General features: G+C 41.4%; 2 protein-coding genes across 3 annotated transcripts in view; both read left to right on the forward strand.

Moving 5' to 3' along the window:
- The first annotated feature begins 10,333 nt into the window (after positions 1-10,333).
- On the forward strand, positions 10,334-46,063 carry SLC2A2 (solute carrier family 2 member 2). 2 transcript variants are annotated; one of them, XM_070946426.1, is made up of 11 exons: positions 10,334-10,528; positions 23,607-23,702; positions 26,681-26,871; positions 31,234-31,358; positions 33,337-33,452; positions 34,981-35,143; positions 35,898-36,088; positions 37,148-37,252; positions 40,542-40,643; positions 43,306-43,509; positions 45,779-46,063. In XM_070946426.1, exons 1-11 carry the CDS (start codon positions 10,469-10,471, stop codon positions 45,971-45,973), a joined length of 1,548 nt encoding a protein of 515 aa, XP_070802527.1. In that variant the 5' UTR covers positions 10,334-10,468; the 3' UTR covers positions 45,974-46,063. The 2 variants fall into 2 exon arrangements, with proteins under 2 accessions (XP_070802527.1, XP_070802529.1); XM_070946428.1 differs by having other exon boundaries at positions 23,635-23,702.
- Positions 46,064-63,660: 17,597 nt separating this feature from the next.
- Positions 63,661-72,089, forward strand: part of EIF5A2 (eukaryotic translation initiation factor 5A2) — an 8,439-nt gene continuing 10 nt past the window's right edge. The window contains exons 1-5 of the mRNA XM_070945876.1: positions 63,661-63,712; positions 65,748-65,937; positions 67,040-67,144; positions 68,252-68,383; positions 69,135-72,089. The exon at positions 69,135-72,089 is cut by the window's right edge and continues 10 nt beyond it. Coding sequence (XP_070801977.1) covers positions 65,773-65,937; positions 67,040-67,144; positions 68,252-68,383; positions 69,135-69,194 — 462 coding nt within the window. The 5' untranslated portion in view covers positions 63,661-63,712; positions 65,748-65,772 and the 3' untranslated portion in view covers positions 69,195-72,089. The remainder of the gene's footprint in view (positions 63,713-65,747; positions 65,938-67,039; positions 67,145-68,251; positions 68,384-69,134) is intronic.

Below are 72,089 nucleotides of genomic sequence, written 5' to 3' on the forward strand. Positions count from 1 at the left end.
GAGCCAAGCTTCAAAAGAAATCCAGTTATTTATTAGGAGCTTCATGTCCACACGTTCCAGGTGAAGCCAACTCCAACCCCACATAATACGGCCCCAATCATGACCCTGTTTCCCCCCCTCCCCCCCAGAGTGTGTCATCAATCACATTCGCCAACAGAGCAATTTCACAGGTTGTAGACATCACTGCCCTCTGGCCACTGTGGGTAACTCTGGGAGACAGCCTTGAGAGAGATATGTCTGAAATGTGCTCCTGTCTTTGGCTGCCATGCTTTGTCGGTTTCCCATCCCCCTTGCCTATGGCAACTCGAGAGCAGGCCAGGGATGCTTTGCAAGTTGACAGCCTGATCTTTTTAATTGCATGCAATGTTTTCTGAATGGCCCCCTTACTTTACTAATTGTATCCCATCAATCGAAGCCAAATTATAAATATTTTAATTTGATAGATTCATGGTTAAATTGACATGAATGCTATGTTACAGAATGTCAATGCCATCAAGGAAGGAACCCTGTCCTGGCACCTTATTTACTTTGGAAAACAAGGATGCCAAAAGTGTGATTCAAAAGGTGCCAATTTTGGTAGCTCCAATAGCCCACACAGAGCGGACACACAGAGCGGAGGTGGCCAATATTTTGATTCCTTTTCTGTATTTAGGAAGTTTGGGGAGCAGGTATAAAAGGCAGCATAGATCCTTCAAATCTTGCATTCATTCCACTCTTAAAGCTTACCTTGACCACAACTGGTTGGGAGTCTAGCATTTGCCATGCAGCGCCTGATGGAAGCTGTACATTTTTGCTTGAAAATCTATCTACTTCAGCACATGTATCAGAAGACATAAGGTATGGTTTTGTCATCTGCTCACTGCTGGGGGTGGCTGATGGGATAAGAAAACTTCATTCCTGGTCCCTCTGTCTCTTAGCTCTCTTGGTTTCGGTTTTAGTGCCGTTTTTAGTAATATTTTAATCTGTGTAGTTTATATTGTTTTAATTATTTGTTTTAATTTGTTTTATAACTTGTAAGCCACTCAGAGTCATCTTGTAGGAAAGATGGATGGCATAAAATTTTAATAAATAAATAATTAAGCAAGCAAACAAACAAATATCTGCTGCAGGAAGCAAAAACTGACCCCAGCAGTTTTCTTTAACAAGTGGGGAATGTATAAATGCTACATGAAAGCACAGCTAATTTAAGCTTACTTTTTATCAGAACAGAAGGCAGTGTATTACTGTATCATGCAGTCCAGTGATAAGAGAGGAAAATAACTTGGTTCCTCACCCAATTTTTTTTAATAACATTTATATTGGGGGAAATCATTTAATCTTTCACTGATTCCCTCAACAACCATCTTACTGAAGTTTGCTTAGAACAGAATCAATACATTCAGAATATAAAGATGTTTTTAATTCTCTCCATGAGGCTTGGGATTTTTGTAAGTCTTTAAATCAGTATTTCTTAACCTTTACCATTTTAGGATGTGTGGACTCCAATTCCCAGAATTCTGGGAGTTGAAGTCCACATATCTTTAAATGGCTAAACTTTAGAAACATTGCTCTAAAGTCAGGTATTTGAGACAAACCAGAGAGATATGGTTCGAACTTCCATTCTTAACCTTTTAAAAGCAATTCTGGGTCCCCTCCTCTCTGCCTACCTCCCACCCACCACCCACCCCCTGCCCATCAGAAGTGTTGTGAGAATAAAATGGGCTGCAGAAAACCTACAAGGAACCAAAAATCACAATAAATTTTATTTGGTTTACATTACCTGAAACTCTTGGAGTTAGGGAGCTAGGAATATCTGCTTTCAGAATGGGCAATCAATGCTCTTTTAAAATACCATTAATAGCCCCAAATATCCCCAAACAATATAGAAATAGCTGGTTGCATGTGGTTTTGATCTATATCCATTTCACAATGGTAACAGGTCAGCTGTATTCAAATCACCAGGAGGGGACATTGGGCTAAAACCTTTCCAGTAATGTTTTGCACAAAGCAGATAGTATTTCCAAAGCCTTATCTGGATGCATGTCCTAGGATTCTTTGGTGTCATTTAAAAGGATCCAGAGTTCAAACTCTTTCAGCAAAATCATCTTCTTGCATTGACACATCAGTTCCTCAAGGGAAAAGGATGAGGGAAGAATAAACTTGTGCATGGAGTGGAAACAATCTAATGGAAATTGATTCATTAAGGCAAGAGAGGAAGGAAACTGCATGCAGATGCCCAAATCCCTTTTGTAAAGATGCACAACTCCACTTTGTCTCACTCTGAAATTGTGTCTCCTTTTGGAGGGGTGGGAATTAATATTACAAACTGACCAAACAATGTGGATTTAAGACAGGGGTGGGTTGGACTTACCTTTATTACTGGTTCGCAACAGGATCGCGCATGTGTGCTTGCTTCGCTCACGTGCGTGCCTTGCTTCTGCGCATGCTCAGATCGCCGATGATGACATCTGGGGCAGTGGGCGGGGCCTCCCACTGGTTTTACTTCTGGTTCTTGTGAACCAGTCCGAACCGGGGGCAATCCACCACTGGTTTAAGATCAGACAAACCTGTTTGCTACGAAGCATGTAAATAAATCAAGAACTATGCCCTACCTAGTATTTTCAATGACATTTGAAATAACTTATACATATATTTCTTGGAATTGATTGATTACATAACCTCATTTTTTCTTTATTCCTAGCAACCATAGAAATATATTTTCTCCAAAGTGATCTAGCCCTAACATGTTCTTTCAAGTCTTTCCATAGGTGCACTGATTGCCATTGTAACCATCTCCCTTGCTGTTGTGGCCTGTATGTGGCCTGTGCGGCTGGTGGCTGATTCGGACAGCGAGGAGGCTGGTGTGGTGCTGCGCCAGCAGCCTGTGCAGCTGGCACTCGAGTCGGACAATGAGGCTGGAGAAGATGTGGTTCCAGACGCGGGGATTCAGCCAGGGCCTTCAGAACCTCCAGAAGCTCCCTTAAGTGAAGAGGATGAAGAGGAGGAGCCTCTTCTCGATGCACGGACACACAGAGCTGCCAAAAAGGCAGGAGTAGCTCCTCAGGAGGAGGTCTCCTCGAGAGTAAGGCTTGGGGCTAATTGCCCATTCCCTTAGCCTATTTAAGGAGGAACACCGACTGAAGCAATTTGCAGGGAACAACTTCATTCATTCTCCTTCGTGCCTTGATCTTAGTTCTTTGCAAATTGCTTCTGGGCTTTCTGCCAACCATAGTAAGATTAAGATTATTTATTCTTTGGATTCTTGTAGGCTGTTAAGAAAGTTAATTAACAGCCTTTGTTTGGGAAAAAAAACTTATTTAATTTAGTAAACTAAGGTTTGTACAGACTTTGTGTGTGCTGCATTCTTTGGGGTCCATAGCTGGGGCAGAACACTTGGGGCAGAAGAGGACAGAAGCATCCTCTTCTCAGTCCTACTATTTTTCCCCATATCTTTTGCAATACCTGACCCAACTTTCTGACTTGCCTTGGTGTATGGTATGGATACCTGAATCAAGACAAGAAGCAATACTTTTTGAATTGGTGTAGCTTGGCTGTACCTGAATAACCTTCTCGGTGTTGATACTGGCATCTCAGTGTTGTGAACAAGTTTGAAGTTGTTCTAAAGGCAGGTTACTTTTCTATTGCCGTACATCAACCAATCTCAACCTGATGTCCTGAAGATATGTTGCATTAACTTCCATAATCCGGTGGTCACGCTACTTAGGAGCTGAACTCTGATATATTTGATGGCTTGTCATGTGATATTGGAATTTTGATCACATGACCATGGGGATGCTGCAACAGTCCTAAGTGTGAAAAACAGTCATAAATGATTTTTAAGTGAATCACTGCAGTTGTTAAGTTAGTAACACATTGTTAAGTGAATCTGGCTTGACTTTGCTTATTAGAAGGTCACAAAAGGGGATCACATGACCCCGGGACACTGCAATCGTCATAAATATGAGTCAGTTGACAAGCTTCTGAATTTTGATCATGTGACTGTGGAGATCCTGCAATGGTCATAAATGTGAAAAACAGTCATGTCAGATTTTTTCAGCGTTGTTGTAACTTTGAATGGTCACTAAATGAACTATTGTAAATCAAGAACTACCTGCTACCCCATTAAGAGCATTCTTCAAAATTCTGAGAATTTTGTCACAAAGAATGACATTTAATCACTGTCCTATCAGGAGTTGATGTGATCCTGGATTAACAAAATTCCCCTTATTCCTACTCTGTATGTTGTGCCTTTCCCCATCAATCTCCTTAATGCCTGTTATATGCATTATCTGATTGTGTACAAACAAACTGGAACATAACAGCTTATGAAGAGAAGCTAAGAAGCTGTCAAGCCACCTTTCCCCTTAAAAGACCTGCAAAGATGGCTGAAGTCCAGGAGCACTTGCAAATGGAGAATTGTTTCCCCTTACATTTCACACAGCCACAACAGTTTGAAGATTAGTTTTAATGTGGTTTCAAAATGCTCTGCAAATGAGCCAGGAATAAATCACCTGAACTTTCAAACTTAGCCAATATCATGGGAAAACAGAAGTCCTGCTTTTGAATGGGCGTAGAGACCTCTTGTGGAAATGCCAAGAGAAACCATGAGGGAAGCTTGGAATTTATAAAATGCCCATTTGCAGACAGTAGAAATCTGTGTTTGTTTTTAATGGAAAACTTCTAACAACTTCATTGAAAAAGAAAAGATGTAAAATGAGAATGTGACAATTCTCAGAAAGAATTGAGACCAGATTAAATATCTGCAAAACATCTTAAGTAGTGCAAACTTGAAAGCAAGTGGCTAGCAAGAACTCCATGAATTAAATCCAAGAATTCAGATAACCCCAAAGATAGGAATCCTGCAATAGATTCCTTCAGTATTGGGTTGAACTATCTGATGGCACATATCCAGAATTTATCCAGGAAAGGTGCCTTTCCTGCTGCCTTGAAAGAGGCGGTAGTGAGGCCCCTCCTCAAGAAGCCTTCCCTGGACCCGGCTGAATTAGCCAACTATCGTCCAGTCTCCAACCTTCGTTTTGTGGCGAAGGTTGTTGAGAGCGTGGTGGCACGACAACTTCCCCGGCACCTGGATGAAGCTATCTATCTAGACCCGTACCAGTCGGGCTTCAGGCAGGGGTGCAGCACAGAAACGGCATTGGTCGCGTTGGTGGATGATCTCTGGAGGGCTCGGGACAGGGGTTGTTCCTCTGTCCTAGTCCTATTAGATCTCTCAGCGGCTTTTGATACCATCGACCATGGTATCATGCTGCAGCGGTTGAGGGGGTTAGGAATAGGGGGCACCGTTTTGCGGTGGTTCTCCTCCTTCCTCTCCGACCGCTCGCAGTTCGTGTTGGCAGGGGGGCAGAGGTCGACCTCGAGGCGTCTCGCATGGGGAGTGCCGCAAGGGTCGGTCCTCTCGCCCCTCCTGTTCAACATTTATGTGAAGCCGCTGGGTGAGATCATCCGTGGTTTTGGAGTGAAGTGTCATCTGTACGCTGACGATACCCAGCTGTACATCTCCACCCCAGACCACCCCAACGATGCCCTTGATGTGATGTCCCGCTGCCTGGAGGCCGTGCGGGCCTGGATGGGGAGGAACAGGCTCAGACTCAACCCCTCCAAGACCGAGTGGCTGTGGCTTCCGGCGCCCCGATATAGTCAGCAGGTGCCATCGCTGACTATTGGGGGTGAATCTTTGCCCCCCACGGAGAGGGCTCGCAATCTGGGTGTCCTCCTGGATGCGCGGCTGTCTTTAGAAGAGCATATGATGGCCGTGGCCAGGGGGGCCTTTTATCAGGTTCGCCTGATTCGCCAGTTGCAGCCCTTTCTGGATCGGGACGCCCTGCGCACGGTCACTCATGCCCTTGTTACTTCCCGGTTGGACTATTGTAATGCTCTCTACATGGGGCTCCCCTTGAAGAGCACTCGGAAGCTCCAACTGGTCCAGAATGCGGCCGCGCGGGTGGTTATGGGCGCAACCCGTTATGCCCATGTGACACCCCTCCTGCGCGAGCTGCACTGGCTCCCGGTGGTCTTCCGGGTGCGATTCAAGGTGTTGGTTACCACCTTTAAAGCGCTCCATGGCATAGGACCCGGGTACCTCCGAGACCGTCTTCTGCCACCAATAGCCTCCCACCGACCAGTTCGTTCCCACAGAGAGGGTCTCCTCAGGGTGCCGTCAGCCAAGTTATGTCGGCTGGCGATGCCCAGGGGGAGGGCCTTCTCTGTGGGAGCCCCAGCCCTGTGGAATGAACTGCCCCCGGAAATTCGTAAGATATCTGACCTCCGGGTGTTTCGCTGCGCATTGAAGACCCTGTTGTTCCGCCAGGCCGGACTATCAATACAATAGTTTTAAATTGGGGTATTTAAATTTATTGGGGTTTTAAATTTGAGCCATTTATTTAATTATTTTAAATTTTATATCATTGTTTTGTTTGTGTTTTTAAATAGGCTGTACACCGCCCTGAGTCCTTCGGGAGAAGGGCGGTATAGAAATAAAATTATTATTATTATTATTATTATTTTGAAATACGGTACTAGATTTGACCTTTAAAACACTAAATAGTTTGGATCTATTTGAAAGATGGGCTGTACCATCCAAATGTATCTGTGGTCAAAAGTTCAGGTTCAGGGACTCAGTTTGAAAAGCAGCCGTTCAAACTGACAAGCATTAGAAACACAATTATTCTACCATTATTTATGAACATTTTCGGAATTGTATACAATTAGTTTCACATTTTGGGTGGCTTATGCTGGCCCTTAAATGGTCTCTAGACCTCTTATTTTTATTCCGTGCTTAACCTGCAACTAAATTCTACTAACTTGTCTTCAATTGGTTTTGTATTACTACTGGATTATGCAAGGTTTTGGACTCATGATTAAATGTGCTATTGTGCCATGAGAAAATTTTGTTCCAAAACAGCAAATAGCATTTAGGCTTACATACCATCCAATAGCAATTTATAGCACTCTCTGGGTGGTTTACAATATAGAAGCATTATTTGCATATTGCCCCCAACAATCTGGGTCCTCGTTTTACCAACTTTGGAAGGATGGAAGCTTGAGTCAACCTTGAGCCCAGTGTGGCTCAAACTCCATTCATATATAGCTGAGCCGTTCTCCATTGGGAAATGGATATGGATCATGCACCCAACTTCTACATTGTTAGGGTATATACTAGGGCTATTAATGGTATTTTAAAGACCACCGAGTGCCCATTCTGAAAGCAAATATTCCTACTTCCCCAATGCCAAGAGTTTCAGATAATGCAAAGTAAAAAAATATAATTTGAGCCACGGTGGCTCAGTGGTTAGAATGCAGTACTGCAGGCTACTTCTGCTGACTGCCGGATGCCTGCAATTTGGCAGTTCAAATCTCATTAGGCTCAAGGTTAACTCAGCCTTCCATCCTTCCGTGCGTAAAATGAGGACCCAGATTGTTGGGGGCAATATGCTGTAAAACTGCTTAGACATGACTGTAAAGTACTGTGAAGCGGTATATAAGTCCAAGTGCTATTGCTATTTATTTTGGTATATGTAGGTTTTCTGCAGCCCCTTTTATAAAGAGCTGTGAAACTAAACACCACACCTTCTGAAAATTTCACTTACCATAGTTCTTGAGCTTTAAAAGAACCCTGCTATCTGCCTGACCAAGCAGAGTGAACAGAGTTTATAGCATTATTGTTTTTAGAATGTAGAGAATATTAATTGAAACCGAATTCCAAGTGAAACAGATTAATTTTTTGATTGATTGGTTTTTTCCATGCCAAGTTAATATTTGGGCAAATATTACCAAATCTACCTCAAGGCTATCTGAAATATTTATTTGATTTTGTTCAATAAACCCTGAATGCATAATCCAAATACAATAGTATTCTCGTACATCAACTACTATGATAGGACAATATATTCAAATTAACATCTTTGAGTATACAGGACAGGGCACAGGTCGTCTCACGATTAGAGCAAGTAGGAATCTTTACTGACATTGAAGAAAGAAAGTGAAGAGAGGACAGCTGGTTACAACAAAACAGCTGGAGGAAAGGTGATCAGTAGGAAAACAAATGCTTTGCATACCAAAAGAGCTGTGCATTTTGAGACAGAACTGGAAAAAAAACCAACTGAATGTTGTTGCAGAAGCTGATGTGGAAAATATTCAAGATATGTATTACTTTTTTAAAAAACAGCACAATAGTAAACCATTACAGTCCCTGCTTTTAAGGTCCCTCTTGTTTCAATCAGAATTAGGTACCTTACCTTTTGGACTTTGTAAATATTACACCATCATAATCCATAGAACATCCTTGATGTTATGAAGGCAGACATGTGACATATCACAAAACAACCACTTCATACCTTTATCTAAAGTTTCTTGAATCAATAAATAATAGCCACATTTTACTCTTTTCTGTCTGTTGAGAAACCAACTGGCCTATTTTTTTTTCTCCTTAAGTTAAGGTTTTATTTGCAAACAGAGCAAATGAAGTTTGTTTGTGCATATTATTTCCACGTGGAAAGCATTTAAAAGAGTGCACAGTTGACCTATGACGATTTAAAAAACAAAACAGCTTATAGTGCAGACTCTCTACCATCACTCTTGACTGTCCTTGGATTTCCTCGAAGGGGCAGTGCACAAATTCAACATCCAACATCCAACTGGAGCTGAATTATTTGTGGTGCTTTGATCTTGATAAATAGGCATTCCAAAATCCAGGCAATGCTCTTCCATTCCAGGGACCATCACTGAAACCCATAGCATGTAGTAGATTAAGGGTATCCTCAAAGGCGAACCAGAACTGAGTTCCTAGTGAAGCTACTGTCCCCCAATGATTCTTAGAAATATGGGAATAACATTGTGAACTATGTTCACAGAGTTACAAATGAAAGTATTAACCGCTTGCTCTTAACTTATTAACTGGGGTTCAAAATCAAATGGCTCTAGTTCAGTAAAAATACACATCTTTGAAAACTAAATATACAGCACTTACTGTCTCTTTTTGCCCTAAGGCAATATAATTGTTGGAACTATTAATTCAGGACCCAGTAAGCATTTTAAAATGTAATTTTCTAGACATCTCTGGTTAGAATTAAGCTCCAAGGAATTCAGTGGAGCTTACCACCAGATGAGTATTAGATGGGAATAAATAATATTTCTTTGGAGGAACCAAGTTGTATAAAGGAGAATATTTGTAGCTCAAGGTTGAAATAAGGGGTCTTTGGTGCTCTCTAAGCTTGGTTGCTTCATTACCCAAACTAGGTAACATCATCAGTATTTCAAGTTCAGGAAGGCTGGAGAAGAACTCTTCCATCTTCTATCCACTTATGGTACTAGGATACACTAACTTCAACTGGGTTAACTATTCTCCAAGTATTTAGGGTAAATGATTTTAATGGAATTTAAATATTCTCTTAATAATTAGCACAGGAATAGGCTGGATTGGCCGTCCACTTGTTAGATGCCAATTATATCCAGCAGAGCCAAATGTGAGAGATGATAGCAACATCATTCCATGGAGATTTGTTATTTCATATTTCTGACAGTTGTGATTTGAATCAAAATCCTGGAGGCTCCATGGATGATGATGATGATGATGATGATTTGCAACTATCTAGTCTCAGTTTAACCCTAAATCAGTACTAACCAGACCTTAGCAATGGAGTTCTGGTCCCAATTGTAGTCATAAATTGAGGACTACCTATAAAAGTTATGAATAGAATATATGTAGAACAGGGTTCTCCAAACTTGGCAACTTTAAGATTTATAGACTTCAACTCTCAGAATTCCCCAGCCAGCATGACTGCCTGAGGAATTCTGGGAGCTGAAGTCCACAAGACTTAAAATTGCCGAGTTTGGAGACTCTGATGTAGAAGAAAAACAACATCTTGCAATTTTCTATTGGAGGAGCAAAAAATCAGAATTACTATCCTAGAGAAATTTCCCAACAATCCGGCATTATCAAACTGGGATTGCAACCCTGAAAATGATAGCCAGCTAGGATGGGAATTTGAGAATTGCAAACCCAGCATTTTCCTAGGTACCAGTTTGGAAAAGGGTAACTCTTATGAAATTATTTGAATATTTTGGAGTTGGAGTCCAGCATATTGGGACAACAAGTTAGGGGAAGACTTCCTCTATTTCGCTGTCTAGAATGCAATAAACTCCTAGTGAACATTTCAGCTCATTTTGGTGGGTTTATCATTGTGCAAACTCCTTTGGCCTTTGCACTTTCTCTATTTAAACAACTGGTGTGCAGAATGCTTGGTTTTTCATTAACATTTGAGTTGATTAATTATATCCTTACCAGTGGCTACAAATAAGCTTCCTCTAATTCTCTCATGTTGTCTGCCACCAACTGTCTCTCCTTCTCCTCCTCCCCTTGGGAATCGTATACGATCAACTATGCCTCTCCAGCTCTTTAAGCAACAAATCTAATAAAAGTCGGAAACTCATCTTTTGCACAACTCTTTTGAGCAAGTGACTACCAGCAATCATGGATCCAATGACAAGAAACACGTTGATGGGCGTGAAACCTAAACAGCGGTTAACAAAGGTAATACTTATCGCAAGATCTCTTACTAAACTTCCAAATCAAGATTTATGTCCAGCATCTTAACTAGGTGCTGAATCCTGCAGTGCATCCCTAAGCATGGTTTAGTTGATACATGGGTGTTCAGAAAGAAAGCCAATGTATCTATTGAGGCTTACTTCAGGGGAAACAGAGGCAAAGTTGCAGTCTCATTCATTACTGAGATAAGTCATTATAATTGAGGTGGAAAAAAATGAAAAAGAAAGGAAAGAACATATTCATAATTACAATCTAGAAGCTAGCGAATTGGAAAAATCAGCTCTTTTCTTGCATCGATAGAATACATTGACTTCTTTCAAATATGTTTTGAATAAAACATGTTGTCAATAGCTTTCACACTGAGAGTGTTGCCTCTAGAGAATTTGTGAATGTTAGTATTAAATATACGCTGTTCACAACAATTTTCACTCTGGTGAATATTCTTGTGAACGTTTTTCATCCAGCCCAATCTGGCACACTCTGTTTACTTCTTTGATTTAATAAAACTGAAATTTGACATCAGTAAAAGTTTTCTGCAACTTTGGAGACAATTATCCTTTGCTTTATAAAAAAAATAAAATAAAGCGTTCATTCAAATATGCTAACAGTGGAATCCTATGCATATCTAACTGGGGGAAAAACATGGGTATCAGTAAGCTTCAGCTTTTTGGGCTAAAATTTGGGTTTTTTATTGAAACAAGAAGGGCCCTAAAAACAGGGAGTTTTTATTTTTTTAAAAGAAGAAAGAAAATCAAATGAGCAAGCAAAAAGGGAAAAGAAGAAAATTATTGATATAGAAATATAATATCAATCAGTGGAACTAGTTTTATTAAAATTTCTATCATTGTGGTCTGGAGATTATGATGTGAGTTAAAACATGTTGACTGGGAACTGCAAGAATTCAGTTCCAATGTAACTGGATATTAGTAAGCTGGGAATACCAGTTGTATAACTCTGTAGGATTGCACTAAAGTTGTAAGTATACTTACTCAGAAATCCTTGCTATTGAATATAGTTAGACTTCACTGAGAGTCAAATCTACATTTTCAGTTTCAAGCCCGTACTGATTATTATGCATGAAATACTGTACATCTTAGAATTTCTCTCCAGGTTAGACACACATAAAACAGTACACACTAGGTAGGACTTCTGCGTCTCAAATATTTGTGATTTGGTGGTGATCTATGCTTCTTACTCTTCCTTTTGCAACATTGTTCTCCTTTCTTGCATTGGCCCTCTAAACGCCATTGCAATTTACATTTTATCAGCAGTTTTTGGTATGGTTTGGTCTGGGACAAATGCATTTAAATAAAGATGTAAAAGAGCCATTTCCAGTTGTTGTTGATTTTCTCTTATAAATCTGACTTCAAAACATATCACCTATCCAGTTGAATAAGTTGGCTGATTTTGGACTTTATTTCCAGAGTTTCTAAGGCTATTTCTTTGCAGAGGTTGCTTGGCAATATGAACTGCATTGCATATGCTAAGACTCTAGATTTGTCTCTGTTTTTACTTTCAACTCTATCAAAAGCTTTATTTTTGACATGAAACGGATTACAATGCTCACGTTCTAAGAGTGCAACCCTATGCAGACTTCTTAGGCTGTAAATCACAGTCAGTATCGTGGGACTTAATTTGGAATAAATATGCACTTGCAATATTGCTCACTTGGAATATTGCATTCAGTTTTGGTCGCCACGGTGTAAAAAAGATGTTGAGGCTCTAGAAAGAGTGCAGAGAAGAGCAACAAAGATGATTAGGGGACTGGAGGCTAAAACATATGAAGAACAGTTGCAGGAACTGGGTATGTCTAGTTTAATGAAAAGAAGGACTAGGGGAGACATGATAGCAGTGTTCCAATATCTCAGGGGCTGCCACAAAGAAGAGGGAGTCAAATGACTTTTCAAAGCGCCTGAGGGTAGGACAAGAAGCAATGGGCGGAAACTCATCAAGGAGAGAAGCAATTTAGAACTAAGGAGAAATTTCCTGACAGTTAGAACAATTAATCCGTGGAACAACTTGCCTGCAGAAGTTGTGAATGCTCCAACACTGGAAATTTTTAAGAAGATGTTGGATAACCATTTGTCTGAAGTGGGTTTCCTGCCTGGGCAAGGATTGGACTAGAAGACCTCCAAGGTCCCTTCCAACGCTGTTATTCTATTCTATACATAGGATGCAAAGTGTCACAGAGTAATGATATAACCATGTGAATAAATATTAATAAATAAATGAAGCATGAACTTTATTTTATAACAGAGCCTACCTGGTAATCTGGGGCACAGCCTTCAGAGCCCCTTCAAATGTCAACATCAAATTGAATGTTTTAATATAATAAAAAACAGAAAATAATGAAACCCATGGCCAGTCTTTATGACCCTTATTTAAGGAATATCTTTTAATTTAAAGGGATTTACATTTGAATATTAAATCCAATTTAGCTTTGTTGTGGTTACATGTGCTTCTTTGGTTAGGCTTCCTTCTGGAGTGGGTTTCCCATCTAAAAGTTGGGTCAGACAATAAATAATTTTCTGCATTCCTGATTTGAAGAGACACAAAAGGGAGTGGAAATTTGGAGAGTGTGACAAGTTATTATTATTATTTTTAAAAAATCCTTTTAATATTTTTTTAAAAAATTGTATAAAGTGCAATACTTTGCTCCTGCTGGTTTCTTGAAGAATACAAGTAGTCCTTGATTTAAAACAGTTCACTTAGTGACCGTTTGAAGTTACAACGGCAGTAAAGAAAAGTGAGTTATGACCATTTTTCACACTTAGGACACTTACAGCATCCCCATGGTCATGTGATTTACATTGATAACTGACTCACATTTACAGTATGATGGTTCCAGTGTCTTAGGATCACGTGATCCCATTTTGCCACCTTCTGATAGGCAAAGTCAATGGGGAAAGCCAATTTACTTAACAACCGTCTTACTGATTTAACAACGGCAGTGATTCCCTTAACAAATGTGGCAAGAAAAATCGTAAAATGGAGCAAAACTCATTTAACAAATTTCTCACTTAGCAATGTCAATTTTGGGCTCTATTGTGGTCATAAGTCGAGGATTACTTGTAGTCAGAACTGGTAGTCCTCAACTTACAACTTTTTGTTTAGTGATCGTTCAAAGTTAGAACAAAATTGAAAAAATGACTTATGACCATTTCCCCACTTACGACCAGGGGTGGGTTCTAACCGGCTTTACTACCTGTTCTCTTTGTGCGCACGCTTTGCGCGTGATCGCCTCGTGATTTCTCCTGTGATCTGGAGCACCCGTTTTTCTGAACTTTTTAAAAAAGCCAATGGGAAGCATGTGTGAGCTCAGGGTGCAGTCGTCCCATTAGCTTTCTTCATTCCAAATGTGGGACTTTCAGGCCTCAAAGTGATCAACCCAACAAGGAGGCCTCAAAATAATCACTCTAACATCAATAGCATGTTCAAATAAAATAAGCCCCAAACACTTATAGAAATTTATAAGAAACAGGGATGTACAAATAATCAGTTTGGAGATTCAATATGAAAACATCTCAGTAGAATATCCTACCTCAGGCATAGAGGAACTACTGTATGGCCCAGAGGTGAGTTTCAGCAGGTTCTGACCAGTTCTAGAGAACTGGTAGTGAAAATTTTGAGTAGTTCGGAGAACCAGTAGTAAAAATTCTGGCTGGCCCTACCCCCATCTATTCTCTGCCTCCCAAATCCCAGCTGATCGGGAGGAAATGGGGATTTTGCAGTATCCTTCCCCTGCCATGCCCACTAAGCCACGCCCACCAAGCCACGCCCACAGAACCTGTAGTGAAAAATTTTGAAACCCACCACTGGTATGGCCCCTTTATAACCTATGGCCTTCAAGTCCCCAAATTCCTGAGGCACCATTCAGGAATTGTGGTTTCTGAGGGTTTCTGGGAGCTGAAGTCCATATATCGTAAAGGAGTCACAGTTGCCCAACCCTGTCCTAACAGAATTAGATTTTTACATGGCATTGATGTATTGATTTATATGGGCAAGTGATCCCAGTATGAATAGATTTGATCCACTCTTATACCTCCTGCCTACAGGCACCTCCCCCCCACCCCCGCCACCCCCAATTCTAGTCTGAACTGGATCCATTCAATTCAACATTACCATTCAGGATTTTATCAGCTTGCAAATTTAATCAACATTTAAAATGAAAGCACCTTTTTTTTACATATTACTCTGAGAATACAGTCAATAGGGAGCCTGGGTAGCTCAACAGACTAAAAGCTTGTTATTAACATTCAGCTGTCTGCAATTATTGCATGTTCGAATCTCCGCAGGCTCAAGGTTGACTCAGCCTTCCATCCTTTCTAAGGTGGGTGAAATGAGGACCCAGTTTGTGGGGGCAATAAGCTGACTTTGTATAAATATACAAAAGTATGAAGGCTATTGCTTAACACATTGTAAGCTGCCCTGAGTCTCCGGAGAAGGGCGGCATATAAATCTAAATTAAAAAAAAAAAAAATCCTCTTTCGTAGGGCAAGAAAACTCTTGAGAAGTTCCAAGACAGATTTCAGCAAAATATTAACCAGGTGTTTCATAGGCTTTTGCAAAACAAAACTTTTATTATTTTAGTAGTATATTGTCTTTAGTCTGTGAAACAGAGGTGGTATTCAATTACCTTCACTACCAGTTCGCAAATGTGAGCGCACACGCCACTTCCGTGCATGCGCAGGACCTTCTGCGCATGCACAGGGCGTCAAAAACGGGACCTGATGACGTCCGGGAGGATGGGCGGAGCCTCCCGCAGCCACTGCTACTGGTTTGCCCAAACCGGATAGAACTGGCGGAATACCACCACTGCTGTGAAAGCATTATTAAAACATCTTTTAAGATCCAGAACCAGTGGTGGGTTCCTCCCAGTTTGGCCTGGTTCCACCGAGCCGGTAGCGGTGACGATATGACGTCACTGAACTGGTTCTGCCCGCCCGCCTCCCCCCACCCCCCCCCTCCGCATTATTCTTACCTTTTATTTGGCCCCATCCCCAATCTATTGCTGCCTCCAGAGTCCCAGCTGATCGGCTAGAAGGAAAAAAACTGTTTAAAATGTTGCCGGGGGGCTTCAAAGAGCCGCCCTACAGCTGATCAGTGTTAAAAGGCAGTGTGGTGGTAGACAGGTGCCTCCAAAACCAAATGGGTAGATCGGTGCCTGCAAAAATGCTTAATACATTGTAAGCCGCCCTGAGTCTCCGGAGAAGGGCGGCATATAAATCAAATTAAAAAAAAATTAAAATCAAATTAAATCAAATTAAAAAATAAATAAATAAATAAATGGGTAGACCAGTGCCTCCAAAAACAAATGAGTAGACCAGTGCCTGCAAAAACAAATGAGTAGACCAGTGCCTGCAAAAATAAATGGGTAGACTGGTGCCTCCAAAAACAAATGCGTAGACCGGTACAGCTCTGCAAGCAGTTAAAAGTCTGGTAGACCTGTACCTCTGCTAAATCCTAAAGAATTGTCACATGACCATCAAGCCACGCCCACAAAATAAGACACGCCCACAGAACCGGTAGTAAAAACATTTAGAACCCATCCCTGCCCAGAACGCTAGTCCAAAATGCTCAGAGAGTAGAAACAGCGAGGATTTTTATTTTTACATAGTGACAGCTGGAATGTCTATTGGAATTTTCATTCTTCCTCACAATGGGTGGGCTGGGCTAAGAGAATTTTTAGCATCTGACAAGTGGATGGACCTAGAATTCTGTGAGACAGATCCCAACAGCAGAATATGGCAGTTACAGAGGTACAAACCAATATTCCTTTTAAAGCCTAGATGTACATGAGAAACTGTACTATGTTAAAATTTACATGCTACTTCTGTCTCAGATAATTGGCTGGTCCCAATTTCTCAGTAAGCAGGGAGGTAAAGGTAAAGGTGTCCCTGTCGGTTTTACTCCGCTGTTTTACTCTGATTTTAAGGGATGGTGCTCATCTCCATTTCTTTAAGCCATTGAGCCAGGATTGTCCCAAGACATTCCCGTGGTCACACTGCCATCATGACACCGCACCGCAGGGCAAAACATATAGTGAAACACTGTTATCTTCCTGCCAAACTGGTATCTAGTTATCTACTTACATTAGCTTGCTGTTGAACTGCTAGGTTGGCAGGAGCTGAGGCAAGTGACAGGAGCACACACCATCACACAGTGCTAAGACTCGAACCGTTGGAGCATAGACCTTCTCTGACATCTTTTAAGCCACTGAGCCACCATCTCTGACAAAGGAGGGAGGGGGAAGGAAAAATTATTAAGGGTAACTCCCAGTTCAGTTTTCCCTCCACACCCTCGCAATCAATTCCAATCCTTATTTCCAGATTGGAGCAAGCGCACAGGTCATTCAGTTCAGCCAACAGAAAATTATTTATTAAAGCTCAACAAACATCGAAAACAGCTAACTGGCAAAATGGGACTGAAGGCTGGTAAACACAGGAAGAAAGGAAGAAAGAAAAAGAGACATGGAAAAACAGGCAAAAGATAAAAGGGCAGATAACAATCTCCATTTTCCATATCCATGGATCAAAAGAAGAGAACTTTTTAAAGCTGCTGAAAACAATAATGTGGGTGGCTTTTGTTTATTCTAGCATTACCCCTTTTATGTACATAGCAGTGGCTGAAAAGAGACAGAAAGCGCCACCAGAAGCAATTTGGCAAATGGAGATGATGTATCTAATAAGGAGATGGCCTTTTCCCTCCCAAAATCAGAGGGCTGGTGGCAGTCACATTTTCAGGATGGATCAGAAGAATGAAAGAAAGTTTGCATCTAGTGGCTCATATCTATTCATTGATTGTAGAAGAAACCCAATAGCAATAGCACTTAGATTTGTATATCTCTTCAGAGTACTTTACAGCTCTCTCTGAGTGGTTTACAGACTCAACCTATGGCCCCCAATAATCTGGGTCCTCATTTTACGGACCTCAGAAGGATGGAAAGCTGATGACCAGGTTTTTGCCTCTTCTAAGGACTTCCAACAGCATATGCAATTCTCACCAGGAGACCTTCCTCTCTAGCAGTTGAAACATCCTGCTCTCCATTTCCAACTCCCTTTAGGCTATTTTTTTTTTTTATTTAGTTGTTATTAAATTTATTTGCTGCCCATCTTGCAGATTGAGGCAACTCTGAGCTATAATCAGCGATGGGCTGCTGCCAGTTCAGACTGGTTCAAACGAAACAGTACTTGTGACCTGCAGGTGGGGCCGCCCCCCCCCGCCCCAGCGCTATGCCATCTTACTGAGGTGTGTTTTTGAAACCGTGCATATGCACGCAAGGCGCAAGAGAGAGCGAAGTGCATGCGTGCACTCCCATTTTCAGTGCTGGGTGAACTGGTTGTTAATTCATGTGACGCCCAGCTCTGACGATTATTCTACATAGCATAGGGTTGCACTTTTTGTTCCTACAGTACCATTGATCCCGGACCTCTGTACCTTCCGTAAAGCCCTGAAGACGTTTTTATTTCATCAAGCCGGCCTAGCCTAAATGGTTTTTAATTGGGATTTTAAATTTTATGGATTTGGGGTTTTAAATTGGGTAGCCAGTGATTTAATTCTTTTTAATTGTCTTAACTTTTGCATTTGTATGTTTTTTAATTTTGGCTGTTCACCGCCCTGAGTCCCTTCTGGGAGAAGCGCGGTATACAAATTAAATAAATAAATAAATTTATTCTACAAAGTAGCTCACAATGAAAGTGTCTTCTGGCCCTTTCCCAGCTAACAAATCAATGCCGTTTCTGATAAAGAGGACTCTCATCCACAAAAGCCTGTGTTAAGCTCAACCTGTTAGCTCTTGAGGGATCACAACAATTCTTTTGTCTATAATGATTTTGACTGTCCTGCTGGATGAGAGAGGTTCCAATCACTGGATGAGAGTGGTCCCAACCCATGTGAGCTGAATGGGTTGAAGGTAAATGCCTCTCTCCGTGGAATACTCTGACCTCCAAGGTACGATCTGGCCTTCAAACAGCTTCTGAAACCATTTCTGTTTAGATGAGCTTTCTCATGGTTAGTGAAGGTAGTGGAAACCATCTGAATTTACATTGGGTTTTTTTTATTTATAAAGCCATAGTGGTGCATGGGTTAGAATGCAGTATTGTAGGATAACTCTGCACACAAGCAGGAGTTCAATTCTCACCAGGCTCAAGGTTGACTCGGCTTTCCATCCTTCCAAGGTCGGTAAAATGAGGACCCAGATTGTTGAGGGCAATGTGCTGACTCTGTAAATTGCTTAGAAAGAGTTGTAAAGCATCATGAAGCAGTATATAAGTCTAAGTGCTATTGTCATTGCTACTGTTATTAGTTACATGTTGACTTTTCTTGGATAAATTGTTTGAAAAGCACTTAGAGCTTTTAATGAGATGGTATCAACCTATTGTTAATGAATATATACCGTAAATAATAGATTCATAAATAAATGAAAACAATAGGAAACAGTGACCAGTGGTGAAATCCAAATTTTTTTACTACCGGTTCTGTGAGTGTGGCTTGGTGGGTGTGGTGTGGCTTGGTCGGCATGGCAGGGCAAGGATGCTGCAAAATATCCATTCCCACCACACTCCAGGGGAAGGATACTGCAAAATCCCCATTCCCTCCCCACTCCTGGGGGAAGGTTACTGCAAAATCTCCATTCCCACCCCACTCTGGGATCAGCTAGAGGTGGTATTTGCTGGTTCTCCGAACTGCTCAAAATTTATGTTACCGGTTCTCCAGACCTGTCAGAACCTGCGGGAATTCACCCCTGATGGTGACTACATAAGCTCTGAAGCACTGACATTTGGTACATGGCAGAATTTCCTCCTTATCAGGACAATAATACAACCTTTTTTGAAAAACTGGACCCTTTACATGGAGTTTTAGTTAAAAGAAGAAAAGACTGAATTGATGGTTTACATCAGGGATGTCAAACTCAATTTCATTGAGGGCTGCATCAGAGTTTTGTTTTATCTCGGAGGGCCGGGGTGGGCATGGCCAGGATGGGCATGGCCAGCTCAACATCACTCGTGTCAAGAGTACCTGTGGTGGTCCGAGCACTTTGCCAGTGAAAGCAGGCTTTCGAGCTCCATTTTTAGTTGTGACGTCCTCCTGCAACCCTCTGCCAGTGAAAATGGAGCTCGGGCAAGATGACTGTGGCCCTCCCAAGTTCCATTTTTGCTGGCAGAGGGCCCATGGGCCGGTCCTTTGCTGTTTCCAGGGTGGCCCCATGGGCCAGATCTAAGCACCCCGTGCGCTGGATCCGGCCCCTGGGTCTTGAGTTTGACACCCCCCGATTACATCTATCAGTTAAGAGAAAGGTAATTACAAAAGAAAGGGATGCGGTGGCTCAGTGGCTAAGACACTAAACTTATCGATCGAAAGGTCGGCAGTTCGGCGGTTCGAATCTCTAGTGTCGCATAATGGGGTGAGCTCCCATTATTTGTCCCAGCTTCTGCCAACCTAGCAGTTCGAAAGCATGTAAAAAATGCAAGTAGAAAAATAGGGACCACCTTTGGTGGGAAGGTAACAGGTTTCCGTGTGCCTTTTGAGTTTAGTCATGCTGGCCACATGACCACGGAGTCGTCTTTGGACAGCGCTGGCTCTTCGGCTTTGAAACGGAATGAGCACCGCCCCCTAGAGTCGGGAACGACTGGCATATATGTGCAAGGGGAACCTTTACCTTTAATTACAAAGGAAGAAAAGAAGGAAGAGAAAGAGTAAGACAGGAGCTACTCATCAGAAAGAAGGGTGGAAATCTCAATTCTATTATTTTTCTCTTATCTTTCCTTTGTTTCTTTATACTTTTATTGTATTTAATCATTCTTATAAAAATAAATACAGAAAAAGGGAGAATATTGCAGATGGATCACATCCTTTTGCAAGGAAAAATAGTCTAATTTGATTTCCCTGTCTAGCAGTAATATAGTAACTAGTGTGAGTTTGAATGAAATAATGTAAAATAAGTCATTGCTGGGATCACATTTGCTATTGTCTGCCATGCCGTAGCAATTATAGAGTTAAAACCAATTTTCTGCTTATTATGAGCTCTCCAAATACAAAACATAAGAAAAGGCAGCAGCTAAATGTCTATAATAACTTAACCGAACAGTTAATTTATTAGATTGGTGGACTGGCAATCAGATGTTAATTTACTTTCATTAAAGGGTAGGCAATCTTGGCAGCTGGCATGGCGGCATATGTCTGGATCAGCTGCCACTTTGCACAATGAGCACAGAAGAAATAGCTTATTTGTAGCAGATGACGCAACTCGGGGAATGCAGAGCCAAAAAGACCTGAGGGCCTTATGTCCCTTTTAATAACCGTGAGTTGTTATTTCACTTGTGGGACGCCTTCTTACAATTTCTCAGGACACTGACTGTAGAGTGCAAAGATAAAAGGTAAAGGTAAAGGTTCCCCTCGCACATATGTGCTAGCTGTTCCCGACTCTAGAGGGCGGTGCTCATCTCCGTTTCAAACTGCTAGGTTGGCAGAAGCTGGGACAAGTAACGGGAGCTCACCCCGCTTTATTTATTTATTTATTTATTTATTTATTTATTTATTTATTTATTTATTTATTTGTTCGATTTATATGCTGCCCTTTTCCGGAGACTCAGGGCGGCTTACAATGCGTTAAGCAATAGCCTTCATACTTCATACTTCTTAGTAGGGCTTTCGCCCCCCCCCAAGCGGTGTTCTTTTTTATACAGTCAGCTTATTGCCCCCACAAACTGGGTCTTCATTTTACCTACCTCGAAAGGATGGAAGGTTGAGTCAACCTTGAGCCTGGTGAGATTTGAACTTGCAGTAATTGCAGGCAGCTGATGTTACTTAACAGTGCTACGCGGCACTAGGGATTCGAACCGCTGAACTGCTGACCTTTCGATCGACAAGTTCAGCGTCTTAGCCACTGAGCCACCACGTCCCTTTTGAGTGCAAAGACAGGGTTATTCAAATAAAGAATAAGCCAGGGTTTATTAAATAATGGGGAAATTCGCCGAGCCCTTATGAAGCACGAATGAAATCACAATGTAGGACATTATCCAACCTGGTGCCCCTCATGTTATCATTTCCAACCATCCTGGGGTCAAAGTCCAGCCTGTGGGCAATGATATTTGGGGGGATTTTACATATGATCATAGTTATGGTCTGTAGCCTATTAGTGTTATCCAGTTAGAAGAGCTGTGGTGGCACAGTGGTTAGAGTGCAGTACTGCAAGCTACTTCTGCTGACTGCCAGCTGCCTGCAATTTGGCAGTTCGAATCTCACCAGGCTCAAGGTTGACTCATCCGTCCATCCTTCCGAGGTCAGTAAAATGAGGACCCCAGATTGTTGGGGGCAATATGCTGACTTTGTAAACCACTTAGAGAGGGCTGTAAAGCACTGTGAAGCGATGTATAAGTCTAAATGTTTGTTTGTTTTTGTTTGTTTATGTTTTATTAAATTTGTATACCGCCCTACTCCCGAAGGACTCAGGGCGGTGAACAGGCACAGGATAAAATACAGAAATACAAAAGTTAGAAACAATTTAAAACCAAATTAAATAATCTAGCCCACGACAATTTAAAATCCCAATAATTTAAAAACAAATTAAAATTTCAGTTTAAAAATTTAAAAGAAAGGGGAGAAAAATTAGGCCATGCTATTTCTATTGCTACAGGTAGTCCACAACTCTAATTCTAGTTGTTAGAACATGATAATCATTACGCAGGACATCATGTGACAGTTTTATGACCTTTTTGTGGCAGTCATTAAGCGAATGCCATGGTTGTAAAGAGAATGCTGAAGTCATTAACTGAACCCATTGTTCGCTATGACGCATTCATAAGCAAATGCCGGGTTTTCAGTCAAAAAACGTAAATCATAGTTACGTGAGTGCGGGATTCTGCAAATGGTCAGCTGGTTGCTGAGTCTCCAAAATGTGGTCACATGACTGCGGGGTGGGGGATAGCCATCTTAACTTTGAATCTGGGTTATACAGAACTTTGGGGGGGGGTCTGTCATAACTTCGAATTGAAGAATTTCGTTAGAATTTTTACTAACTGATAATAAACATTTGTAGTAGTTCGGAGAACAGGTAATAACATTGGCTGGCCACGCCCCTGAACCGGTCCCCGGCCCGGTCGCTGCTCGCTTACCCCACCCACCTCATCAGAGGCTATTTTTTTTTTTACTTTTAAAGGTATTTTTTCTGCAACCTCTTCGGCCGAAAAAATGCTTTTAAAAGTAAAAAAAAAAAGCCTCTGATGATCATGCAGCTCAACTGGAATCATCAGTGGCTTTTAAAAGGATTTTTTCTACAACCTCTTCGGCTGAAAAGGTTGTAGAAAAAATGCTTTTAAAAGTAAAAAAAAAAAATTGGCCACACCCACCCAGTCACATTACCCTCCACCAAGCCACACCCACAAAATAAGCCATGCCCACAGAACCGGTAGTAAAAAAATTTAGAGCCCACCCTTGGGTGAAATCCAGCAGGTTCTGACAGGTTCTGGAGAACCGGTAGCGGAAATTTTGAGTAGTTCGGAGAAGCAGCAAATACCACCTCTGGCTGGCCCCAGAGTGGGGTGGGAATGAAGATTTTGCAATATCCTTCCCCTGGAGTGGGATGGGGATTTTGCAGTATCCTTCCCCTGGAGTGGGGTGGGAATGGAGATTTTGCAGTATCCTTCCCCTGCCACACCCACCAAGCCACACCCACCAAGCCACGCCCACAGAACTGGTAGTAAAAAAAATTGAATTCCACCACTGATATAACTCCAATCATGGCAATATTCCTGATTGAAATAATTGCCGTGCCTTATTTATTTATTTATTTTTGATGTTTTGAATCTATGGAGATTCTCAAGCATCCAGATCCTGGTTGTCCAGAAGGATCTTCTTGGTTTGTTTTGTTGGTTTTTTTGTTTTTTTTTGTTTTGTCCTTGAAAATCAAGGGAAATGTTAAAGATGTTTTGAATCCTGCCAATCTTTGGAGGCATTGTTCCAATCAACTTCGGGAGCTTTTCAAAGGATTCCAAGCATTTCTTCTTCAATCTGTTGTAATGGGAATACACCGTGTAACCTCCTCTCATTTTTGCTCTTCTCTTAGGATGTCACATTTACTTTGTTTCTCTCAGTCTTTACTGCAGTTCTGGGTTTTTTCCAATATGGCTACTGTATTGGAGTCATCAACGCTCCTCAACAGGCAAGTCAATTTGATTATTTACATGTGCATTCATATCATAGCCATATTTGGGACTTGGGGCACCTTAACTATCTGGATATTTTCAGGAAAGAGATACTGGGCTGTTCCACCCCCAAAAAGTGTCACTTCCGCTTACAACATTAGGCAAAGCAATATAAAAATGTATGATCCCTGCTACAGGTAGTCCTCGATTTACGAGCACAATTGAGGCCCAAATTTCTGTCGCTAAGCGAAACATTTGTTAAGAGAATTTTTCCCTGTTTTCTGACCTTCCTTGCTTGTTAAGTGAATCACTGAAGTTTGTTAGTAACGTGGTTGTTAAGGGAATCTGGCTTCCCCTTGCTGGTCAGAATGTCACAAAAGGGATCACATAATCCCAGGACACTGTAACCATCATAAATATGAGTCACTTGCCAAGCATCTGAACTTTGATCATGTGATCAAACGGTCACATGATGCTGCAACGGTCGTACCAGGGGTGAAATGCTCCCAATTCGGACCGGATTGCCCGATCCGGTAGCGATGGCGGCGGGTGGTTCAGAGAACCGGTAACAAAAATCCCTGAGCCCCCCCCACCATGCTCAGTTGAGTCACATGATCATCAGAGGCTTTTTTTTTTACTTTTAAAAGCATTTTTTCTACAATCTCTTCTGACGAAAAAATGCTTTTAAAAGTAAAAAAAAAGCCTCTGATGATCGTGCGGCTCAGCTGGGATCCTCAGAGGCTTTTCAAAGCATTTTTTCTGCAACCTCTTGGTCAAAAAGGTGGTAAAAAAAATGCTTTGAAAAGTCTCTGACGATCCCAGCTGAGTTTTTTAAAAAAACCTCTCTGACAATCCCAGCTGAGTTGCTTGATCGCCAGTGGCTTTTCAAAGCATTAGAAAAAATGCTTTGAAAAGTTAAAAAAAAAAAAGTTGGTCACACCCACCCAGTCACATTACCTCCACCACCACCAAGCCACGCCCACAGAACCGGTAGTAACACATTTTACATTTCACCCCTGGGTCGTATGTGTGAAAAACAATCATAAGTCGTTGGAGATTCTCAGTCATCCAGGTCATGGTTGTCCCAGAGGTACTTTTTCAAGAGGCAACTGGACTTTCTTTCTTGTTTTTCTTTGAAGACGTTTCGCTTCAACTCAAGAGCTGAAGAAGCTTCTTGGATGAGAAGTGAAACCTCTTCAAAGAAGATCCAGAAAGTCCAGCCAGTGGCCTCTTGAAAAAGGATCTTTGGGGCGATCGTAAATCATGTTTTCAGTGCCGCTGGAACTTCGAACGGACACTAAATGAACTGTTGTAAATCGAGGATTACCAATATTGGCTTGGATCTAATTAATGTAATACAAATCAACACTTAGAGGACAGCATCCATATATCCATTTATTAGCACACTTTCTTCCTTTGCAGCGTGAGAGTGATTGAAGCTTCCAGTTTCAGTTCAGCATTGTTTCATCTGCCCCAACAGTTACAATTAGTTTTAACCCAGCATGATTTGAGTAAGCTAGGGCCATGCACCCCAATTTGACACTTGAGAAAAATAAAAGGACAAAAAATGCATTCAAGTGCTGCCAATCTCTTTCATCGTGTTAGGTGTATTCTATGCTATTTTCCACGCACGCCTGAAACGTAACAATTAGGGAACCAATTTCAGCAACGAGAGGTGTGAGAACTCCCAATTAGTACAAAACTTGCATGGTTTTGCATGTAACCACAAAGCTCCTTTTCCTGAATAGGTTAGCACTACAGGTTGAGATATCTGGGGGGAAAAGCTATTGAGATAGATAACACTCAGATATATTTCTTGTACTAATCGTGATCCTCATTGCCAATTCCTAAACACCAATTTCAATTATGTATTCTTATTAAAAGTTATTTATTTATCACACAAATTTATACAGCTGCTCAACTCTCACATGATGACCAGGGCAGTGGTGGGTTGCCCTCGGTTCGGACCGGTTTGCAAGAACCGGTAGTAAAACAGGCGGGAGGCTCTGCCTACTGACCCGGACGTCATCATCAGTGATCTGCGCATGCCGACCAGGGGTGGGTTCTACTTACCTTTACTACTGGTTCGCATCGTGCCTGTGCGCTCTTCTGCACATGCGCAGATCACTTACGATGACGTCCGAGTCAGTGGATGGAGCCTCCCGCCGGTTTTACTACCAGTTCTTGCAAAACAGTCCAAACCGAAGGCAACTCACCACTGATGATGACTCTGGGCAGCATAGTACAGAATTGGAACATTGATCTGGAAGGGACCTTGGCTGTCTTCTAGTCTAACCCCCCTCCTCATGCCAGGAGACCTTAACATTCACAGTTAAAATTCACAGTTAAAAACTCACTGTTTAAACCCTGACCCTAAAACAATTATGTTTGAAAGAGCCTAAAGAGCCTTGGTGGCGCAGCAGACTAAAGTGCTGTTAAGTAGCACCAGCTGCCTGCAATTACTGCAAATTCAAATCTCACCAGGCTCAAGGTTGACTCAGCCTTCCATCCTTTTGAGGTAGGTAAAATGAGGACTCGGATTGTGGGGGCAATAAGCTGACTTTGTATAAAAAAGAACACCGCTTAGGGGGGGCCAAAAGCCCTACTAAGCAGGTATATACAAAAAGTATGAAGGCTATTGCTTAACTCATTGTAAGCCGCCCTTAAATAAATAAATAAATAAATAAATAAATAAATAAATAAATAAATAAATAAATAAATAAATAAATAAATAAATAAATGAATGAATGAATGAATGAATGAATGAATGAATGAATGAATGAATGCAGATTTGGAACGTATATTCTAATAGGTATTCTTAGTTGTTAAAAAAACCCAGACCCAAAAGGTGGTTTTTCAAAAGGCAACTTTCTTTATTTTTCCTTTGTTTCACTTCTCATCCTGATGGGCAAATTCAGGTTGTGAAACATGCACTGTCCAAATAAACTTAGTTTTTAGGAGTAATGAAATGACTAATGCATTTTTGTTAACACAGATCATAATGACGCACTATGCAAAGGTCCTGGATATTGAAAGTACTAAAAATTCCACTGGCAGTTTTTTAATTGAAGAAGTATTGAAAGATCCAACGCTCATGATGCTTTGGTCCTTGTCTGTCTCTATGTTTGCTGTTGGCGGGATGATTTCCTCCTTCACTGTTGGCTGGATTGGGGAAAACATGCCACGGTGAGAAACATTTTTCCTTGTTGGGTTTCATGTCTCGCTAGAAAAATAAAATGGGCGTTCTGTGTGAATAAGAAAATAATGAAAATCATTCTTATTGGGTTCTGACCACCAATGACACATTGCAGAAATTATAACGAGACGATAGCTTGAGAAAATTTAAGGAAATAAGGCATGTGAATGACTGTCTATCTGTCTGTCTGTCTGTCTGTCAGTCTATCCGTCTATCCATTCATCCAGAATAGAATAGAATAGAATAGAATAGAATAGAATAGAATAGAATAGAATAGAATAGAATAGAATAGAATAGAATAGAATAATTGTCACTTTGAATGTACACTAATTGGCATAGGTTAAAATGAAATTTCGTTGCATACAGCTCTCAAAAGGTCACTACCTCCAATATACACTACATAAACATGACAAAATAAATAAATAAATGAATGAATAATTATGCATATACCCACATATATTATATGATCCAGAGAAACAAGACAGTCTAGTTCGGATGTATTAATTCAGATGTATACATATACGTGGTGAAAAAAATGAATCTTGCAAGTTTACCAGCACAGGGAACAAAGTTGTTACAGAATCTGGTAGTCCTTCTAGAAATACTTAGAAACTTCTGTGTTGTTTATCTATCTGTCTGTCCATCTGTCCATCCATCTATACATCTATCCACCCATCCAATGGTGGGATTCAAATAATTTAACAACTGGTTCTCTGCCCTAATGATTTCTTCCAACAACCAGTTCACCAAACTGCTCAGAAAGTTAACAACCGGTTCTCCCGAAGTGGTGCGAACTGGCTGAATCTCACCACTGCATCTATCTGTCAATCTGTCTACCCATCCATCCATCCATCCATCCATCCATATATCTATCCATCTATCCACTATCCAACCAACCAACCAACCAACCAACCAACCAACCAACCAACCAACCAATCATTTATATGGCCAGCCACTGGCCATGTGATTTTGGGTATTGAACAATCCTTTAAAAATAATACCGTGTTTCCCTGAAAATAAGACCCTGTCTTATATTTTTTTGAACCCTGAAATAAGCGCTTGGCCTTATTGCCACGTGCTCAAAAGCCTGATTGGGCTTATTATCAAGGGATGTCTTATTTTGGGGGAAACAGGGTAACTAATCAAAAACAACATATCCTATTCTGGGTGACACAATCACATCTCCAAAAATGGGTTCATCCAGCATCCTGGCCCACAGCTTGGAAGGAAGAATTAAGTCTTCCATGCTTTGCAGGGTCAAGAACATCCAAACTTCAGGAGTTATACTGTTTCATAAGACAGGCACTGCAACATAATGTAATATCTCTTCTTCAAGGACTGCACTGGTTACTGATCAGCTTCTGGGTGCAATTCAGGTTGTCATCTTCAAAACACTATATTGTTCAGAGTGTGGATATTTATGGAATAAATAGATATTTATTTATCTACCTTGTTTCCCTGAAAATAAGACCCTGTCTTATATTTTTTTGAACCCTGAACCCTGGCCTTATTGCCATGCGCTCAAAAGCCCGATTGGGTTTACTATCAGGGGATGTCTTATTTTGGGGGAAACAGGGTATTCCAAGTGACTTTCGTCCAATAAATTCAAGCAGGATAGGTGTGTTCTAGGATTTCCGGCTGAGGAACTTCTCCATACATCCTGGAGATGCAAAGGATGGAGATTCAAAGAATATCTCCATCCATATATCATTTCCATAAACTAGGTTAATGGCTGCTAGTTTGGTTGATGTTAATGATGAAGCAGCTTAATGATATAATATATCTCAATAACTATCCTGAGAACAAAAAACAGAGAAGTCAGTTGTCTTCATGTTCTGTTTGTCAGTTTCACAAAATGTCTGCTTGACCACATAGCATAGCTAGGCTGGGGAATTCTGGGAGTTGAAGTCCACATATCTTCAAGTAGTCGAGGTTGAGAAACATTGCTTAAAGGATTACTCTGGAGAGGATACTTCGCTGCCCATACTGCAAGACAGGGGGACAGAGACCCAGGGATGGGCTTCAAAAATTTCAGCAATGGGTTCTCTGCCCAGTTGCTGAGTGGGCGTGGCCATGGTGGGCATGGCCTAGTTGGCCTCCTGCACCACGGCAGGAGGGGGCATTTTCGCCTTCCCAAGGCTCCGGAGGCTTTCCTTGAGCCTCTGGGAGGGTGAAAACTGCCTCCCCTGGGCTCCAGATGCCCATTTCCGGCCTTCTGGAACTTCCGGGAGGCCTGTTTTTCCCCCCTCCCCGAGCTTCCACACGGGTCCTGCACTTACCTTGCATCTAAAACGGGCCGCGTGGAGACTCCTGGGAGGGGCAGGGTGGGCGGGGCCAGCCAGAGGTGGGATTTGGAGGTTCTCCGACCCGGCCATAACATTAGCTATGGGTTCTCCAGAACCCGGCGAACCCGTAGTAGCCCATCCCTGCAGAGACCCCAAGAATAAGTTTTCTCAATAGTAGCCCTCTCTTTTCACAAAAGCATTATCTCCTGCAGTCACCCTAACATTTTTCGGGAAAGTGATAAAAGACTTTCTGTGGGACTGCACGGTAGGAAAAGTTTCAATTAGGACAGGAACAGGTTTCCACGTTTCATTTTCCAAAGCCTTTTTTTTTTTTTAGTCCTGTGTATTATAAGCCTCCCAGAATTGCCAATGCAGACAGCGCACAGAGATTGGAAATAAAATAATGAAACAGTGTAAATGCCACAATGGATGAGATGAAAAGAATAGCAGCTATAATGAGAAAAGAGGATGACAGAGCAAAAAGCCTACTCTGCTACCTCTGGGAATTTATTAGGCCGAGGAGTGAAGGTTGAAGGAAGGGAAGCTAAAGGGTGCCTGCACTTCACCTTTATTAGAATAATTAAAGCACTGATACAGGCTACCTTTTATCTGGGCTGTGCAAATGTAATAAGACTGAACCATGATTAAGGGACTGAAGAAGAAAGGGGTATATTTACACAGGATGGCTGCTACGAAGTACAGCTTAACTGAGGCTACAAGGCCACCTGATGACACTTCTTTTGAGAGGCATAATGGCACACTGTCCATCGATGTTTTATTTTGTGGCAGCTGTGTGATGTGAGTTCACCACTGATAACTAACAAGAGTGTGGAAAAACCCCTTCTGTGTTTTGTAAGCCAGTTTAGGGATTGTATGGTTACTAAGCTAAAGCTAGTCCTCAGTTTATGACTAGTGGCTTAGTGACTGTTCAAAGTTGCAATGAATTCTACCTTGGGGTTACATACCCAGATTCAAAGTTCTAATGGTTGCTACCCAACACTCCCATGATCACAGGAGTAAACTTTGGCACATGTGAAAACCAGCTGGCTGGCATGCCGGAACCCGGAAGAGTAACAGGCAATGGCTCGCGTGCCCGGAAAGATAGATCTGTGTGCCATTTCCAGCATGCGTGCCATAGGTTTGCCATCACAGCTATATACCAACCAATTCATTTTATTTTTATTTTTTTTAAAAAAATATTGATTTTCAAACATTAAAAATACCAAAAAAACAAAATACAAAAATACACACAAAAAATTTTTTTTTGCAGGACTGTGACCATTTACACAACATATCACTAAAAAATTCTTATGCTCGATACATTTTACTTCATCTAATTCTACTATGTCTGAGGCTGTTTTATTTTTCTGTTTTCAATCCATTTGTACCATTTCTCCCATGATACATAATACTCAAATTATGAGTATTACATAATACTGATACATAATACTGTCATTCCTTTCAATTCCAATGTCAGTTTATCCATTTCAGCACAGTCAACAAAAATTTTAATTATTAAGTCATCGGAGGGCATCTTTGCATTCTTCCAATATTGTGCAAAGGCCAATCCATTTTATGATGGTTACAACTTACAGTGATGACGGGCAGGCTCCATTATGGTTGTAAATCAGGGACTATTCTGTATAGATTTTGGTTTTGTGCCATATATGAGCCTAGCCAATTCAGTTAACAACCCCTCATGAAAGGCAAGTAGTAAAACCTGCCTGTAAATTACAGCAGCAGCAGCCTTAGACTTAGTTAACGCAGAAGTAGTATAGTTTTAACCAAGGTTACTTAGTCTCTTCAAAGGAGACTCAGGTTGGTGAAAAAAAAGCCCTGAATTTTGAGAAGGTTTGACAAAAATAGGCTGCCTACCCAGCAATGTTCAGCTTTTTATCTACTATGGAGGTCCTTTCACTGTTTAGACATCAGCAGATCAAGTCATTTTGGATACTAAATTAAAGATCTAGTTATTTTGGGATATTACTGTTTTAATTTACCTTTATTAATGTTTTAATATGCCTTTATTATATTAATTGTTTAATATACCTTTTCCTGCTACTCTAGAGTGAGAGCCATGCTACTGGTGAATGTTTTTGCAGTCTCTGGGAATATAATTTTTGTAATGGCAAAAAGTGGCCCTTCTCACATCCTGGTAATTATTGGAAGAGTCTTAACAGGCTTGCATGGTGGTAAGTTAAAAGCTGGTTCTCAATAGAGCTTTTCTCCTCGGATTTTTCCTGACACTTCCGTGATTGTTTGCAAATGAAAAAGGAACAGGCTGCATTATCAACTTGGCTGGGAGCAGTGATTCTCTAGGGTTAAGGCTTTTCCTAGTTATTCTGGGGATCGAACCAGGGATCTTCTCTTGGGGAAACAGGCACCCCATCATCCATCACCATCAGCAAGGCATTTGACAAAGTAGACTACAACCTACTTCTTGGTAGGCTAGAAAAAAGGACCAGAAGGACCAGGGGAGACATGATAGCAGTGTTCCAATATTTGAGGGGCTGCCACAGAGAGGAAAGGGTCAAGCTATTTTCCAAAGCACCTGAAGGCCAGACAAGGAATAATGGATGGAAACTGATCAAGGAGAGATTCAATCTAGAAATAAGGAGAAATTTTCTGACAGTGAGAACAATCAACCAGTGGAACAGCTTGCCTTCAGAAGTTGTGGGTGCTTCATCACTGGAGGCTTTCAAGAAGAGATTGGACTGTCATTTGTCAGAAATGGTGTAGGATCTCCTGCTTGGGTGGGGGATTGGACTAGATGACCTACAACGTCCCTTTCAACTCCGTTAATCTGTTAAATCTGTCATCCAGATTCTGAAATTAGCATATGGTATACATGAATTTAAGACAGAAAAATCTGAGTATAAGGAGATGACAGAGAAGTAAGATCCAGATCCAGCAATCTCAAGCTACTGTTAGAGCTGTCAGTGGTTGAGAGGATTACAATAGAAACTGACAACAGTATCTGGTGGAAATCCGATAACCATCTGCTGAGGGGACCTTCCAACTAATGCTTGCATTCAATAACAGCAATGGTTCTCAACCTGTGGTCCGTGGATACTTGGGGGCCCACAATGTCATTATAGGAGATCCATGATGGCTTGAAGAAATGTTATGACTTAAATCTTCAGTTAAGTCTTGTGGGGGGGGGGGTCTGTGGTCATGGTCCATGGCCACAAAAGATATTTAAAGTGCTGAAGAGAAGGTTGAGAACCACTGCAGATAAAACCCAGATAATTGTACCAAAGAACTAGAAAAAGGGATAGGCAACGTATTGCCTTCTAGCATGGTTCTAGATGAGTTGTTGTTAGTTGTAAAGTCATGTCCGATCCATCGCAACCCCATGGACAATGTTCCTCCAGGCCTTCCTGTCCTCTACCATCCTCTGGAGTCAATTTAAGCTCACGCATACTGCTTCATTGACTCCATCCAACCACCTCATTCTCTGCTGTCTCCTTCTTCTTTTGCCCTCAATCGTTCCCAGCATTAGGCTCTTCTCCAGTGAGTCTTTCCTTCTCATTAGGTGGCCAAAGTATTTGAGTTTCATCTTCAGGATCTGGCCTTCTAAAGAGCAGTCAGGGTTGATCTCCTCTAGGACAGATCGGTTTGATCGCCTTGCAGTCCAAGGGACTCGCAGAAGTCTTTTCTAGCACCATAGTTCAAAGGCCTCAATTCTTTGGCGCTCAGCCTTTCTTATGATCCAACTTTCTAGATGAGTAGAGCAGCTCAAATCCATCTAGAGATTGCGTTGAAAGAGACAAGGACTTCAGGAAAGCTAGAACCAAGGTGACAATATGCAATCAAGAAATAGTAAATTTAAAAAATTGAAAGTGTTCCAAATTTGGCCAGCGTCTAAAAACACTTTCTTTCCCATATCAGTGCCATGTTGTGAGAAACAATATGCTGCTATCAAGGAAGAAACCACATGAAGTCACCCACGCATAACTTAAAGGAGTATTTGGTTTTATTTACTAAAACATCTACATTCTTGAAAGAGATAGAAGTTCTCAGAGTTTTTTTAATGTTTATATGACATATTTTTTTGGAATATGATTTTCCACCATATTTTAAAGGCGTTCTTAAGATAGCTGGGGAAATGATGCTTTTGATGATTGAAGATGCTACAGTCAGTGCTCCTGTCTGTTTGTATTTGTCCAGGACTCTCATCTGGACTTGCTCCATTGTATGTTGGAGAAATAGCTCCAACTGCTCTCCGTGGAGCTCTGGGCACCCTGAATCAGCTGGCTATTGTTATAGGTATTCTCATCAGCCAGGTAGGTAAGACTGCATGGAGGACTCAGTATCCATGTAGCTAAATTGTGCTATCATGACTCTTTATCTGTACTTTAATTAAAAATTAATTCCTAGTTTCTTGATCTGGTTATTGCATGCATTTATTTATTAAGCATATTTATGTTTGAGACTCTAGAAAGAGTGCAGAGAAGAGCGACGAAGATGATTAGGGGACTGGAGGCTAAAACATATGAAGAATGGTTGCAGGAACTGGGTATGTCTAGTTTAAGGAAAAGAAGGACTAGGAGTGACATGATAGCAGTGTTCCAATATCTCAGGAGTTGCCACAAAGAAGAGGGAGTCAAGCTATTCTTCAAAGCACCTGACGGTAGGACAAGAAGCAATGGGTGGAAACTAATCAAAGAGAGAAGCAACTTAGAACTAAGGAGAAATTTCCTGACAGTTAGAACAATTAATCAGTGGAACAACTTGCCTCCAGAAGTTGTGAATGCTCCAACAGTGGAAATTTTTAAGAAAAGGTTGGATAATCATTTGTCTGAAGTGGTGTAGGATTTCCTGCCTAGGCAGGGGGTTGGACTAGAAGACCTCCAAGGTCCCTTCCAACTCTGTTATTCTATTCTTATACATCAAGATTCCAAGTAAAAATACATTTTTTAAATATCTGAAAGCAAACAGCAAATGCTTGCATCCATGCATACCGACAATGCTATAGTTTCTATTGTACAACTGTTTAAATACACCCAGCAATCAGCCAGTCATCAGAAAATTTGGTACCAGTTGCAGACAATATTTCTCCATCTATATTCATCCTAGGAAAACAGAGGGACTTCCTGAACAGTCTCGAAATTATAGGGTCCTTGGTGCTCTCTGAATCTTTAAATTGCCCCTCAATTTGGAGCAGTGTGGACCAAAGCTGTTCTGTGTGAATCAGATATGTCAATACAATTGCACAATGATTGAAAGTATTTGTCTATGTGTCATCCTATCTGTGTGCCTGTCTACCTGTAAATACCCAATATGTAAATGTCTATGGAGATTCTCAGTCATCCAGGTCATGGTTGTCCCAGAGGTGCTTTTTCAGGAGGCAACTGGACTTTCCCCTTTTTTTTTTCTTTGAAGACATTTCGCTTCTCATCCAAGAAGCTTCTTCAGCTCTGACTGGATGGTAGGGAATGGAAGGATTTATAAGCTGTTTGCAAGGAATATAAATCCTTCCATTTCCCACCATCCAGTCAAAGCTGAAGAAGCTTCTTGGATGAGAAGCAAAACATCTTCAAAGGAAAAAAGGAACAAGAAAGTTCAGGCGCCTCCTGAAAAAGCAACTTTAGGATACCCAATATGTACAGCAATTGTATTGTTGGCATCACCATCAGAAGAAAAAGATTGCATCTGGATTCCACTCCTACTGAAATGAACCATAAGAAGTGTCCTTAGGAAAGAGTTTTATTGATGTCACCACTTCACATACTCTTCCTTATTAATGCCAGGAGTCTTGACTTGACAAGACTTTTATTTAAATTGATATATACCATTCTATATTTTTTCCAGGTTTTGGGACTGGATATTTTGTTGGGCACATCAAAATGTTGGCCATTACTTCTGTCCCTGTCAGGTGGTGCTGCTGTCTTACAGATTTTTCTGCTCCTAATTTGTCCAGAAAGTCCCAGATACATGTACATAAAATGTGGAGATGTTGAAGGAGCCCAAAAAAGTAAGAAGACTTCTTCCAACTTCTTGAAAAATCATGTTGACAAATGCGGGTCGTAGCTTCCTAGGAGAAGTGGAACTTAGTTTGGATGAGGATAGTAGTATATTTGACTCTAATTAGTTTCGCTCTGAAGCAGGGGTGTCAAACTTGATTTCATTGAGGGCCAGATCAGGATTGTGTTTGATCTTGGGGCGCTGGGGCGAGCATAGCCAGGTGGGCGTGGCCAGCTTGATGTCACTCATGTCAGAGGCACCTGTGGCCAGAGCGCTCTGCCAGCAAAAACGGGCTTCCGAGTTCCGTTTGTGGCTGTGGCAGCCTCCTGCAACCCTCTGTTAGCAAAAGTGGAGCTCGAGGGGGCTGCATGTGGCCCTCCCAAGCTCTGTTTTTGTTGCCAGAGGCACCGCTTTGCTGGCTGAGGAATTCTGGGAGTTGAAGTCCAAAAGACTTAAAGTTGCCAAGGTTGGAGACCCCTGCTCTAAAGGCTTTTGCTTGCGTCCTAAGACCATTGCTCTCTTATAATCCCTTCTTCTCCTATAAATGTAAACAGAAACATCACAGCTTCAGGATTAAGGGCTATATAAGGTTTACCCTTTTACCTGGCTTCTTTGTGTTTCCCCAGAGTTTAGGCTCACCTGGCAATTGTTCACTTAGCAATTACTTTGCTTTAAGATCAAGTAGCTAGTCATCCAATGACATTAAATGAGGGCTACCTGGAGCTCTTTTCCATAAAGAAAGACTTTTAACATTTCCTTCCTAGATTTACTAAAACTGAGAGGACAAAACTATGATCCCACCAAAGAAATTGAGGAAATGGAGAAAGAGAAAGAAGAATTGTCAAAAGAAAAACCTGTCTCCATTTGGCAGCTGGCTACAACTGAGACCTACCGCCAGCCATTCATAGTGGCCATAGGCGTTCATATTGCTCAACAGTTTTCTGGAATTAATGCTGTAAGTTTTTTTTTTTTTGTTTTGTTTTTGCTGATGGGTATTGTAGAAAGTTAGCACCCACCCCTCTCCTAAAAGAATGAAATATTTTGAGAAATATTTAAAAGGCAGAATATTATATTTCCCTAAAGGAGAAACATATTTTTCCAGAGAGAAAGCAGCCTCCACCTTTCTTAATAGCCCTCAGCAGATGTCAGCACTTAAAAGATAGACATAGCTCTATTCATAAGCAAATACGCTCACCCACGATCCAACAAAGGTAGGATTAGCCCTCAGCCACAATAGGAATTGCCCAATGCCCCTTCATTGCATTACCCTCAGAAACTTCAACCAAACTTAGCTCAGACAAACTCCTAGGATTTGTACATGGAACCATGGGAGTCTGACAACAGCCAATAAAGTAACATGTTCTTGCACAGGAACAGAAAGCTCAAGTGCAAAGCCCAAGAGAAGGTATAAACCCCACCACTCTCAACTCCATGTGGTCAGCTGCACCAGAACCCATATGGTTCTGTTCATCATTAAACCATCTCTCCAATCAACCTCCATGCTTCCAGTGTCTTTCTCCCGGCTTGGAACTGAACCAGATGGATATTTATTCCAACAGTATTAATACTAAATGTTTACTTATATCACTTATACACAGCTATCTGGGAGTGTTATTCAGCTGGGTGGGAGTTCTAGGCAATGCAATAACAGAAATGAATATCTGTAGCTCGGGGTTGAACTGTAAAACACTTAATGCTCTCTGAGCTTAGCTGTTCGCTTGCAGACATTTCATTACCTAACTCCATAATGTCATCAGTGCTCAATCCAATAATAGATTTCACAAGTGATAATTAAACCATAAGCACTGGGGAAATTGGTTGAAGTCAGCTCCAACATATCAGTAGGATTGTTAATATATTCTGGGAAATATTTCCATTTTTATAAATACAGCTGCCGGTTAATGTGCTAGCAGTCTCCTGAAATTTCATTTAAGTCAGAGACAAAACTTGCGTACACAGTGTGGTGAAAGGACTTTTGCTGCTACTAACAGATTACTTTTGTCTCCCTTGTTAGATTTTCTACTACTCTACTGACATTTTCAACAAAGCTCATGTTAAGAAGCCTATTTATGCAACCATAGGCGTCGGCTTTGTGAATACGGTGTTCACCGTTGTTGCTGTAAGTAGCAATAGCAATAGCATTTAGACTTATATGCCACTTCATAGTGCTTTACAGCCTTAAGTGGTTTACAGAGTCAGCATACTGCCCCCAATAATCTGGGTCCTCATTTTACCGACCTCAGAAGGATGGAAGGCTGAGTCAACCTTGAGCCGGTCAGGATTGAACTTCGGGCAGTCGGCAGAATTAGCCTGCAATACTGCATTCTAATCACTGCGCTACCACGGCTCTTTTTTCAGTGCCTTCAGACATTGAAACTTTAAAAAGTAAGCACAATTTATGTGTAATATGCTTGATGTGGATCCAAACTGGTGGCTGAAGTGTTATTTTATCCAACTATAATAACTGAAAAAAGTGACTTATGACTGTTTTTCACACTTACGACCATTGCAACATCCCCAAAGTCACATGATCAAAATTCAGATGCTTGGCAACTGACTCATATTTATGACTGTTGCGTGTCCCGGGGTCATGTGATCCCCTTTTGTGACCTTCCATCGAGCTAAGTCAATGGGGAAGCCAGATTCATTTTAACAACCATGTTACTAACTTAAGAACAGCAGTGATTCAACCGAACCACTGTGGTCAGAAAGGTTGTAAAATGGGGCAAAACTCACTTAGCTGTCTCACTTAGCAACAGAAATGTTGGGCTCAATTGTGGCCGTAAGTGGAGAACTACCTGTACTTTTTGTCTTATTGTTGTAGAATGGATAATGCCGTGTTCTGCCACTGAGTGGAGCTATAAAGCTCAACGAAGCCTTTTGTCCTAAGATGAGTCCCATGAGATAAAGTCCTGCATCACTGTTTCTCAGCCTTGACAAGTTGAAGGTGGACCTCAACTCCTGCTGGCTGGAGAATTCTTGGAGTTGAGGTCCACACATCTTCAAGTGGTCAAGGTTGAGAAACACTGCCCTAAATCCTTTTAGTCCAGCATTCTGCATCACGCAGTGGCCAACTGGGTGCATGTGGAAAGCTCACAAATCTAGATGTCCCCCAAGGTGATTTTTCAAGAGGCAACTGGACTTTCTGGCTTTTCTTTGAAGACATTTCACTTCTCATCCAAGAAGGTAACAATTTTTCCACTTTTTTTCCCTTCTCCTTTTAAAAGTCAAGACTATTTAGGAGAGTTTTAGATTTGCCTCAATACCACGAAATTGTCAACTAGGCTGATGACATATTCATCCATGGGAATAATGTTGAGTAGGAAGTGCTTGTTTATTACACAGAGCTGCTATTCTGTGCAATTCAAGTTAGAAGCATAATAGACAGGCAGAGCCATCTACCTTACGGTAGCTTGTGCCTTGCAGATGCTTTGAGGTTTGGTTCAAAGGTGGGTTTCAGCAGGTTCTGACAGTTCTGGAGAACCGGTAGCGGAAATTTTGAGTAGTTCAGAGAACCGGTAAATACCACATCTGACTGGCCCCGCCCCCATCTATTCTCTGCCTCCCGATCCCAGCTGATTGGGAGGAAATGGGGATTTTGCAGTAACCTTCCCCTGCCAGGCCCACCAAGTCACGCCTACAGAACCGGTAGTAAAAAATTTTGAAACCCACCCACTGGTTTGGTTCTTATGAACCCCAGGCTGCATAGACAAGAAGATGAGAAATTTTAATGAAAAACATCTGGAGGATACACCAAGTGCCCCATCCTGACCACAATTCTGCAGTTGCTCTTAGGGTTTGTTTTATAGATTGTGGTTTAACAACCTTTCTTGGAAATGTTACAATGTGAGACTACCAAGCATAGAAGACTTCTTCCTAAGGAATTTAGCATTACAGAAAGGAATGGGACTTGCATCTGAAGAAATCTAGGTAGGATTCCATGGAAACAAAGAAGAAATATTAGTTCTTTTTTTTTTTTTTTTAAAAAAGATCAGGACAGCTTTGGACATTGTCCCAAAGTTTGAATTATAAACTGTATTTTTCCCCTTCTGTTTCGTTAGAATCCTAGTGTTCTATTAACCTTGGTTCTAAATAGCAGTTTTCAAATTTTGTCTTTTGACAACTGAGGTAAAATATGTGGTCCTGGTTCCAACCGGTGTTTATTTTTCTCTACAAAGCTTTTAAATATTATCTGAACTTTATCAGAAAATCAATGACTGGTAGTCCAGACCAACAGGTAGACGTAACCATTTATTTGAACTTTGAGCGCTGAAGTAGCAGAAAAGAGCTGCTACTCAGAATAAAATGAGCTGAGGTCAGCAATTCGATAGATGGGATATCAGCCAAGAGACGATGATATAGGATTACAAAGTTCCCCCCAAGGGGTGAGACATTTTAAGGACAAGACTTTTGTGTTTTATTTCTTTCAAATATGAACCCCAATGACGAAAGGTATTGTTGTAATCCTTGATTTGTATAAGCAGACTTTTGTTTTTTTATCTCTCTGCATGAGAAAACCCACCAGAGATTAGGATTAAAAGTATGGAATTTATAACCACCAGAGACGGTTTTTAAAGGGGACTGGACACCTTCACGAAGAAGAGAGCTGTCAATTATTACAAAAGTCGATGACCGATTGCTATCTTGGAGCTACTGAGTCCGTACTGTGATCTTAAAACACAAGGATGCATTCAAAGACCATTTGTTATCATTCGGATAGGAAAGAAAAATTCCCCGAATTGCTAAAAGTAATTTTGCTTAATTTTAAAGCAGTCATAAGCTCTGCTTCATCAGAGATGCAAACCAGCTTCAAAGCAAAAATAGGCTTGTCAGAGCAGTAAAAATAAATAAATATAATAAAACGCCAACGTTAGTCCCTCATTCATGTTTAATGGCTTAAAGGAATAGAATACGGTATTCTCTGAGCTAGAGAATTCCAGAGATGGGGGCTATACTGTAACAGCAAAGGTCCTCTCCGTGGAAAATAGATTAAAGGAAAACCAAGTGAGTTTTCCCCCTCCATTTTTTGAGGATTTCCTTGTTTTCCAAAGTCTGTTTCCATCCTCTACCTCTGTGCATGTGACAAAACTGAAAACAACTATCTTGACTCATGTAGAAAGTGACTCTTGGCCTACAATCCAGACTGCAGCCTGTTTACGCAGCTTCTAAAAACACTACCCCAAAGCTCTACGATGTGATAAGACAGAGGATTTTCAGCTCTGTTGATCTGTGTGCAAAGCCACTTTTTGTGATGGACCCAGGGGATTCCACATGCAAAAAGCTTTGATACTCACAATATAGCTTAGTTCCATTGCCCAGTTGAAGTTGACTGTTCAATCAACAAAACTTAACTCTTCTTTCCTCTCTCCTCAACACCCCTCCCCCAACCCCAACCCCCCCACTTTCAGCTTTTCCTGGTGGAGAAAGCAGGGAGACGTATCCTCTTTATGGCCGGTCTGTTAGGCATGATGGTGTGTACCATAACAATGACTCTTGGGCTCCTACTTCAGGTAAGATACCTGTGTCAAGTGTTCAGTTATTAGTTCTGTCAACATCCACTATGTTTGAACATCTAATCTCTCTAGCAGAATGTCACTGCTACTTGGTGGTGAGCTATTTTGTTATATAGTGTAAATCATGTTGTGGATCATTGGCAACTTAATTTGCAAACCTCACCCTCCCAGTCAATTCCTTTATCCACATCAGAATAAGCACATATTCTACTCAGTTCAATTAACAAAAAAATAAACTCCTTGATATTTATTAAACATCCGTAAACAAGTAAACAATTATCCCATTAGTAAAATGGGATCACAGATAGACAAAAGCAGGAAATGATAGAAAAAGAGTTCACATCATCTTGTTTTTAAAAAATCAATCATAATAGAGCTGGAAAGCAGGAGACCCTATAGGGGTGGACACCCCTATAGGGGTGAAATCTCGCAGGTTTTGACAGGTTCTGGAGAACTGGTAGCACAAATTTTGAGCAGTTTGGAGAACCATTAGCGGAAATTTTGAGTAGTTCAGAGAACCGGCAAATATCACCTCTGGCTAGCCCCAGAGAGGGGAGGGAATGGGGATTTTGCAGTATCCTTCCCCTGAAGTGGGGTGGGAATGGAGATTTTGGAGTATACTTCCCCTGCTACGCCCACCAAGCCATGCCCACCAAGCCACGCCCACAGAACCAGTAGTAAAATAATTCTGATTTCACCACTGCCCTATACCATTTCAGACAAATGACAATCCAGTCTCTTCTTTAAAACTTTCAGTGATAAAGCACCCACAGTGTCTGAAGACAAACTGTTCCACTGGTTAATTGCCCTCACTGCTAGGAAATTTCTCCTTAATTCCAGGTTGCTTCTCTCCTTGGTCCGTTTCCTTCCATTGCTTCCTGGCCTGTCTTCTGGTGCCTCGGAAAGTAAATTGACTGCCTCCTTCCCGTGGCAGCCTCCCAAATGCTGGATTAGTGCCATCATGCCATCCCTAGTTCCTCTTTTTTCTAGACTAGCCAAATCCAAATCCTGCAACCGTTCTTCACAGGTTTTTTTGTCTCCAGGCCTCCAATCATCTTAGTTGCTCTTCTTTGCACTTTTTCCAAAGTCTCAACATCCTTTTTGTAATGTGGTGACCCTTATCTATATCAAAAGGGATAAAACTTTGCAGAGCCACTGGAAACATTAGTGCAGGTTATTAGCGTGGACAACTCAAAGAGGGATTTTGTTGGGCCAGCAGCAAATATTTTATGTATCTTAACAGTAGAGACGGAAGCATCAGATGTTTCCTTCTTCTGTTCTGCGCCATTAGGATCCTCTGTCTCAGGGTTTCTCAGCCACCGAAGCAGGTACCACTGTGACTGATGATCCACTGGAGTCATTTAACTGGGACGTGAATCCCTTCTCCAGATCAAGAGGAAACGAGAAAGAGGAGAGCAGAGCAGCAAGAGACAAATGTCAGCATCTAATTGCATGTGCTGATGCAAAGGGAGCCAAGACTCAGTAACAGTAACAGAGTTGGAAGGGACCTTGGAGGTCATCTAGTCCAGCCCCCTGCTCCCCTTAGTCCAACCCTGACCACTGACATTGAGCTTGCCAATCAGAAAAGAACTGCCGACCTTTCTGATCGACAAGCTCAGTGTCTTAGCCACTGAGCCACCTAATCAGAGTGTGTTTCTTAAGTTGGAAACTGAAATATGTATATATGGAAAAGCTCTCTAGAAAAACACCATCTGAAATAGAATTGCTGTTCAATATTGTCCATACGTACAGCTAAGATATTGCGATGGAGTTTGGACTGGACAAATGTGCCACCCTCACCATCAACAGGGGAGAAAGTAATATTTGTATCTCTCTCTTCTGAGAGCTTAAAAGAAGACGGATGGTGTAGAGCGGTGTTTCTCAACCTTGCAACTTTAAGAGGGGAGGGCTTCTACTCCCAGCATTCCCAGTATTCTGGGAGTTGAACTCCATACATCCTAAAATTGCCAAGGTTGAGAAACGCTGGTACATATCATTGTTGGTACAACTTGAATGCAAACATGAAGCTTTTTTGGAAAGTAGATGGAACTGTTTGCAACTGCCTCATTCCAGATTATAATTTGCTCTCTAAATATAACCTGTAATAACCATGGGATTCCCAGGTGGCTGCCAATCCAAATACCAACCATGCTGACATTTGGTATCTTCCAAGTCCAGATAAGGTCAGATAAATGCTACTATCCTTTGAGATCTTCTACAAAAGCAGTTGAACCTAGACCCCCAGCATCTTTCATCATTGTCCATGGCCCCTAAGATGGCTGGAGTTTTCAGCAACATCTGGAAGGCTTCAGGATCTTCCCCCTTTCAAGTAACCTTAACATACCTGTTATCTTTCATTAAATAAAATAAAGAAAATGACTGTTATGTAATGCCATCTAGCCTTTGGCATGGAATCACAATACTAGTCCAACTTCAACTCTCGAATTATCTACACGGGATATAAATCTAGTCTGCAGACATAAAACCCAATACACACCGGCCAAAATAACAAATAATTAATGAAACCATGACATTTGACCGTGTAAATAAGTTTTGCACGTAGCCACACAGAAACACGATGGCCATTCAATTTTTTCCATTAACTGTGTCTGAAAGCTGATGATGTTGTTAATATGGTTCCATCTGCTTTTGTTTTCAGCCCAAGATTGAGTGGATGAGCTATGTCAGCCTGGTTTCCGTCTTCCTCTTTGTGTCCTTTTTTGAAATTGGACCAGGTCCGATTCCCTGGTTCATTGTTGCAGAGTTATTCAGCCAAGGTCCTCGCCCAGCAGCTGTTGCGATTGCTGGATTTTGCAACTGGGTCACCAATTTCTGCATTGGAATGTTCTTCCCATACTTGGCTGTAAGGAAACTTTGCCATTTGTTCTATAATGCTGAAACTACACTGCTGAATGATTGTCCAGGAGTTGCCGTTTAAAAATAATCTTCTGTCAATCATTTTATATCTAGCTTGTAGATAAAGTGATCAACGGAATATGATCTTTTTAGACTTTACCATGACATCAAGGTAGGAGTGGATTCCATACTGGATTCCATAGAGCATCATGACTAACATTAAGAGATATCTTCAGCTTTATCTGTTCATGATGAAGAGATGCCAACAATATTGGATTTGGGGCCAGGATTAGTACCCTGTTTCCCAGAAAATAAGACCCAACCAGAAAATAAGGCCTAGCATGATTTTTCAGGATGCTCATAATATAAGCCCTATTCCCAAAATAAGCCCCAGTTAAGATCGTCAGCAGATGGAGGTGTTTAGTATTGTATTTCCCCCAAAATAAGACCTAACCGGAAAATAAGCCATAATGCGTCTTTTGGAGCAAAAATGAATATAAGATCCGGTCTTATTTTGAGGGAAACACAGTATACTGTAAGAAGTGCACTACAGGTAGTCCTCAATTTACAACATTTCATTTAGTGACCTTTCAAAGTTACAACAGCACTGAAAAAAGTGACTTACTGTTGTGACTCCGACCCCCGAGCCCGTCTTATCGGAGGGTGTGCGTGTGTGAGACAGGGACAGAACACTTACGACCGCTTTTCATACTTACAGCATCGCCATGATCATGTTATCAAAAACCAGAAGCTTGGCAACTTTTTTTTTTTTTTTAATTTGATTTATATGCCGCCCTTCTCCGGAGACTCAGGGCGGCTTACAATGCGTTAAGCAATAGCCTTCATTCTTTTGTATATTTTATACAAAGTCAGCTTATTGCCCCCACAAACTGGGTCCTCAAACTGATTCATATTTATGATGATTGCAGTGTCTCAAGGTCATGTGATCACCTTTTGTGACCCTCTTACAAGGAAAGCCAATGGGGAAGCCACATTCACTTAACAATGTGTTACAAACTGATTCACTTAATAATGGTGCCAAGAAAGGCCATGAAATGGGGCAAAATTCACTTAACAAATGCTTCACTTAGCATCATAAATGTTGGGCTCAATTATGGTTGTAAGCCGAGGGCTACCTGTACATAGTGGCAGAAATGTAACACTCCCTACAACAAATACCAATTATACCTCAATGCAAAGGTATAATATAATACCTCCTCAAAGTTCACAGTCTTGTGAACTTTTCCCAGTTCACAAGACTGGGAAAAGACATGGATGTTTTCAGAATTTTTCGTGACCTGCTACCTACTACATGCTCCCAAGTAGCTTTTCGCTTTCAGATCTGAAGTGCTGAACAGTCCTAGCATTCAAAACATGTGAAAGATGCTAAGACTGAATAGCTTGATCCAGACCAGTATTGTCTATATGGAAGATGTTAGCAGCTCACCTGAATTATGGATACAGGTCTTTTACATTACCCACTACTGCAATTTTCTATTTTGAAGGCATATCTGTGGCCTAGGAGGAAGCTACAGCTCCTTCATATCATGGAAGGTATCAATTGGATGGGAAGAGGATAAGGGCAGGGGTGGGGATTCAGCTGGTTCGGATCAATTCGGGCGAACTGGTAGTTGCCACCTGCGGGTAGAGAGTGGGCCCGCCCGCCCTCCTGCCCGGGCACAATCCTGTCCTATATCGCTGTGTTTTTTGATACTGCACGGATGCATGGACAATGTGTGAGCGAGCGAAGCTATCCGTCCTATACAATTGCTGTGCTTTTGATGCAGCGCAAGTGAATCGAGTGCGTGTGCGCGAAGCATATGAGTGAAGCAAGTGTGAGCGCATGCTCATATTTTCGATTCTGGGCGAACCGGTTGTTAAATTATGTGAACCCACCTCTGGATAAGGGGCATATCCCAGTTAATAATATGCAGGAAATCATGTCCTAATCTGGATATATCCAGATAAAAAGATTCCAGGTAGCCTAGGATGGAAACAATTCTTCTCTGGAAGAACTGCTACCAGATTTCTACCACAGACTATATGTCTATAGCGATACTCAGTAATCTGGGTCATGGCTGTCGCAAAGCTGGGATCGATATGGTGGAACTTACAGAGCTGTTAACAATGCACGAGTGAAACTATGCAAAGAGAGGCACATGACGCAATGGGAACGTATGCAAAAGAAGAATATTTCCATACAAACATGAGTTTATTGCTTCCTGAAATCAATTATGGTTTAAATGCCTTCTCTCTTTGTTTCTCGCCCATCACAGAAACTATTGGGTTCCTACGTCTTTCTGGTCTTTGCGGCCCTCCTCGTCATTTTCGTCTTATTTGTTTACTTGAAAGTGCCAGAAACCAAAGGCAAAACCTTTGAAGAGATTGCAGAAGAATTCCGCCGCCGAAGCAAGAAAGATGTCGGGGGACCAACTGAAATGGAGTATTTGGGAGCCAACCAAGAGGCTTAGAAGCATCGCCGGATGAGGAAGGTTTGGAGTCAACCCAGTTAGAAACTCTGGAGAAACAGGTTTAAGAAAATATAAATGCCTGGAAAGTTACATCTGTTCTCTGACTACTAGTGGATGATTTTGCAGAGCAGTCTCTTAATTTCCCGGTTCCCTCAGGAACATGTTGCGTTATGGAGTCTCACAAGCCTTATGCAAAAGAGGCTAAGGAAAGAACTTCAGGGAAGGGTTATCGATTTAATGGGGAACCTATATTCCCGGCGATCCATTGTACAGGTATTCCTCGACTTACAACCACAACTGAGTCCCAAATTTCCACTGCTAAGCAAGACAGTTGCTAAGTGAGTCTTAGCCCATTTTATGACCTTTCTTGCCACAGTGGTTCAGTTGAATCACTGCCGTCGTTAAGTTAGTAACACTGTTGTAAAGCAAATCTGGCTTCCCTGTTGATTTGGCTTGGCGGACGGTCGCAAAAGAGGATCACCTGATCCCCCAGGACACTGCAACGGTCATAAATACGAACCAGTTGCCTAGCGTCTGAATTTTGATCACGTGACAATGGAGATGCTGCAATGGTCAGAAGTGTGGAAAACGGTCATAAGTCTTTTTTTTCCCCAACTAGTGGCATTTGAACAGCCACTAAATGAATTATTGTAAGTCGAGGACTACCTGTATTCTCTGAGATACAAGAGTGGTGCTTGAGCAAAGGAAAAAAGCACAAAACAGAAGCTGTTCTTGCTCAAAAAGGGTATATGTATGTGTGTGTATGTATGCATACACATAAATTCCAAGAATAAGGTGTTTTGCCAGTCAGAGAAATCCACTGCATTAATATTGGTTTGTTCCACCAATTATGTCGCTTAAGGAAAGCTAAGCAAACATTTATTTCCTTTTGGTCAATGTTAAGTCGCTCTGGTTTTTGAAAAGTGAAATGCCGTCAGGCCATAGTCTGCCTCTGCCACATCTTGAATGTCAACTCACGAAGCATTCCTGACCTGCTCTCGAGTTGCGATAGGCAGGGGGATGGGGAACTGAGCCTTGCAGCTGCAGCAAGGAAGTTGCACTTCAGTCAAAACAAAAGCACATTCCAGCCATCTCTATGTCAAGGCCATCTCCACAGAGACCCACAGTGGCTGGAGGGAGGGACTTCTACAACCTGCGAAATTGCTTCGTTGCAGAATGTGACTGATGACACACCTTGGGGGGAGGGGGGGGAGGGTCAGAGCTGGGGCATGAATTAAGTGAGGTCAGAGTTGACTTGCTGTCAGGGTTCTGACCGATGCCTTAATCAAATCATGACCCTCAAGTCAAGCTTCAAAAGAAATCCAGTTATTTATTAGGAGCTTCATGTCGACACGTTCCAAGTGAAGCCAACTCTGACCTCACTTAAAACAAGGTGATGGACAGCAGTGTCATGGATCTCAAAGGTGCTTTTTCAAAAGGCAACTGGACCATTTTTGGAGGAGGGGGAGGAGGAGGAGGAGGAGGAGAGGAGGAGGAGGAGTGGTGGAATTCAAATTTTTTTACTACTGGTTCTGTGGGCGTGGCTTGGTGGGCGTGGTGTGGCTTGGTGGGCGTGGCTTGGTGGGTGCTGCAGGGGAAAGATCCTGCAAAACCTCCATTCTCACCCCACTCCTGGGGGAAGGATATTGCAAAATCTCCATTCCCACCCCACTCCTGGGAGAAGGATATTGCAAAATCTCCTATGGAGATTTTATCTCTGGGGCCAGCCAGAGGTGGTATTTGCCAATTCTCCGAACTACTCAAAATTTCCACTACTGGTTCTCCAGTACCTGTCAGAACCTGCTGAAGAGGAGGAGGAGGAGGAGGAGGAGGAGGAGGAGGAGGAGGAGGAGGAGGAGGAGGAGGAGGAGGAGGAGGAGGAGGAAGAAGAAGAAGAAGAAGAAGAAGAAGAAGAAGAAGAGGAAGAGGAAGAGGAAGAGGAAGAGGAAGAGGAAGAGGAAGGAGAAGGAGAAGGAGAAGGAGAAGGAGAAGGAGAAGAAGAAGAAGAAGAAGAAGAAGAAGAAGAAGAAGAAGAAGAAGAAGAAGAAGAAGAAGAAGAAGAAGAAGAAGAAGCTTTGCTGAAGGTCATTGACAGAAAGATGAGGGCTATGGAAGGATTAGTTCTGACAGGATGGGAGAGAATCCTATTTATTTGCAATCATCCTGCAGTCCTTTAGCAGTTCCAAGAAGAGTCCCCCTGCTTTTGCACTCTGATACAGGTGACCCTGAAGCCATAGCTAAATCCCCACATGGCCTCAAGAGCTCTCGGGGAGAGTGCTAAGACCAGATCTGAAAAAAGCACTTTTGAGACAATGATGACCTGGATGACTGAAAATCAGTGTTATGCTGGTTTGACAGCCTGCACCAAAGATTTAAATTTTCTTGCATTGTCATTGCCATGAATTCCAATCTTACAATCAAGATTTCAGAAGACTAGAGTTCTTTTCTCTATTTGAAAGGCAAAAAGTTTCTATTTTATTTCTCTCCCCATCCCCCTAGACCAGCAAAATATTTGGAAAAGAAAGAGGACCTGGGTATGTCCGATTCCTGTCTCTGGGCTCTAATTCAGGGGGCGGGGGGGGGGGGGGGGCATGCACTAATTCTGAAACTGAGCAGGTTAAATAAATGTTGCTGTGTTATCTTTAAGCCAATATTGTCACTGTTTTTTAAAAAAAGAAAGAAAAAGAAGCTTCATTTATCTCATAACATCTCCCTGTGGAAAATACAGTGCATGCCAACAATTAACAAGAAGCAATAGATGGAAAGTAATGAAGGAGAAAAGCAACCTAGAACGAAGGAGAAATTTCCTCACAGTTAGGGTCCCTTACAACTCTGTTATTCTATGCCTACCAGTCATTCTGCCAGAGGCAATATCCAACAGAAACTTGACGGAAGTGCTATCTGTGTAATCATGCATTATCTACAGTTTTGATAGGTTGGAAATAAACAGCATTTCCCCTGTGATTTTATGCAATGTCATTGTTTTTATTACTACTTTGATATCATATCAGGTAGAGGATATAATCCTCTTTTCCTATTAACCAGTTTAATCTTCCCAAACATTCCTTTGAAATAGATTAGGCTGAGGGATTTTGAGTGGGCCTGGCCACCAGAGTAATTTTTATGGTTGAGGAAAATATGAACAAGAATCTTGTATCTTTATCAAACTCTGTTAATAGTTCATCACTCCAAATATAAAAATCTAATGGTTGGTTATGCTCGCTACGGCTTACGGGACTTGATTTTCCACCTCATGCAACGTATTAAGTTTGATTAATGTTAATGCTAGATAGGTTTGTTGTGGCTGAAATGTTGGAATCCAGGCCACTGTTTAGTTTCTCATTTAGGCTATTGTGCGAATTCTCAAAATCCTTTAATTTAGTGGCCAGGTTAAGCATCTTAGATGAATATATAGGTTGGAAGATTTAGTATTTCTTGTTTGGTCTTAGAAAGTAAACAGGATCAAACCTGATAGTACTTAGGTGAGGGACCATCAGGGAATCCTAGACTACAGTCTAGATCGAGGAGTCAAAAACTGATCCAGAAGAATCTTGTTACCATGAAAACTACATGGTTTTATAGTACATGGTTGTACATACCTTTGTATACAAAACTAAGTTTGCCCTCTAATCTTTACACAATCTTTACAGAGAAACACAGGACTAGAATAGAATACAATAGAAGTCTTTATTGGCCAAGTGTGATTGGACACACAAGGAATTTGTCTTAGTGCATATGCTCTCAGTGTACATAAAAGAAAAGATACATTCATCAAGAATCAAAAGGCAAGACAAGAAACAATGGGTGGAAACTAACCAAGGAGAGAAGCAACCTAGAACTAAGGAGAAATTTCCTAACAGTGAGAGCAATCAACCAATGGAACAGTTTGCTTTCAGAAATTGTGGGTACTCCATCACTGAAGGCTTTCAAAAAGAGACTGGACAACCATGTCTGAAATTATTATAGAGGATCTCCTGCTCGAGCAAGGGGTTGGACTAGAAGACCTCTGAGGTCCCTTCTATTCTATTATCCTATGTTCTGTCTATGCTTATGGTGTAGTGCGAAATCCAGCAACTAAAACCAAGGCACATTTTTGCGGTCTACTCTTTGGAATCTCACCTGTATTCCTGGCAGGCAGGCAGGTAGTTCAGTGTTACAGTTTTACCAACTTGCTAATCATTAAAACAGCCTCAGTGATCTAACCATGAGTATTAGCTAAATGGTAGCATTACTTTACTTCTGGAGGTTCAGACAATGTTCCCGGATTGTGGTCAGCTAATAATGCATTATAATTAATAGACTTTGGGAAAAGCCTCTTGTCAGCATGGCGTTGATGGCGTTTTCCTAAGTGCCAACATTACTGCTCTTAGGAGGTTGCTCTTGTGTTCAGATGAATGCTTGACAATGTGCACTTCCTACTCTTGAAAATGAGCCTGGTGTCCTAATGCAGCGAACGAGGGCCATGTGACCCCATTATGATTTTCTGTGCTATTATGAGTTTTTCTGCCTCACTTCACTCTGTGTTTTGTGTGTGTGTGTGTTTTTTTAATTTTTGCTTTCAGCCTGAAACCACTCTTGTGGCAGAACTGAATAGCTGGGGAAAAAGAAATGAATAAATGATCCAGAGAGACTGTGATGATTTGGGGCCGAGTATGCTCATTTCCCTTATAAATTACCAAAGGTTGAAAAGGTTGGGCGTTCTGAATTCTCTGCTTCAGAAATAAGATGCTCTTCTGATTCAGTTCTTCCTCAAAACTCACCTGGATAGATTCCCGCCCCCACCCCCTTCCTTTGGGTCTCGGAACACATCAAAATCTAAAGATGTGAAATGATATTTATTGTTCAGCTAGAACAGGTGCAAAAAAAAAAAAAGGAAAAAAGGCAATCAAACTTAACAGAGCGTTCCCTACAAAGGAAGATATTGAAAGCTTTTTGGATTAGAAAACATTTACTGAGGAATGAAGAAAGTGTGCACCAGAGGTGGGTTTCAGCAGGTTCTGACCAGTTCTGGAAAACCGGTAGCAGAAATTTGGAGTAGTTCGGAGAGCCGGTAGTAAAAATTCTGACTGGCCCCGCCCCCATCTATTCTCTGCCTCCCAAGTCCCAGCTGGGAATGGAGATTTTACAGTATCCTTCCCATGCCATGCCACGCCCACCAAGCCACAGCCACAGAACCAGTAGTAAAAAATTTTGAAACCCACCACTGGTGTGCACCCTTTGAAAATTATTTGGAAGTCGTGCTTCTGATCTGGTGTGTGTGTGTGTGTGTGCCACTTCTCTGCTATTTTAATTTAAACAGTTTAATTTTTATTTTGAAGGCTTTTGCACATGCTTGAAAGAAAGGGTGGCTGCTTTAAGGAATTGACTTTTAAAGCCAGGGCACCTGTATGAAAATTCACGTTAAAGGCAGATCCTTTAAAATATGAATAATGTGTTCATCATAGGTTCAGAGTTATAAACATCAGACTCATCTCCAAATCAATTCTACGTAGAGAACCTTACAGATGACAATGTTAGCTGTGCATAGATCGTCATTATTAACCTATTTCTGCCCTAATATGGATATAATGGTTAAGACAGAACTCAGAAAAGGCACTCAGATCTTACAGATTAACAGAGTTGGAAGGGACCTTGTAGGTCATCTAGTCCAACCCCCCGCCCAAGCAGGAGTTCCTACACTCCTTGGTACAAAAACTACGTGAGTTTGCATCGATGGCCAAGAATATAAATGGGACCACCCAGAGCCTGCATTTGCTCCGCTGGAAGGAGGAGCACCAGTGCTGAGATGTTCTGTAATTAGACCACCTTTCAAAAATATGACTGTAAAGAAGGATGAGTTGCTACCCTAGAAATGGTTCAATTAATAGGCAATTATACTAATCTTGTTTTGGGAAATAAGCCAAAATGTTCCCCTGCCACCTTTGTCTTTATTCATACAGGGATGTTAACTGGATAGGGAGGAAAAAAACCCTCAGATTAAACCTTCATGAGTTGGACGTACTATTTATCTGTAAACATTCAGGCATTCCAAAAACTTTGTTATCTGCATTGGCTTTAGATAGACTTTGCTCTCTTACAAAACATCCATTCTTGAATTGCGGGTTCTCCTGGACAATCATGTCCTGCTTGAATAGCAGAGGGAAGCCATAGCCAAGGAACCTTTTGTTCATCTTATGTTGGATTGGACCAGGGCAGTGGTGAAATGTAAAATTTGTTACTACCGGTTCTGTGGGTGTGGCTTGGTGGGGGGGGTTAATGTGACTGGGTGGGCGTGGCCAACTTTTTTTTTTTTTTACTTTTAAAAACATTTTTTTGGCCTAAGAGGTTGCAGAAAAAAATGCTTTTAAAAGCCTCTGACGATCCCAGCTGAGTCGCGCGATCATCAGAGGCCTTTTTTTTTTACTTTTAAAAGCATTTTTTCGGCCGAAGAGGTTGTAGAAAAAATGCTTTTAAAAGTAAAAAAAAAAAAAAAAAAGCCTCTGATGATCGTGTGGCTCAGATGGGCTTGGGGGGGGCAGGGATTTTTACTACCGGTTCTCCGAACCATCCGCCTCCATCACTACCGGATCGGGCGATCCGGTCTGAACCGGGAGCATTTCACCCCTGGACCAGGGGTGGTATTCACTTACCTTCGCTACCGCTTCGCAAATGTGAGCTTGCATGCGACACCTCCACTCATGTGCATGCGCAGAGTATCAAAAACGGGACGTGATGACGTCCGGGTGGGTGGGCGGAGCCTCCCGCAGCTGCTGCTACCAGTTTGCCCGAACCGGATAGAACCGGCTGAATACCACCACTGATGTGGACACCTTGGCAATAACTCATGTCATCATCATCATCCATCTTGACTATTGCAAGGCATTCTAGGGGTAAGTCTGCTGTGAAAAAGACTTAGAATGCAGCAGCCAGAAAGGTAGAGCCCCCAGTTCAAAATGCTTATTGCTTTCAAATCCCTGAATGGTTATATCAGGAACTGCCTAACCCATAATAATTGTGTTTCACCCTGCGAGAGCATCAACGGATAGCTCAAGGTCTTATCCTTGCAAGAAATGAAAGGAACCTGCACCAAAATGGACTTCTTTTTTATGATTGCTCCAACACAGTGGAATACCCCATAGGAGAAATAATTCTGTCAGCCCTGCCTGAAGCCATTTGGGGAACATCTTCAGGGCTGCCACAGCGAGGGCGGTTGGAGCTGTGGGAACAGGAGCAGGGAGGTAGAGATAGCTGGGGGGGTGGGGTGTAGCCAAAATAACATTCTTTCCAGTGGTGGGTTTCAAATTTTTTTTTTACTACCGGTTCTGTGAGTGTGGCTTGGTGCGTGTGACATGGCTTGGTGGGCGTGGCATGGGAAGGATACTGTAAATTCTCCATTCCCACCCCACTCCAGGGGAAGGTGACTGCAAAATCCCCATTTCCTCCCAATCAGTTGGGATTCAGGAGGCAGAGACTAGATGGGGGCAGGGGCAGTCAGAATTTTTACTACCGGTTCTCCGAACTACTCAAAATTTCCACTTCTCCAGTTTCTCCAGAACTGGTCACAACCTGCTGAAACCCACCTCTGATTTTTTCCCATGGGACCCAAGGACGCTCCACCAGGTGTTGGAAAGTTGGGACCAAAGTCCGCTGGAGATGGGACTGGACCTGATTGGCCTGTGTGATGGACATGTGACCTGGGGGCAAGACCTTTGGGTTTTGATTTGGGTGGGGAAAACCTCGGTCCCTTCAGAGTTGGTCCCCAGCTGTGCCAATATGACATTCCTAATAAATTCATACTTTGAGGAAACGCCAGAACTCAGAGTCTTGATTGCTTTGGGTCTGTTACTTGGAACTCTGACACTAACTTCTTCAGTTTTAGTATTCCAAAAATTCTCTATAAACATTCTTTGACCTGATGGTAGCTGAATAACTATTTTTTCCTTACATTACACATATTTGGGGAGATGGAGTTTCCATTTATATATTGTTTATTTTACATTTTCACTGTTAACCATGCAGCATCAATTGATTTGGGTGGTGTTTAGAAAAGGCAAATAAATGAGTGTAAATATATTTGAAAACAAAGAAGTGGCTGAGATGCATTATCAAGGAAGGACTGCGATTTTAAAAATAAATGCAAGCATGGAACAAAATTCCTATTACAAAAATGTATCTGAATCAGATTAATTTCTGCTCTAGCTCTATATGGTACATATAAAATAAGATCAGAAAAAGTTTCCATATGGAACAGCTCTTCAATAGTATTGACCGGTGTGACAGAGCAACAAATTATAGATAAAATTTAATTCTTTCCACAACCACACAAATATAAACCAAATTAAACTAAAAGATCCATTCTTGATTTGCAATTCTGTCTGAAGAATCATTCTTGGGAGGAGTAAAAAAAAGGGGGGGACATTTCTTTTTACACTAATAGAAAATAGATTTTAGAACAGGCTTTTTCCCCTCTAAACAACCTCTGTGTAAGTAATGTTCAGCTGAACAGAAATGCACAGTATATAAAGAACAGACTAATATTGATCTTCCCGCAAAAAATATCCATGATGTTCATTAAAAAGTAGCACATTACAAATGGCCATCAATATTTCCTACAACTAGGGATAATGATAAATTTGCCAGACTTTAAATAAAAGCAACAGCATCCTACTTCCTTTAGCACAGGGATGTCAAACTCGCGTCATCACGGCAGCGTCACATGACGTATCAGAACTTTTTTCCCCCTTTGCTAAACCAGGTGGGGGTCGGAGCCAGCATGTGACGCATCTGGCCCGCGGGCCGCGAGTTGTTTTTTTTTAAAACTGGGTCCTCATTTTACCTACCTTAGAAAGGATGGAAGGCTGAGTCAACCTTGAGCCTGGTGAGATTTGAACTCGCAGTAATTGCAGGAAGCTGGAAGCTAAATACTACCTTTAACAGTAGCATTAGTCTGCTGCGCCACTCAGGCTCTTTTACACTCTGTAGATCTGGTGTAACTGCAGTTGGGTTGTTTTAATTTCTTGCAATGGAAAGATGCTGGTTTCTTCCCTCCTCCTTGTAACCGAGCCAGGGTGGAAAAGATTGGAACTCTGATTAGCAAAATCTCCAATCAGTGCTTACCAGATGGTTTAGTCTGCATCTGTCATCACCCCTCAGCTAAGTTATCTGAGATCAATTCTGATTAACAAAAGCTTACTGCAGCATACCTACAGATATTTATTTCCCTGTTTTCTCCAGCCTGCTTGTTTTATCAGATGCTCAGCTGCTAAATTTCCAGTACAGTGGTAAAATTCATTTTTTTTTACTACCGGTTCTGTAGGCGTGGTGTGGTGTGGTGTGGCTTGGTGGGTGTGGCAGGGGAAGGATACTGCAAAATCTCCATTCCCACCCCTCTCCAGGGGAAGGATACTGCAAAATCCCCATTCCCTCCCCACTCCTGGGGGAAGGATATTGCAAAATCTCCATTCCCACCCCACTCTGGGGCCAGCCAGAGGTGGCATTTGCCGATTCTCCGAACTACTCAAAATTTCCGCTACCGGTTCTCCAGAACCTGTCAGAACCTGCTGGATTTCATCCCTGTTCCAGTGGCAGCATCGTAGACTTCTTGAAACTTCAGCTATGTGGGTTCCATGCTAATTCCCCTCTCCATTCTACCCCAATTAGATATCCCTGGAGAGAAAGCTACATAGCAGTGTTGAAAAGCAAAACAAAATTCAGCAACTTTAAATAGGTGAACTTCAACTCCCAGAATTCTCCTGCCAGCATGCTGCCTGAAGAATTCTGGGAGCTGAAGTCCACACCATCTTACAGTTGCCAAGTTTGGAAAAATACTACATTAGTGGCTACATTAGTGGCCACAACATTAGTAGCTTTCACCAGGCCAGGGCTGGTCTAAACTGCAAAGTAGCTGAAATGAGTTTGCAGTTGAAGCATAAATGAGAATCTAAATCACATTATGCCTGAGTCCTAAGAAGACAGATAGACGCTCATTAAAAGAAAACCTGGTTTAGGCAGCAGCAATGGGCCATTTAAATGTTAAAGTAAAATTGATTTCTTTATCAGGCTCAACAGAGCAACTACAGCAGGGAACAAAGAAGCTCCTGACTCACAATGGGAATTTAGCCTCACAAAACCATCCACAGCTGTGAAGGGCTGTGAATAGGTTTTCCCCACAGATGCTATTTAGATGAATTTGCCACAACAATATTCACCATTACCACTCTATTGTTCACAGCCATTTCCATAGCCTGCACTTGAGCCCCATTACCCAGTGGTGATTAACGCATATTTATCACAAGACATGTTAAATGGATTTTGCTGCATGCCTGTAAGCACCGTAGCTGTTGATAGAAGGATTCCAATAATGAATTAGAAGGGATCCCTATGAGGGCAGATTGTTGGGGGTCCCATAATGCCATTATGGGAATAAAAGAATGGAAAGTGCAGGCAGCCATACTAGTGGGGGGGGGGGGAATTACCCTGAAATAATAGTATATTTTTATTGTACCAAAAGTTACTTAAAGCAATGAGTTCAGTTCAGCATTTCTAGACTCATGGGAGATGAATAAGCTTGTCTGCAAACTTGGAGTTACTGAAGGTTGCTTAGTCAAAACTGAATTAGAGTTGAAAGACATCTACTCTAAGCCCTTGCTTAGTACAGGAATAAAAATTAAAACATCTTTATAGTGATTTAACTTCTGCTTCAATACTTTCAGCAAAGCAGAGCCTATAAAAGGATTCTTGGCTGTTTTCTTAACGTTCAACTCCAGTTCAGTAGAGCAAGGAGTCACTGTTTATTGTTTGATCGCTGATATTTTCCTTAAGAGTCTGCACAAATGGAATTTCAAATAGATAACCTTTATTGTCACATTTACTGTGGGCATACTGGAACATGTTAAAAATGAAATTCTGTTGCCTGCTTTCAAAAGAATACACATAGATAACACGCATATACCAGGGGTGCTATTCAGCAGGTTCTGGAGAACCGGTAGTGGAAATTTTGAGTAGTTTGGAGAACCAGCAAATACCACCTCTGGCTGGCCCCAGAGTGGGGTAGGAATGGAGATTTTGCAATATCCTTCCCCCAGGACTGGGGAGGGAATGGAGATTTTGCAGTATCCTTCTCCTAGAGTGAGGTGGGAATGGAGATTTTGCAATATCCTTCCCCCAGGATTGGGGTGGGAATGGAGATTTTGCAATATCCTTCCCCCAGGATTGGGGTAGGAATGGAGATTTTGCAATATCCTTCCCCCAGGAGTGGGGAGGGAATTGAGATTTTGCAGTATCCTTCCCCTGGAGTGGGCTGGGAATGGGGATTTTGCAATATCCTTCCCCCAGGAGTGGGGAGGGAATGGGGATTTTGCAGTATCTTTCCCCTGCCATGCCCACCAAGCCACACCCACCAAGCCACACCATGCCCACTAATCCACGCCCACAGAACCGTGAGTAAAAAAATTTGAATTCCACCACTGGCATATACACATGCTATATACACATTGTACATATATACCTATACCCATACATACACAGACATACTATATGTATAATCACTGCCCATCTTGGATACAGATCGGAAAAGGGAAACTTGAGCGTTCACAAGATTGTTACTACTGTATATGGAACAAAACTGTGATTGAATCTGGATGACCTGCTTCGGATACCACGAAGCCTCCTCCCAGAAGGTAACAAGGAAAACAGGTCGTGAAGAGGATGTGCTTAGTGTCTCAGACAATACTGTGGATACTGGTCAAGCATCGCTTATATGCTACGTCCTGGATAGACGGAAGTGAACTGCCAATAATCTTCTCTGCCACCCTCCCCACTCTCTGTGCTGCCTTCCTGTCTGAAGCAGGAATGCTTCCAAACCAGTCTGTAATGCAATACAATAGGATGCTCTTGATCGTCCCTCTAGAGCAGGGGTGTCAAACTCAAGATTTAAGCACCCCACGGGGATCTGGCCCGCGGGGCCAGCCTGGAATTAGCAAAGGACGGGGTACGTGGAGAGGGTGTATCTCCCGTGCCCTGTTTTGGCTGGCAGGGTGCTACAGGAGGCGTCCGTCCCATCTCCACCCCCCGGCTGGCCCGCGGAGAACTACAATGCTAATCTGGCCCTCGAAGAAATCCAGTCTGACACCCCTGCTCTGTAGAAAGTGGTAAGAACAGGGTAAGGAAGATGTGCTCTTTTCATGCGACATAGAAAATTCAGGCTCTGCTGTGCCTGCTTCACCAGTGTCTCAATGGTGGGTGACCAAGCCAGCCTACTCATTAGCTGCACACTCAAAAACCTGATGCTGCTAACCACCTCCACAGGTGAATCATTAATACTCAGAGGTCTGTGGCTATGCCTGCCTTTTCTGGAATCGACAATGGTCTCTTTCGGAGGTGGTATTCACTTACCTTCGCTACCGGTTCGCAAATGTGAGCACCTTCCGTGCATGCACAGAGCGTCAAAAATGGAACGTGATTATGTCTGGGCCGGTGGGCGGAGCCTCCTGCCGCCAGTGCTACCGGTTTGCTCAAACTGGATAGAACCGGCTGAATACCATCACTGATCTCTTTAGTTTTTTCAACATTTAAAACAAGGCTGCTTTTTTATTACACCAGTTCACCAAACCCTCTACCTCCTTCATTGTTGTCCTGAATAAGGCCTACTGCTGTTGTATCATCTGCATACTTCACAATGTGACAAACCTTGCACAACAGTCTTGGGTCAACAGGGTGAACAACAGCGGGCTTAGGACACAGCCCTGAGGAGAGCCTGTGCTCAAGACAATGGTTTTTAGGAATATTAGTCCCAACTCGCACATAGTGGGGCCTATCAATAAGAAAATCAAAAATCTAGTTGCACAAAGGAGTATCAAAGCCTAAAAATCCAGAGCAAACTGTTATGCTCTGGAAATTGTGCCAAACATTGTTTGGCTTGTGTGCGACCGATAGGAAGATAGTTGCAGCTCTCCTCGCTTTTCTATAGCTGCTACCTAATTTCTGTGTTTTATTCAACTCTCTCCTGAAACAGCAATAAGATCCAAATGAGAGATGTCTTCTCATTTGATGTCTTCCTGTAACGTCAAGGGCTTGCCTAAATTAAACATTCCCTGGCCCTAAGCCATTTGCACACATTCAGCAATAACCATGCATGCTTCTAATTCACAGCCTTTCTGTGTTATTTCAAAGGCCACTAACCCCACCTGCTGGATAAAACCATGCAAGGTTTTACTGAACAGATGGCAGGTAGACCAAGGCAGTCACCGAATGGATTCCACTCAGTGGTGAAATCCAAATTTTTTTACTACCGGTTCTTTGGGTGTGGCTTGGTGGGCGTGGCAGGGGGAGGATACTGCAAAAACTCCATTCCCACCCCCCTCTGGGGCCAGCCAGAGGTGGTATTTGCCAGTTCTCCGAACTACTCAAAATTTCCGCTACCGGTTCTCCAGAACCTGCTGGATTTCACCCGATTCCACTTGATAAAAAGTGTTCATGGAAGAGGCCTAAAGATGGATTGATGATACCATCAAGTATTGTGGGCCCAATTGACAAAAGAAAGCTCAGAACAGCATAGATTGGAAACATGCGGAACAGGCCTGCATCCTGCAGTGGATAGACAATGGCTCAAATGATGATGATGATGATGACATATTCCACATGACTATCTCTCTGCTGATTCCCAACAGGTTTAAGCTACTGTATGTTATGTTAAGCTACTGTAAATTTAAATACTGTACAGGTACTTCTTGACTTACAACAGTACCTTTAGTGACTGTTCAAAGTTACAACACTGAAAAAAATGACTTATGACCATTTTTCACATTTATGACCGTTACAGCATCCATGGTCATGTGATAAAAATCCAGATGCTTAGCAACTGACTCACATTTATGACAGTTGTAGTGTCCCAGGGTCATGGGATCACCTTTTGCAACCTTCTGACAAGCAAAGTCAATGGGGAAACCAAATTTACTTAACCAATGCGGCAAGAAGTCGTAAAATGGGGCAAAACTCACTTAATGAATTTCTCACTTAGCAACATAAATGTTGGGCTCAATTGTGGTGGTAATTCGAGGACTACATGTAGATTGCTCCAAAGAAAAGGATTTCTGAGAGGCACTGATTAAGCTTAATCACAACTTCTTGGATGTATATCAGGTTGGAATCTTAAAGATAGGTATTGAAGAATAACTCTCAGTGACAGTCCCAAATAAAAAAAGGACTGCATTGTCAGTCTCATACCATTATCCATGAAATGATTGTAATAATTATTTCTCGTAGGGTTACAGCAATGACAGATAAAAAAATGGCACCCAAAATTTAAGAATATAGATTGCTGACCATAATGGCTGGAAAGTGTGGACATTGCAATCCAACACATTTCGAGAGCACAAATGCATTTTATTTACATATTCCCAGAGTTGCTGGGAGCTGGGTGGCATGCATTTAACAAATTACTGTTATCTGTTCACAACAAGGTGAAGTCAGCGCTGCCAGTTCTACCCATAACTGAATGTATAGGGTTTTGCTTGCTTACTGACCACTTGTTCAGTGACCACTCAAAGTTGCAACAGCACTGAATAGTGACCCTTATGACAGGTCCTCAAAGTTCTGGTGGTTGCACTATCCCTGCAATCACAAGATGTGATTTGGGTTCTTGACAATCAACTCTCACAATAGTTACAGCACCCCATGGTCACGTGATTGCAATTTGCAAGTTTTTTTACCAGCAGGAAATATTGCAAGTTATTCCTGTAAGTATGGCCCCTTCTCCCTGCATTCATGTGGTGTGGCGCTTGCCTTCTCCTGGCCTTCCTGCTTTTGAGGACAGGCTAAATCAAGCCTAGCCCCCATCCTTCCACTTAGCACTTCTGCGTTCCTTACCCACTATTTCCCCACACATCTTGGGGTTTATGATAGCAACTGGGACTGCCAGGATTGTCATGATTTAAGTAATCTGGCCACATGACATTACGCTTCACAATTACATCACTTGACAGCAATCTCAATCCCAATTGTCTTTGTGACGTGGGAGTTACCTATATTTAAAATGAGACCAGAAAACCATCTGTTTGAAATGCTTTAATTTGTATTCTTCATTGAACAGTGAAACAAATTAATTAATCTCTAAAGAGTTTCCTCCAACTCTGTTTCTAATTTATTAAAGACTTGCTAGCTTTCTTAAATTTCCACCAAATTGAAAGAGTGCAGAATGGTGCTCCATTAGGGTAAACTGGCTTTGAAACTCTTTGAAATTTTCCTTCTGAAATACATTCTGGACTTTGTAAAACTTTTGGGATTCCTTGTAGTACTTCGAATATCAATATGTTAACTTGGACTTTAGCATTCAAATAGAATGTTGCCTGTACCTGACCCCAAACATAACAATTGTTAAGAAAGACAAAAAAAGTCAATACAGTGGACCTAGCAGAGCCTGGAGACAGCGGAAGAGAAAGAATAAAATACAAAGTAATGCAAATAGAAAGAGAATGACTGTGGCAAAAGAAAGCAAAAGTAGTACCAATAGCAATAGTGTTGGAAGTTAAAACCCACCCCCCTCCTAGAAAAATGAAATATTTTAGGATATACTAAAAAGGCAGAATATTTCTCCCTAAAAGGGAGGCAGAAACTCATTCCCCCCACCTTTGTCAATGGGCCATTAAGGCCTCAGCATCCCATCTGCAACACAAAGGACCCATCTAGCAACAGAAACTCCCCACATGGTACCTGGGAAGATTACATCAGCCAGCAAGGCTAGATATGACCTCTGACAGCAACTAATCAGAATACTCTTCCTGTGCCCCAGGAAGTTCAAAGCCAGAGAGGGTAAAACCCAGGGACTCCCAGCATCTCTTCCCTTTTCTGCTCAGGAACTCAAACCATGTGATCCTGTCCACCATTAAACCATCTTTCCAAGCAGTCTCCATGTTTCCAGTGTCTTTTTCTATTTGGAACTGTAGGAAGTTGGCACCCACCCCTTTCCTGGAAGAAATATTTTAGGAAATATTAAAAAGGCAGAATATTGTATTTCCCTGGATGAGAAATGGAGAAACATGTTTTAAAAGACAAGCAGTTTCCTGCCTCCCCACCCCCCCTTGGTTAATGGGCCATAATCTGCAACACAATAGCAACAGAAACTAACACAATGGGACCCATCTAGGACAGAAACTCACCGCATGGCACCTGGGAAGATTACATCAGCCAGCAAGGCTAAGCTAAGACCCCCACCCCCTGGGAGTTTGACAACCAATCAGGATAGTCTTTCGGGGCCCCAGGAAGTTCAAAGCCAGAGAGAGCATAAAACCTGGGAACTCGCTGTATCCGTCCCTTTTCTGTTCAGGAACTCAAGCCATGTGATTCTGTCCACCATTAAACCATCTTTCCAAGCAGTCTCCATGTTTCCAGTGTCTTTTTCCCCACTTGGAGCTGAACCCAGAAGAATATTTCTTCCAACAGAACTGAACCCAGAAGGACATTTCTTCCAACAATTGGTGCCTTGGATGTAATTCCAAAATGTTTGGAGCGCCACTTGAACTCCATCAGCATTGACAAAATAACCATCAATTGCAAAAGGCAGCTTTATTCAGAACTTACATCCTGTGACAATATCTTTTAACACCATCAAACTTCCACATCTGCCTATCCCACATCCTTGGGAAGAACTTGATAGGTAGACAAAAATGCCAGATCCAGTCTGAACATCTGGCTGACTGTGTAACAAACCATAATATGTAATATCTAGTCCTGCCTTAGGCATGAAAACAGGCTGGGTAACTATGGGCCAATTACTCTCTCTCTCAGATCAATTCACCTCACAGGATTGTTATGTGGAAAACAAGAGGAAGGAATATTAGGTATGTTCATTGCCTCAAGTTATTTGTAAAAATAATAAAGATGGGATTTTAAAAAACCCTAAATAAATATATAAACAAAGATAAACCTTTTCTTGCTAGATTACAGTGGTATTCTAAGGGGGGGGGAGTGGGCCTTCATTCTAATTTCCCATTTTTAAAATCTCTCATGCAGAGTTTGACCAACTTCCCCTTCCTACACCAATAAAAGGCTTGGATTTAGGCCCGAAATTCCTCCATCCAAGTCCACAAATCCAACCGGGGCGTTCAAGGTTTTTGGAAGAGAGAGCGCGCTCTCTTGTCCTTTAACACCTGCTGACTTTAATAGTATTTCATCACTTTTGCTATTAGCTAATGGAAGCCCTGATGAACAATTCTATATAGTGCACCTGGGAGATACATTTCGCTGCACGCCTTAGTTAGCACTACTAATTGTATTGGTCGCGAAGGCCCCGCCATTAATAACGCTTCCCACCCAACGGCTGAAAGAAACCGTTTCGTCTGCGCCGCTTTCCTTACAAGGAGCACGTGCTTTGACAAGTCCACGCTAGTTTCAAGCATATGGGCGCGGACTGATGACGTTAACAAGATCCAGGCATAATTTAAACTCTCGTAGGGAAACATGAGACAGTCAAGCGATAGAAAGTGGAAGAGGTACTAAGGTAGGTGGGGCCGTTATTAAACGCAGCCAATGGCGAAGGATGCTTGTGGGGGTCGGTGGGCGGGGCTGAGCGCTTCCGGACGGCGCAAGAAACGTGCCGCACACGCCCTTTGCGTCCCCTTTTTTCCGCAGCTTGTCTTCCCTCCCTCCTCCCCCCCCCCCACTCCGGTCATCCCACGCGCCTTCCCGCTTCCCTTTCCGGCGGCGGCGGCTGTGCGCATGTGCGTTGCTGCGACGCTCCGTCAGTCTTTTCCTGCGCCGCGTGAGGTAAGTGCTTGGCCTGACGCGGGCCGGCGGGCGCGTGTGCGGCATCTCCCGTCTTCCGCCCGACCTTTGGCGGGGAGGCTCGGGAAGCGCGGGGACGCTCGGAGGCCCTTCACGGGCGCCGGACGCGCGTTGGCCGCCCCTTCCCCGTTTCCTTTGCGGCTCGGAGCCCAGCCATGGCAGGGAACGAGGGGCCGGGAAACGAAGCCCGGAGGAGGCCCTCCGGCTTTCTTTCGCGTGAGGAAGGCGTTGCCGGGCGGATTTCCCTCACCCGAGCGGCGCCTTCACCGTGTGCCCAGAAATTCTCCTTCTCCTCTTCCCGAGGCTTCTTTCTTTTTTCTCTCGCCCGGGAAAGGAACGGAGAGGCTGTCTTTCGTATCCCTGCTCTCCCCCCCCCCTTTCCCGAGGTGCCCGCGTGGCTCCACCCAGGTAGGTAGCTTGTTATCGCTGGCGAGTATGAATGACTCCGCCCGCTGGGAAAAGCCCTCGTGGATCTCGACAGGGTCGGGGCCTTCTCTGCCCTCCAACCTCCTTCGCTCTTTCCTTTCCTGGGAACGCTGCAACCTCCACTAAGCCTTCCCCATGCCTTTTTTTAAAAAAACAAAAAACAAAAAAAAACCATTTTTTTAAGTTGACTCCAGTCGCCTTCGGCCTTGGGAATCGATGAAAAGGCGGTCTGATAACTGCTGAGTCGTCAGTATCCGTCCGTCCCCCCCACCCCTCCCATTCATCAGGATAATCCATTAAAACACAGGTACATAAACGCGGAGCCAGGTCCGCCGCCTCTTGACCTTTCAAGAGAGCTTTAGAAGTTCATTCCTCTTGCTGAAGAAAATGCAATTCAGGCATTTGTCCGGCTTATAAAGAGGGTGTGCCCAAATCCCTGTTAGAAATTTGCAAGTTGTCCTGAGGGCAAGTGGGTCACACCTTGTTGGCCTTCCCAGAATTTCAGGTTTGGTGGTAATAAATCCTCCCTAAACGCGAAGGTTTTGCTTATCTCCTTAAATTCTCCGGGCTTTTTTAATATTCTCTCCCAACAAGAGTCTTTCTCTTAGGAACTGAGTAGGAAGATCTGGATATAGAGACACAAAAAAAAGGAGGGAGGCGTTTGCCATACGTGGAGGACAAGCAAGCAAGCAAGGATTGCTGCCAAAATGCAGTCTTGTTTGCCTCTGGCCGCAGCTGCTGCCGCCTTCCTTACTTGCACGTTCATAGTGCAACACACCCTTGTAGTTTCTATAATGGTGATGAATCATGTTTCTTTGTGATAGTTGTAATGACAGATCTGTTTAAGCTACTGAAAACTGAATCGCAGTGCATTCAACACTACTGTCATGGCCAGACTTCAATAAAAACCATTCCTGTAATTGTAACATTGTCTGGCTTAGCCATTATTATTAATTGAAATAAGCATGGTGTTATTAGTTTTCCAACTGCTTGATTCCTTCCACTTTTCTCAAGCATTTTAAATGTGGCCTGTGAATAACTGACATAAATAAAATAATTTTACTTGTTTCTTAATTATATAGATGGCTCCTGGAGGATATAATCTGAAAAAAGCAATTTTGAAAGATACCTCAAATTGTATTGTTGCCAAACATTCTTATAAATCATAGCTACCAATCCTATCACTCAAGCTCCACCTGAGGGTTGGAAAGCTTCTATGTTATCCTAACTATTATATAACCATGACCACAGCTCTTCTTCAGTACCCCATTGGAATTTCAAACTAATTAAAAATATTATTCATAACTTTTTTCTGTAGCTTCCCCTTTTCTTCCCCCTCATCTAGATAATGTATATTAAGCTCCTTTATCTAAATGGTGTGGAATTGGATGTATCTAGAGAATAGTATACTACTGAGCAAAAAAGTTTGTGAAACAGTAGTTGAGAACTAGCTAACATCTAAGGAGAGAAGAATAAACCCTACTTAGTCTTTGGTGCAGAACAATATGTAGATGCTGCATTAGGTTTAAAGCATCAATAGCAAGTTTGATGATATCAATGAAAACGCTGAGAACTGTCTTGGAAATTACAGTATTTTCTAGAATTCACTTTGTACTATGGCGGATGAAGTTGACTTCACCACTGGAGATGCTGGTGCTTCTGCCACTTACCCAATGCAGTGTTCTGCACTCCGTAAGAATGGCTTTGTGGTGCTGAAGGGACGTCCCTGCAAGATTGTGGAAATGTCAACTTCCAAAACTGGCAAACATGGTCATGCCAAGGTAATCTCGGAGTATAATTTACCTCTTTTACTGCTTTGAAGCACAAGTAGTGTGTTACGAATATTAACAATTTACCATTATTTCATTTTTACTTAAATTGCATTTGTAGTTGGTTGTCCTTACAAATTGATTCAATCATCAAATAAAATTGCATACTATCTTGTTCCTCCAAATAGAACATATTTAAAGTGAACAAATTCCAAAATGGCACATTGGATTAATTCAAGCATTGTGCTCTAATTCTGCATAACATTTTTTTTCCAGCCAGTTCTCCATGGTCTGTTACTTTCTAAATGTTTTGGGATTAGAACCTGCAGAATTGTTAGTCCACATGGTCTTTTCTATGCCTTGTCATAATTGAACTTACGTGCCAAAAAATGAAGGAGAAAATCTATTTGCGGAAGAAGTGAAAGGATGGAGGAAATCCAGATGTAGCATGTTTTCTACAAATTAGTCTAAGATTCTAAACATATTTGGAGTGAATTAATTAATTTTACAAGTCAGTTTCATAAAGAATATAGAAGTAGCTTAACTGAATTTTACTTTTGAAATTTGCAGAATGTGTTACATGCTAAAAGTAAGAAAGTTGCTTTATATGTAAATCTGCTTGTGATAATTTTCTGATAGATTGCACCTTAGCAGAATAGTTTTTAGCTAAGAGCTGGAGAGTTGACACTTAAATTAATACTGGGAACTTGCTTCCCACCTATTGTGTTGCCTAAGGCCTTGTATGAATTTGCATTTAAATACTTGATGAAACTTAGGCATTATCTTATATACAATACTTTAATACAGCTGTTATGTATAATGCAAACACCTAATAGTTTTGAGCCTTTGGGAAAACATTAAAATATACATAATACAAAACATTCAGTTTATGACATTTTAATGAATGATAACATTAGAAATGAAACAGGTTTTCAAAAACGTTACATATTCAGAATACTGCAGAATCTATATTGAAACATGTTCATAGCTAGTTTGTTTCCCCTCAACCTTTTTAAAGAGATGTTATGTGGGAAGATTTGAATCAATATAAGAAAATTTGAAATACAATATTCTTGGTAACCTAATTACATGATTATGAATGTTTTCTAAATAGGTTCATTTAGTTGGTATTGATGTGTTCACTGGCAAAAAATATGAAGATATATGCCCTTCCACTCACAATATGGATGTTCCAAATATCAAGAGGAATGATTATCAGGTAAGTATGTCTCTGAATCTAGGCAATATTCTGGATTGTATGTTTCCTATGTTACAAGAAAGAACATACAGGTAGTCCTAAACTTTATGACCATAATTGAGCCCAAAATTTATGTTGCTAAGTGAGATATTTGTTAAGTGAATTTTGTCCCATTTTACAACCTTTAACACCATAATTGTTGAATCACTTTAGTTGTGAAGTCAGTAACAGGGTTAAGTGAATCTGGCTTCCCTGTTGACTTGTTACAAAAGGGGATCCCATGACCTCAGGACACTGCAACCATCATTAATATGAGGCAGTTGCCAAGTGTCTGAATTTTGATCACATAATCAAGGGGATGCTGCAATGGTTGTAAATGTGAAAACGATCAAAAGTCACTTTTTTCGGTGCCATTGTAACTTTGAATAGCCACTAAATGAATTGTCGAGAACTACCTGTACATATACATTTAGGAAGCAGTAGTAATCAAATGGCTTGCCTCTTGCTAGGTCCCAGCTGATTATAAGCATTTCATTTCTTTCGTCTCCAATTATCATTAAATAATAAAACTATGTTGCATTTCCTATGGTGTGATACTATCGCATTGTCCTTTGTATATATTGTAAATGTGTACAAAACCTCGTGTTCCAGCCAGATTGGTATTTTTTGGAGGAGAAGTGAATATTCCAAAGTTCTCAATTGTGAAATGGTATTACGCATGTTAGAATATTGCAAGATGGTACTTCTAAAACTTTTGGAGACATCTTGGTTTGAATTAACATTAATAGTTTTTAAAGTGAACAATAAAGAATACATTCTTTTTGTCTTCCAACTTCTGATAGTCTTCTAAAAAGATTTTCTGAAATCTATGATTAACTGATGTGAGAAAATAGAAATCATACTGTAGTTCTTTAAAATATATGGGGCTTAAAAATTGGTTTGAGAAATGGCAACATTGAGAAATATGTTGCGAGGATGTTTTAACTTCACAGGTCATTCTGATAACTTCAGGATAGGCATTCTCAAAAAGAACAACAGGCAAGTTTTATTTTCAAAGTGGTGGTTCTATCATTCCCCATTTTAATGAAAAATGTAATTGAATAAAATATTTTATACCATATCTTGCAGCTAATCTGTATACAGGATGGCTACCTTTCTTTGCTGACAGAAAACGGAGAAGTTCGAGAAGATCTAAAAGTCCCGGAAGGTGAATTAGGCAAAGAAATAGAGGGAAAATACAATGCAGGAGAAGATTTCCAGGTAAGGATGCCCAGTTAATGCTCTTTCGTTAATGACATCAACTACTGTAGGAGTGTTTCTTATATTTTTTTCTTTTTCTCCATGAATAACAGTTTTTTCTGTAAAGCAAAGGAAGTGCTTTCTATCTAGAATCCAAGTGTATTTTTTATTTTTTATTCGTTGGTTTATTAATTTTTTATGCTCATTTTCCCACAAGGTGACTCTGGGCAGTTTACCAGTTATAAAACAAGTAAAAATAATTAAAACATTAAAAACCACACAGATTAAAATATTGTTTCAATTGTCAAAAATATTGTTAGTTTTGAGTTAGGTCTGTTTCTTTGCATTCATGTTCTAAGTGGAAGTCACCAATGTACACTCTATCCTTTAAATGAACATGAATTTTAATTTTAGTTAGGAATACTTCAAATATCTTACCGTCTTCCCATATTATTTTGATAATCCATGATTTAGAAAATATCCCAATGCAGTTAATGAACAAAGCAAAATTAGCTGGATTCACATCTATAAAATCATAAACTTTGGTTTAAGCTTCTCTGCATAGATTCATATGCAATATTCCATAAATGAGTAAACCACATTTTTCCTTAGTGTGCTCTCTTAGTTTTTCTTATATTTATGGGAAATGAATTTGTTGTAGGAATAGTAATTTCAAAACTAATAATGTAGCAAACTACAAGATGTGTTATTTGAAATGATAATATAATGGAATTGTAGAACCTAACAAAAATCTTTTTTCCCCTTTCTGTAGGTGTCAGTCATGTCTGCAATGAGTGAAGAATGTGCTGTAGCCATAAAACCTTGCAAATAGGACCACCTGGATCAAACAGTTGCTAAAGTACCAGCAACTGCAAATCTTGTATTTTAGTTCTGATTATCACCAAAGCTATAACCTTCACTAGCAACCTCGTGTCTTTGTTTGAAAATAGTGCTGACTGATGTTGCAAGCAGTTTGGCAATATTAAGATTGCTGAAGTTCAAGTGCTTACAGGAATGGCAAGGCAGTCAAAAACTGTCATTTTAGATCATGAGGTATTCTAAAGTAGTATGCTTTGCTCAAAAGAGACTCTATAGCAGTGCCAATACCAAGGTAGTACTCAGTTTGAGTTTACGTACATTTTAAAGAAATGAAAGTAACTTTGTTTTAAAATCTTAAACATCGTAAAATGTGGCTTGCACTGAACTGTGAAGCCTAATTGAGCTAGAGACAACGGAACTCATGTGATCAAAATGCCAGTGCTGATTGGCTGTTTACAGCAAACTAGCTTTGCTGTCTTGCTCTTAATTGGTCACAATTTGCTGTGATGTAAACATCCAGAATTGCTGGATGCTTTCATACTCTGGTTAATAGTGCACAAATGTTGGAGCAGGGTAGAGAGGAGGAGATTCACTAGAGGCCTTTGTTTTCAATGTAGAGTTCAACCACTTCCAGTTTTAAACAAGGCAATGCCTCAAGAGTTAACAGTATTTTGATTTGGCTTTTAACTTTTTTTTTAGGTTTATGGCAGAAGCAAACTTTTTTTTTTTTTAGGAATTGAAGCAAACCTGTATCTATCAATGGCCTGAAGGCTAAATTTCAACCCTGTGTCACTGAACAGAATTTGAGCCATGGATTGTTTTGTAGAGTTTATAAAGAACTATGATAGCGCAACTCTGTCAAACACATGAACCTCTGGACTACAATAGAACTGTTCTGATTCAAAACCTACTTGAGAAGGATTGGTTACACTGCATAGGCAAATGCCTAACTACTAATCAACCTATTATCCATGTGATCTTTGCAAGGTCATGTTTCAGCTTGATTAGCATTTGGGGAGAACCTAATCACTTAAATTTGCCTTATACTTTGGTAGCAAATGACTAACTTGAACTAGTGACTAGATTCTTAAAACATGCTTAGTTCATTGGCAGTTTTTTTTTTGGGGGGGGGGGAAGAGAGTAAATAGGATTTTGAGCTTAAGTTAATAGAATTGCCCTTAAGCGGTAAAGCTAGAGTAGAGGGGAAAAAGAAACTGCATCTGGATCTTTATAAGCTCTAGATTTAACTAAGCAAGTATCTATGCAGAACAGGGGCACAATACAACTTAATTTGGCAATAAACACTCTTGGGAAAAAGCACAGTCTTGTTATAATGGTAAATAACTACATGTTTCAAGATCTAGGGCTACTAGGAAGCTGAAGGATTCTAGCTTATTGTCAAAAGTTTAATCATGTGAGTGTTCCTTAATACTGTATTGTCAATATCCATACCTGGAATGGAAGTCACAGTTTGAAATGTGGACTCCCATTTGCTAGTATCATTTGTGATGATCATTTGTCCAACAGTTATCTATTGTGCCTGAGCAGCTGAGAATACTGAGGTCATAATATTTAAGGAGTCCTGCTAGTATCTCCCTAGTGTGTCATCTTTTAGGAATTACCAGAAGTACCCACTCCTGAAAGTGGTACTTAGACTTCAGATTAATTCCTAGCAGTCTGAAACCACAAGTCAGGGAAAAAATACAATGTCTATTAGGTAGATCTTATGTAGGACACCAGTAAAACTACAGTATTTCCAACAAACTAATAGCAAAGCCATTTCTCTTGTAGAGGTTAATTGTCTACAAACCCACTAAGTTTACAATAAACTTTGCTATTGAAACAATGCTATATATATTTCAGGTTCTTTGAGCTATTTCAGGGCCATCATGTTCCTACGAATCCATGTTTAGATTGTTTTTTACTTTTTAGATGAAACCAATCACATTTAATTTTCAAGAGCAGGGTCAAAATCTTACAAGCTGAGGGCCAAAATGAAGTCTGAAATAGTCCTGTTGTCAGTTTGTTATGATCTAAGCTATTTGCTTGGGGTCCATTATCTTTTGTTCATCAGACTGCATTTTTTTTTCCTTAGATGTTAGGGATTCTTTTGTTAAAACCCCAATTTACCTCTTGATGTCTTTGTTGTCTTGCATCTGTGCGCAACGAAACCACTGCTAGTTGAGCCATGACTTGAGTATATTCTTCTCAGGGCTGCTCTTGTGAAGATGTGAAAGAGCTTAAGTTGATTATTTTAACAAAGCTGCTTAAAAGTTGTAACAGGGTTTTGTATTGCATAAATTTAAAGCATGCCTAGGACACAAGTAAAATTTAGTATATTGAATTAGTCTAAAGGAGTCAAACATTGTGATCCATCTACCCTGTAGGTCAGGTGACATGTTTGACAACAGTAAGCTTTAAATGTTGGAATGCTGACTATGGGAATTTAATGGAATAAGCTGTGTTAAATTTTTGTGCGTGTGTAAAGAGCAAGATTCTTGTCTGTTACTATCAAAAATTTTCACAGTATAATTAGAGACATTGATCTTTGTGGTGTTTAGATTGTGGTACTGTACTTGTAGAATTCTGGGCTTTCACATTCAGTGACTGTTACATTAAAAACGTCATTGTTTTAAATTAAATGTGGGGGGGGGGTGGATTGGTTTTGTATTTACCACAATAGGAAGCTCCCATAAGTATGCAATTATACCTACTGGCAAGTAATGTATGCAAAGTTCATTATATAAGAGTGCCCTTGACTTTAAAAGCAAAACTTGAAAGGTTTGTACTTTTTCTGCATTTCTGTAATAGTGAAGTGTTCATATGTTTAAGAGTTCTTGGCTTTTAATGATTTGTTTTAACAAAATGTTTGAATTATTATTTGAGTCACAGTAACAAAAAATAAAGT

This window comes from Pituophis catenifer, unplaced genomic scaffold (assembly GCF_029215685.1).
Source record: "Pituophis catenifer annectens isolate HBS135680 unplaced genomic scaffold, rPitCat1.0.hap2 SCAF_6, whole genome shotgun sequence".
Lineage (NCBI taxonomy): Eukaryota > Metazoa > Chordata > Lepidosauria > Squamata > Colubridae > Pituophis > Pituophis catenifer.

Excerpts from the sequence above, each read along its gene's own strand:
- SLC2A2 (XM_070946426.1), top strand. The coding sequence starts at position 10,469 with ATGGATCCAATGACAAGAAACACGTTGATGGGCGTGAAACCTAAACAG. Across the intron at positions 31,359-33,336 it reads CTTAACAGGCTTGCATGGTG|GACTCTCATCTGGACTTGCT; the intron begins GTAAGTTAAAAG and ends GTATTTGTCCAG. Across the intron at positions 35,144-35,897 it reads TGTTGAAGGAGCCCAAAAAA|ATTTACTAAAACTGAGAGGA; the intron begins GTAAGAAGACTT and ends TTTCCTTCCTAG.